General features: G+C 41.3%; 2 protein-coding genes across 2 annotated transcripts; one reads left to right on the top strand and one right to left on the bottom strand.

Moving 5' to 3' along the window:
- Nucleotides 1–2,581: 2,581 nt before the first annotated feature.
- Nucleotides 2,582–14,430, bottom strand: LOC134215173 (phenoloxidase 8-like). Its single transcript, XM_062694414.1, has 6 exons — nucleotides 13,872–14,430; nucleotides 13,352–13,807; nucleotides 3,710–4,003; nucleotides 3,314–3,647; nucleotides 2,996–3,257; nucleotides 2,582–2,931 (listed from the first exon to the last, which is right to left on the bottom strand). Exons 1-6 carry the CDS (start codon nucleotides 14,394–14,396, stop codon nucleotides 2,730–2,732), a joined length of 2,073 nt encoding a protein of 690 aa, XP_062550398.1. The 5' UTR covers nucleotides 14,397–14,430; the 3' UTR covers nucleotides 2,582–2,729.
- Nucleotides 14,431–43,864: 29,434 nt separating this feature from the next.
- LOC134210898 (solute carrier organic anion transporter family member 74D-like) lies at nucleotides 43,865–70,789 on the top strand. The gene is made up of 7 exons (XM_062687325.1): nucleotides 43,865–44,444; nucleotides 68,178–68,743; nucleotides 68,805–69,477; nucleotides 69,535–69,676; nucleotides 69,811–69,933; nucleotides 69,993–70,312; nucleotides 70,372–70,789. The coding sequence occupies exons 1-7, from the start codon at nucleotides 44,167–44,169 to the stop codon at nucleotides 70,538–70,540; spliced, it is 2,271 nt and encodes a 756-aa protein (XP_062543309.1). The 5' UTR covers nucleotides 43,865–44,166; the 3' UTR covers nucleotides 70,541–70,789.
- The last annotated feature ends 1,300 nt before the right edge of the window (nucleotides 70,790–72,089 follow it).

Raw genomic sequence — 72,089 nt, 5'->3', positions numbered from 1 at the left:
TTAATTCATGGATTCGTAAAAAAATAGTCACGATTTCTGGAACATTCCAGAAAACGCGGCTGTTGCTCCCAAAACCGTCACTAAAAATACATCGTGAACTTGTTAGTTCACGAATTCACGAACGTTTCTATGCGTGCACCTAGCATTAGACAACGGACAGGACATTCACATCACACTCAGTGGACCAGTGAAGATTTTTTGTTTTACAAAAAAAAATACTGCCTACTAGGGCGGGAATCAAAGCCACAATCTGCAGTATGCAAATGCGCTTAGACGACTGACGCTGCTAATCACACGAATACAATTTCACACAGGAAATCTGTCAAGCGTATCCTATATGCGAGGATCTTTGGTGACACACCCAAAAGTTGCACGGATTTGAAAGCTGAGTGAAAGATTCGTTTGTTCATGATTTGCCTCAAGCTGGGTATATGACAGTGGAGAATTTTACTCCGCAACACACCATGTGAAGGTGTCACTATGATACTCAAGTCGAATAAAACCAATATTAACCGAGAAAAAGTTGAAGTCATATTATCATATATTGCAACTTGATACACACATCTTTTCGTCATACCGCGAAACTCAAATTCCACTAGCGTGGTGTTAGTTTAGAATCATGGATCAAAGAAATGAAAGACCGTCAGTTTTAAACAAGCAAATTGTATAAAAAAATCCTTCAAAAGTAGCGTTAGTGCGTATGAGCCCCCGTTAGATATCAACCCCTGTCCATACATATAATGAACAGAGAACGTATCGACCACAAATCATCGCAAGATTTACTGCACCTAATCATACCGCAACCAAGCAACTTATTTCCTGCCATCAACGTCTTAAGAAAACTGAATGGCCCTTGCTTTATGTTCACATTGAACCGCACACGCTCTCGATACCAGTCTAATCCCTGGCTCTTAAGGAGAAATTACCACCCCTTGGCTTTCCCCGGCAACGGTACCAAATTATCATCGTTTAATTATAAATTAATCCTTTTTTATTTATCTTCGCCCAGTGAAATTCATACAGCAATTGAGCCCATATTTCTCCAGTTACAAGAAGCTGTGAACGCGGTACCACCACTCTGGCGTTCTGTGTCGAATAAATTCGGTAGTTGTTGGTACGAGTGAAGCAACTCGGTGAATCGTAATTGAGCGAAAAAGGATACTTCCTGCCAGTCAAGCAAAAACGGTGAAAAGCCTCGTCGTCCTGCGTTGGGCATGATCCAACCGTAAGTCACTAATACGTACGCTACGCCTGGATGGGCGCGTCCTGAAAACTGTTGGTTTTGATACCCCGGATGTTGTTAGTTGATGAGATTCATGCGAGCAGCACGAGTGACGTACGTTGAAATATCCTTATTAGCCTCAGCAAGTCCGGAGAAATTTTAACAGACGATGTAAGGCCAATCTCTATTCTATCGAGTACCGAAAAAAAAATAAAACATTGTAATTGAATCGGAAGTCATCCGAAAAGTTTTTCCCACATATTTGTCTTTACATCACGGATACCAGGTTACTAAAAAATGTATAAGATTGAATTGAAACGAAACATGTTGAATATTAAAAACCAAAATACAAAATAATTTAATGAGACAACTATCAGCAATGCGACGCTAATAAAGGAAAATCATTTCTCACAACAATGGCTCACTCAACATCCCATCATCCGAATGGTATTAGTTGGGTCTATAAAATAATCGCAGAATGGAATTCAATTATGCCATGAAAAGAGTTTTTCCACTTGGAATCATCCCCGCGTACGCAACCCCTTCGCAAGCCAATCATTATTCCACCACCATCCACAGTGTAGGATCATCATTCCAAGAAATAAAGTGCTCGCCATTCACCCTAATCCCGTTGCTCAAGGCATCGCTGTATTTAAGTGAGCTGGCTGGTGGCTAGTGGAAGGCGAGTTTCCCAGGGATTCGTTTTTTTACGTTCCATTTAGGACGCGCATTTTTCGCTGATTGTAAGTCGCGACCCGGCCTAAGCATCGGCTACATGAAGGGGCGTTTCGGGAGCATAATTGAGTTTCAAAGTCCAATTTACGGGCTGCATCACGCGGGCCGCTTGTGGTTGTTGCTTGGAGTTTGGAAGAAATAAAATCCTAATAAAATAATAACACTTTCCGGTAAATCCTTTCTCTTGAGGGACCAGCAGCTTTTAGCTGTTGAAGTGTGGAAGTGAATTTATATTTGGTTGGATGAGTAGCAATAACAAACTAACGGAAAAGGATAATGAGACGAAGGCTGCAAGTTTTAGAGATGTTATTCAGCATGATGGTGTTCCTTTCTTGTTCATTATAAAATATATTGAAAAAATCGCACCACCAAGGCCAAAATAGCACTTTAGGGTGATAGTTTATGAAGATCATTTAGATTCCATTCACTAAAGGTGACACATAAAAGTGAATTGAGCTACCTTCCTTTAATCAACGAAGACAATGTGCATTACCTTGTCTTCCTGGTGGTTCCATCTCTACTAACAAGGTTCTGCAAACGATGCACCCAAGGGAATCAGTTTCCATCCTATTAACCAGTCTTGAACGTAATGCGAAAGAAATAGCAGATAATGAAGAAAATGCATTCTCTTTGATGACGCTCTAATGCCAAAGGGAGCAAATATAAGATTTTATTCAAAGCATCAGAAATAAGTGCAGTTTCTTTCTCTCCGAGTAGCTAATTAATGAACATGACAGAAAAAGCTTAATTACTGCATCAAAGCTCGCTTGGTTCACGTTCTCGCAATGACCGTATTGGTAAATTTGATTGTGATGTCAGTAGTCCGCATGTTCGGGTACGGGGCAACGTAGTCCTGAACCGTTTGAACCGTGCTGGGCGATTTTCGATCGAACGGGAATCCCATGGATCGGCCATCCGGGTATTTCTGATCACGCAAGCCGCAGAAAGAGTGCGAATCGTCACAAAGTGCTGGACTGAAAGTGGATGGTTGACAATTAAAATATGTAAAAAATCATAAAAAGTTCGACAGTGTCTTACTCTGCCGCATCAATATTCTGCCCAATATCCTCATCGGCATAGTTGGAAATCATGACGAACAAATCGAAACGCATACCGTCCGGTGTCCCTTTGGGAAGTAACATGTGGTCGGGCCAGCCACAGCCGCAGAAACGGAATCTCTCCAGATCGGCCTTATTCGGAAGATCTTTGTCTGATTTGATTTGACGGAAGGTGCGATCGAAGGCGACAGTCACGCTCGATTGATCCGACCTACGAGTGATTCGATTGGATCCTGGATTTACTAAAAGAATTAACTGGTGAGGTGCTCGGAAATGAACTTCGAAATAAATCACTAACAAGTTAGAACGAATTTATCCAATTCCAGAACGTAACCCCTCCACTCGCTATACTTCAGAGGCGTATTACGATCGTCCGTTTTGGGGGCAATGAAGATGCGAGCGTTTCCACGAACTGGGGAGCTGTTCGCGTTCTGTACTTCAAAGTTGTACACGAAGGGAGCGTGCTGTAGATGAGTGAAGGAAGCGAACACGTTTCCGTCAGGTCCGAAGTCCAACCCGGATGCCAAATCAACTTGTGCTCGTTGCCAATAGGTCAGAAGTATGTTTTGTGGTGCTTTCGGTCGATTCAGTGTTACACTTAGACTGGAAATGGTAACTCCTGGAAAGGAAAGCTGAAATGGTACTGCAAAAAGTTATTCTGCTTTTGGGTTTGACTTATTTTGAAACGACTTACATCCTTGGAAGTGTATGGGTCAAAGGTGTCCTTGTGGCGGACAAGGACATCGTCAATGAAGGAGTGCCACTTGTAGAAGGTTGGATCTCGTTGAGCCGTGGCCACATCTCCCATGATGCCGTAGTCTTCAAGGTAGCGATTTTCGGGATCGTGGCAGTAGGCAAGAGCGATGTGACCCGAGATGTGTAAATTACCATAAAGTTTCGGATTGAGCGATAGGTCCGATGCTTCAATGATGTTGGAAAGTATGTCGATTCCTGTTTTCGCATCCAGTGGGATTCTTTTGCCACTTGCCTGTAATTATAATGAAATACATAAAAATGATAGTATAAAACAATAAAGGTATGACATACATTCAGCATAATTCTGTCACATCGATTTTTTAAATGTACTTGATAAATTATTTCCATTCTACCTACTTAAATTGCAATGTATTACAAAATTCGAACATCTAACGGTCGGCAATGTTTTCAAATATATCTCGGTAAATATTTCGACGAGATTTTGGAAGATTCTACCAAACCTTCGGCAACAATTGAAGAAATCGATATAAATTAGATGAGAAAAATGTACAATCGACATCAGCAATAAATCAAACGGGGTAAACAATTCAATTTTGGGAGAGTCGCAAGTTCATGCATTCTTTCGTAAATTTGAATTAAATTAAACATTAGTGCATGTTGTAGAAAGAAAAGTGAGGAAGGAAGAAAAAAACAAAAAATGAGAAAAAAACAGAAAGAAGGAAAAAACGACAAGAAAGAAAAAAGAGAAAAGAAGAAAGAAGAAAAATGAATAAAAGGAAAAAAAATGGGAAAAATGAAGAGGAACGAAAAGGAAGTGTTTTGGGCTTAAAATGATATTTCGGCCAAAGCTTCTGATCCCATAGTCCAATCTGGCCAACTTTCAATAGCAAACAATAGGATTCCGTCGAATGGAACCTGTTGCAAGTAAATCGGATAATGCTAAGTTCCAAAAAGTGTGTCTACAAAATTTGTACACGCACATACAGACATCACCTCAGTTCGTCCAGCTGTTTCGATTGATATATAACACTCTGGTCTTCGTTTTTGGAGTGATCATATAGCCTTTCGGTACAACTTTGTTGTACGAGAAAGGCAAAAAGGAGAAAAAAAAGAATTGAGAAAAAAGAGAGAAAGAAAAAGTTAGGATGAGTATAAAAAAAGAAAAAAATTAATAAAAAAAAAAGTAGACAGAAAAAATAGAAGGAAGAAGAAGAAAAGAAGATAAAAAAAGGTTGGAAAGGAGAAGCTCGAAAGAAGATGGAAACATAAAAGAAAATAATTAGGAGGAAAGAGAAGCAAGAAAAACAGGAAAACAAAAAAAATAAATGAGTTGGAAGAAATGTTAAATTGGGAGGAAAAAGGTGGAATCAAAAAGAAGAAAGAAATAAGGAGAGAAAATCGTGAAAAATAACAAAATAAAAGAAAGAATAAATGGACAGAGTAGAGAAAAGTATAAAAGTAGTAAAATAAAAGTTTCCCTTCTTGAGGAAAAGAAGTAAAAAATGTGGAGAAATAGAAGAACATACACTAAAACAATGGAGAAAATCAAAAAAGAAATAAGCAAAAACGAAAAAGTATTAATAGAAGAAACAATAAAGAAACAAGAAAACCAAAAAATCAGAAATCAGAAATCAGAAATCAGAAATCAGAAATCAGAAATCGAAATCAGAAATCAGAAATCAGAAATCAGAAATCAGAAATCGAAATCAGAAATCAGAAATCAGAAATCAGAAATCAGAAATCAGAAATCAGAAATCAGAAATCAGAAATCAGAAATCAGAAATCAGAAATCAGAAATCAGAAATCAGAAATCAGAAATCAGAAATCAGAAATCAGAAATCAGAAATCAGAAATCAGAAATCAGAAATCAGAAATCAGAAATCAGAAATCAGAAATCAGAAATCAGAAATCAGAAATCAAATCAGAAATCAGAAATCAGAAATCAGAAATCAGAAATCAGAAATCAGAAATCAGAAATCAGAAATCAGAAATCAGAAATCAGAAATCAGAAATCAGAAATCAGAAATCAGAAATCAGAAATCAGAAATCAGAAATCAGAAATCAGAAATCAGAAATCATCAGAAATCAGAAATCAGAAATCAGAAATCAGAAATCAGAAATCAGAAATCAGAAATCAGAAATCAGAAATCAGAAATCAGATATCAGAAATCAGAAATCAGAAATCAGAAATCAGAAATCAGAAATCAGAAATCAGAAATCAGAAATCAGAAATCAGAAATCAGAAATCAGAAATCAGAAATCAGAAATCAGAAATCAGAAATCAGAAATCAGAAATCAGAAATCAGAAATCAGAAATCAGAAATCAGAAATCAGAAATCAGAAATCAGAAATCAGAAATCAGAAATCAGAAATCAGAAATCAGAAATCAGAAATCAGACTTCAGAAATCAGAAATCAGAAATCAGAAATCAGAAATCAGAAATCAGAAATCAGAAATCAGAAATCAGAAATCAGAAATCAGAAATCAGAAATCAGAAATCAGAAATCAGAAATCAGAAATCAGAAATCAGAAATCAGAAATCAGAAATCAGAAATCAGAAATCAGAAATCAGAAATCAGAAATCAGAAATCAGAAATCAGAAATCAGAAATCAGAAATCAGAAATCAGAAATCAGAAATCAGAAATCAGAAATCAGAAATCAGAAATCAGAAATCAGAAATCAGAAATCAGAAATCAGAAATCAGAAATCAGAAATCAGAAATCAGAAATCAGAAATCAGAAATCAGAAATCAGAAATCAGAAATCAGAAATCAGAAATCAGAAATCAGAAATCAGAAATCAGAAATCAGAAATCAGAAATCAGAAATCAGAAATCAGAAATCAGAAATCAGAAATCAGAAATCAGAAATCAGAAATCAGAAATCAGAAATCAGAAATCAGAAATCAGAAATCAGAAATCAGAAATCAGAAATCAGAAATCAGAAATCAAATCAGAAATCAGAAATCAGAAATCAGAAATCAGAAATCAGAAATCAGAAATCAGAAATCAGAAATCAGAAATCAGAAATCAGAAATCAGAAATCAGAAATCAGAAATCAGAAAAATCAGAAATCAGAAATCAGAAATCAGAAATCAGAAATCAGAAATCAGAAATCAGAAATCAGAAATCAGAAATCAGAAATCAGAAATCAGAAATCAGAAATCAAGAAAAAAATCAGGAATCATAAATCAAAAGTCAGAAGTCGAAAGTCAGAAATCAGAAATTATAAATCAGAAAAAGGAATCAAAAGTCAGAAATTAGAAATCAAAAGTCAGAAAACAGAAATCAGAAATCAGAAATCAGAAATCAGAAATCAGAAATCAGAAATCAGAAATCAGAAATCAGAAATCAGAAATCAGAAATCAGAAATCGAAATCGAAATCAGAAATCAGAAATCAGAAATCGGAAATCAGAAATCAGAAATCAGAAATCAGAAATCAGAAATCAGAAATCAGAAATCAGAAATCAGAAATCAGAAATCAGAAATCAGAAATCAGAAATCAGAAATCAGAAATCAGAAATCAGAAATCAGAAATCAGAAATCAGAAATCAGAAAATCAGAAAATCAGAAAGTCAGAAAGTCAGAAAGTCAGAAAGTCAGAAAGTCAGAAAGTCAGAAAGTCAGAAAGTCAGAAAGTCAGAAAGTCAGAAAGTCAGAAAGTCAGAAAGTCAGAAAGTCAGAAAGTCAGAAAGTCAGAAAGTCAGAAAGTCAGAAAGTCAGAAAGTCAGAAAGTCAGAAAGTCAGAAAGTCAGAAAGTCAGAAAGTCAGAAAGTCAGAAAGTCAGAAAGTCAGAAAGTCAGAAAGTCAGAAATCAGAAATCAGAAATCAGAAATTCAGAAAATCAGAAAATTCAGAAAATCAATATAAAATTAATATTTAAATAAAAAAAATCTAAATACTCCTCAGATTTGTTAAAGAATGTTCTGAATGTTGCTCCCCCTCTGAATATTATGTTTTGGCAAAAAAAACTGAGGGGAGGGGCAGACAAAATAGTTTTTAAATATTTGTATCAGCCTTAGTATATATACATAAAAATGTATTTCTGTCTGTCTGACCCTTATAGACTCGATAGACTAAGCCAGCGGTTCTCAACCTGGGGTACATGTACCCCTGGGGGTACCTTCGACGGCCCTAGGGGGTACCTCGAACAAAAATTCGTAATGGCGGATGAATTACGATTCCAATCAAAATTTATTGATAAAGTTTTGAAAATTGTGTATTTTTTATTTCAATACTTTGTTTTGTAGGGGAAAAGACGGCTTTGGCAGGTTTTGTTCTATTATTGTCAGGGGGGTTTTTGTCAACAAAATTTTATGAAATTAACCCACAATATTCTTTAATATGCAAAGAATGTATAGACCAAATTTGAGCATCATCAGTCATAAAAAAACCCCTGACAATAATGTAACAAAACCTGTCAAAGCCGTAATTCCCCCTACATAATAGGCATGGCGATTAGTAAATCCAATAGAATGCTGCCCTCCACAACCAGCATAGATTTCTTCCAAGCAGCTCGAAGACCTCCTTACAAGAGGCTCGAAGGACTCCATTCAGGTTGTTCAGAAGCCTTTTTTCAAAAGAATCGGAAGCTTGGAAGCCTCCTTTCAAGAGGCCTGGGAGCCTGCTTTCAAGAAGTCTGGAAGCCTCCTTTCAAGAGGCCTGGAAGCCTCCTTTCAAGATGCCTGGAAGCCTGTTTTCAAGAGGCCTGGAAGCCTCCTTTCAAGAGGCCTGGAAGCCTCCTTTCAAGAGGCCTGGAAGCCTCCTTTCAAGAGGCCTGGAAGCCTCCTTTCAAGAGGCCAGGAAGCCTCCTTTCAAGAGGCCTGGAAGCCTCCTTTCAAGAGGCCTGGAAGCCTCCTTTCAAGAGGCCTGGAAGCCTCCTTTCAAGAGGCCTGGAAGCCTCCTTTCAAGAGGCCTGGAAGCCTCCTTTCAAGAGGCCTGGAAGCCTCCTTTCAAGAGGCCTGGAAGCCTCCTTTCAAGAGGCCTGGAAGCCTCCTTTCAAGAGGCCTGGAAGCCTCCTTTCAAGAGGCCTGGAAGCCTCCTTTCAAGAGGCCTGGAAGCCTCCTTTCAAGAGGCCTGGAAGCCTCCTTTCAAGAGGCCTGGAAGCCTCCTTTCAAGAGGCCTGGAAGCCTCCTTTCCAAGAGGCCTGGAAGCCTCCTTTCAAGAGGCCTGGAAGCCTCCTTTCAAGAGGCCTGGAAGCCTCCTTTCAAGAGGCCTGGAAGCCTCCTTTCAAGAGGCCTGGAAGCCTCCTTTCAAGAGGCCTGAAAGCCTCCTCTCAAGAGGCCTGGAAGCCTCCTTTTCAAGAGGCCTGGAAGCCTCCTTTCAAGAGGCCTGGAAGCCTTCTTTCAACAGGCCTGGAAGCCTCCTTTCAAGAGGCCTGGAAGCCTCCTTTCAAGAGGCCTGGAAGCCTCCTTTCAAGAGGCCTGGAAGCCTCCTTTCAAGAGGCCTGGAAGCCTCCTTTCAAGAGGCCTGGAAGCCTCCTTTCAAGAGGCCTGGAAGCCTCCTTTCAAGAGGCCTGGAAGCCTCCTTTCAAGAGGCCTGGAAGCCTCCTTTCAAGAGGGCCTGGAAGCCTCCTTTCAAGAGGCCTGGAAGCCTCCTTTCAAGAGGCCTGGAAGCCTCCTTTCCAAGAGGCCTGGAAGCCTCCTTTCAAGAGGCCTGGAAGCCTCCTTTCAAGAGGCCTGGAAGCCTCCTTTCAAGAGGCCTGGAAGCCTCCTTTCAAGAGGCCTGGAAGCCCGCTTTCACGAGGCCTGGAAGCCTCCTCTCAAGAGGTCTGGAAGCCTCCTTTCAAGAGGCTGGGAAGCCTCCTTTCAAGAGGCCCTGGAAGCCTCCTTTCAAGAGGCCTGGAAGCCTCCTTTTAAGAGGCCTGGAAGCCTCCTTTCAAGAGGCCTGGAAGCCTCCTTTCAAGAGGCCTGGAGGCCTCCTTTCAAGAGGCCTGGAAGCCTCCTTTCAAGAGGCCTGGAAGCCTCCTTTCAAGAGGCCTGGAAGCCTCCTTTCAAGAGGCCTGAAGGCCTCCTTTCAAGAGGCCTGGAAGCCTCCTTTCAAGAGGCCTGAAAGCCTCCTTTCAAGAGGCCTGGAAGCCTCCTTTCAAGAGGCCTGGAAGCCTCCTTTCCACGTGCCTGGACGCCTCCTTTCAAGAGGCCTGGAAGCCTCCTTACAAGAGGTCTGAAGCCTCCTTTCAAGAGGCCTGGAAGCCTCCTTTCAAGAGGCCTGGAAGCCTCCTTTCAAGAGGCCTGGAAGCCTCCTTTCAAGAGGCCTGGAAGCCTCCTTTCAAGAGGCCTGGAAGCCTCCTTTCAAGAGGCCTGGAAGCCTCCTTTCAAGAGGCCTGGAAGCCTCCTTTCAAGAGGCCTGGAAGCCTCCTTTCAAGAGGCCTGGAAGCCTCCTTTCAAGAGGCCTGGAAGCCTCCTTTCAAGAGGCCTGGAAGCCTCCTTTCAAGAGGCCTGGAAGCCTCCTTTCAAGAGGCCTGGAAGCCTCCTTTCAAGAGGCCTGGAAGCCTCCTTTCAAGAGGCCTGGAAGCCTCCTTTCAAGAGGCCTGGAAGCCTCCTTTCAAGAGGCCTGGAAGCCTCCTTTCAAGAGGCCTGGAAGCCTCCTTTCAAGAGGCCTGGAAGCCTCCTTTCAAGAGGCCTGGAAGCCTCCTTTCAAGAGACTGGAAGCCTCCTTTCAAGAGGCCTGGAAGCCTCCTTTCAAGAGGCCTGGAAGCCTCCTTTCAAGAGGCCTGGAAGCCTCCTTTCAAGAGGCCTGGAAGCCTCCTTTCAAGAGGCCTGGAAGCCTCCTTTCAAGAGGCCTGGAAGCCTCCTTTCAAGAGGCCTGGAAGCCTCCTTTCAAGAGGCCTGGAAGCATCCTTTCAAGAGGCCTGGAAGCCTCCTTTCAAGAGGCCTGGAAGCCTCCTTTCAAGAGGCCTGGAAGCCTCCTTTCAAGAGGCCTGGAAGCCTCCTTTCAAGGGCCTGGAAGCCTCCTTTCAAGAGGCCTGGAAGCCTCCTTTCAAGAGGCCTGGAAGCCTCCTTTCAAGAGGCCTGGAAGCCTCCTTTCAAGAGGCCTGGAAGCATCCTTTCAAGAGGCCTGGAAGCCTCCTTTCAAGAGGCCTGGAAGCCTCCTTTCAAGAGGCCTGGAAGCCTCCTTTCAAGAGGCCTGGAAGCCTCCTTTCAAGAGGCCTGGAAGCCTCCTTTCAAGAGGCCTGGAAGCCTCCTTTCAAGAGGCCTGGAAGCCTCCTTTCAAGAGGCCTGGAAGCCTCCTTTCAAGAGGCCTGGAAGCCTCCTTTCAAGAGGCCTGGAAGCCTGTTTTCAAGAGGCCTGGAAGCCTCCTTTCAAGAGGCCTGGAAGCCTCCTTTCAAGAGGCCTGGAAGCCTGTTTTCAAGAGGCCTGGAAGCCTGTTTTCAAGAGGCCTGGAAGCCTGTTTTCAAGAGGCCTGGAAGCCTGTTTTCAAGAGGCCTGGAAGCCTGTTTTCAAGAGGCCTGGAAGCCTGTTTTCAAGAGGCCTGGAAGCCTGTTTTCAAGAGGCCTGGAAGCCTGTTTTCAAGAGGCCTGGAAGCCTGTTTTCAAGAGGCCTGGAAGCCTGTTTTCAAGAGGCCTGGAAGCCTGTTTTCAAGAGGCCTGGAAGCCTCCTTTCAAGAGGCCTGGAAGCCTCCTTTCAAGAGGCCTGGAAGCCTCCTTTCAAGAGGCCTGGAAGCCTCCTTTCGAGAGGCTTGGAGGCCTTCTTTAAAAAGGCTCGGAAACTCCTTTCAAGAAGCTCGGAAGCCTTCTTCCAAAAAGATCAAAAGATTCCTTTCAAAAGATTCGGAAGGTTTTTTTGAAAAAAAAAGGCTCGAAAGGTTCGTTTCAAAAGGCTCGGATAGCTCTTATCGAGAGGATCGGAACCCTCTTTTCAAGAAGCTTGGAATTCTACCTTCAAAAGGCTCGGAAGCGTAGGCTTTGAAGCGTTATTTCAATATGTAAAGCCTCTCAACAAGAGGCGCGGAAGCCTACTTTCGAGAGATTCAGAAGGTCCGTACAATAGGCTCGAAAGTCTTCTTTAAAAGTGCCAAAAGGCTTGGAAGTCTACTTTCAAGAAGGGGTACCTCAATTAATGCAAAAGTTCGAAGGGGTACCTCTCAAGAAAAAGGTTGAGAACCGCTGCTATAGGCAAAAAAGGTGGAAATTGAATAGAAATTCCGTTAGAATTAAATAGTGAGAAAAAAAGAAAATAGGAGATAAAAGAAACAATAAAAACCCTGAAGACCACCTAGCGGTGATGGTGCCTTTCTCGTGCATTATAAAAATAGTATTTTGGTCATTACTTTTGAGCCCATAGTCAGATCTGGCCGAATTTCAATAGGAAACAATGGGAGAGTATTCTGCGTTGACTACAACTTGTTGCGAGTAAATCGGTTAAGGATAAGTGCCTGAAAAATGAGTGACACTTTTTTTTTTGGGTGGGTGCGCACTGACATTCACACACACATACACACAAACATCACCTCAATTCGTCGAGCTGAGTCGATCGGTCTATGGGTCTCCGGGCCTTCTATAAAAAGTTTGTTTTTGGAGCGATCATATAGCCTTTACGTATACTTAGTATACGAGAAAGGCAAAAAAGATTGTGGTATGTGAGGGATGTGAATTGTTGAAATAGAAAAGAAGAAAAATAAAGCTGCGAAGAATGATCGCGTAATGTTCTTTTTAAAAATAATAATGCTAACGACATTGGACCGAACAATATTCGCTCAAATAGCCCCACAGTATTGCATATGTAAAGAGAGGCATGACCCAGACAGAAATTCGGTAATTGAAATCAGAAATCAGAAATGCAGAAAGAATAAAAATTGGCAAATTCGTATCCGGGGAATACTACAATAGATTTAATAACTGGTCGCAGTGTCACACCCGGTCTAGAATAAAAAAAAAGTTCAGATTCAACGGTGCCTATCAAATCAACTTATATTCCTGTTGTAAACATGGTCTTCAGACAGTAAAAGTCACTTACGAATAGTCCATCAACCTTGCTAACTGACTGTAAGGAAGTGACCGCACCATTAGGGAAGATACATTAATTACGTGACGCTAAAATTGGCCATTTTCAACCCCCTCCCCCGTATGTTACACTTTTGGTATGAATCATCTAAAACATTTGCATGGATTGTCATACTTCAGGCAACCCCCCTCATCCGTTACGTAATTCACGGATGCTCTCTTACTGACTATTTGAACGTTTGAGTCACTGAAACTTGCACGCACACTAAGAATGTAAGGATTTTTTTTGTCTTTACTTGAGAGACTTTCAGCCCTAAGCGTTGAGAGGATAATAATCCATTACACCCGATTCTGTTTTTACACGGATTTTTTACACGGCCATGCAAAAAAAAAATCTCATCCAAAATTTTTGCAAAGTTGCTCCATTTTGCATGATTCGATGAGAAATCATTAAACTTTTTTTACACGGATTTTCAAATTCTGAACTGGAAACTTTTTTTACATGGAACGCATCCCCCGTGTAAAAAAAGAATCCACAACAAGGAATCGTACGAATGTGATGGAACGAATATGCAAAAATAATGTTGGATAGTGAAAAAAAAGTCCTTGATAGTGATCCGATGGCACGAGAAAGCGAGACCGGCTAGGCTATCCGAAGACACAATTTCATTATACTCACATCAACGATGAATCCGGCATCGATCGCGCCGTATATCCGATCCCTCCACTGCTCCATTTCGGTGATTGTGAACTTCAACCCCTCGACGTCACGATCAATGTCTTTGATGGTGAAATTTTTTGGTCGTGATGCATACGGGCGGTTGTTGGAGCTTCTTACCATTTTCGGGAAGTAAGCCTCCGGAATGGGCTCTCGGAAATTGTGCATGCTCTTCACTTTACCCAAACGATTGCAAAACCTTTCCACGTTGTAACGATGGATAATCTGCTGGTGCATGTAGAAAAACAGTTCGCCTCGGCGATCTTTGTCAATGACTTCGCGTGGACCAGACGTTGGGTATACCAAATGCCAATGCCAGTGATGCATGTTGACGCCGATATCCTCTCGGAAGTATGCCAATCGCTGCTCATCCTCTCGATCAGACGCTGTGAAATTTTGCGGCAGCTCAATAACCATCTGCAAAGCCACATTTCTTATCATAAAAGTACACTTGTCACTAAATCCGTTTAAGCTCACTCACTCTATTCGCTTGACTGACAACCTTCCCTTCCTCTCGCAGTTTAGGAAACACTGCGGGATCGACAAACTGATCCGGAAACAACTCCAAAATTGACGGCAGGTTCACACTGTTGGTATCCGGTCTGTGCTGCACTGCCACAGCCAAGGCATATTGGAACAGAAACACATTCAACCGATCGCGGCAATACGACGCGACGCCAATTAGCGAAGAAACATCCGGCTGCTGAATGAACAGCTCGATCAACTTTGCTGCTATCTGACGATGCTTTTCAATAAACAACGAAAACGATGCTCTACGATCGATCACTTGCGCAAACGCTATGTCCGGTGTGCCAACGTTGCGGACCGGAATCCTAATGTCCACATTATCGGTAAATCTTTTCTGAAGCTCATCGCCAATTGGACGGTACCGATCGGTTAGATACTCGTCTGGAATTTCCAGCACTACTTTGCCATCGTCCTTCGGGTAGAAAGTTGGCTCCAATGGACGCTGCAGAAGGGCCAGTACGTCCGAACTGCTGGACATTGTTCGATGTTTGAAATGAACTGTTGATGTGATAAGTGGCAACTAAACACTATATTTTGATAAATGTTTTTGAATGCTTTTATAGCGTGTACGAGAACGATGTTTGATTTGGTGGTTTTGCGGTTGCTGGTTTTGAAAGGTACCTACTCGTATCGTTACAATGTTTTGTCTGCATACAACGTATTTGAGCATTCAATATTGAAGAAAGAAATATGTGATTGTTGTTTTGTTGACCACAACAGTTGACCAAAAATGAATTTAGAACGCAATCGCCGTTTAAAACTCAAGGTCAAAATCATTTGAGCCCATTTGAAAAAAAATATTCCATGTTCTGAAATTTCTCGCAAGATTCTGACTTTGGTGTTGTTGCTGTTAGTAGTTGACTACGCGCATTATTAAAAGTGATCCAGCAGCTTACCATCTGCGTCAGTATACAAATGCGTGTCTAGGATACATGCTTCTACGCTTTTTAATTTTGTTTTAGATTTTTACATTTGCAACCAGAATAGGTGGGGATTAGATTAGTTATGCTAATTTACTCTCATTATTGGATCGCAAATGTACAGAAACATTAATATACCAAAAGGGACCGATATCTAGTCTAGTCCAGCCACTTCGTGAAGGAATCCTGGAAAGTGATATATACGACAATATCTATCTTCCTTCGGTGTTTTCGAGTGAAAAGTGCTGCATACAATACTCGGCAGAAAACTAAAAAAATGTTTGCGGAGCAGCATGTGTGCGGAACTATGTCAAGTGTACGAAGAAGAAAACATTGTAAATCTTAAAAAAACGGCATTTTTCAGTGGACTGATCACTTAGCGTGAATGTCAAAAGAAAGAATAGCGCAAATGGAATTCAACAAAAACACGCTGGCTGCACGCGGTGGAATCGGATCTAACAACTTTAAACGTTCGGGGTAACCAGATATCCAGGTAGGTAGTGTCGGAGAAAAGAGAAAAGTTTTTGGAAGTAATGTCATGATTTTACCTCTGCCCAACATAAGTGATTGCCTTTATTTATCTTATTCAAAATCTATTTCAAAGAAAAGGTACTTAATAAAGTTGGGATCAACAAGTTTGCATAATTATCAAGAGTTAAAAGATTTCACAGTAAATAAACAAATGCTCTAGCGATAACCTTCCCGCTGAGATCCACTTATACAAATTAATTCGTTTAACTACCTTTCACCATAAAAAGGGATAGCCTACGGTCATACGTCGGTCGACGACCGAACCAAGTGCCAATTTGCTAGGAATCCCATAATCAAATGAACCCACACCTCATCAAGTGCCGCTGCTCGGTTAGTTACAGCTGGAAGTGGGCATCATCAAAAAACGATGGGCACGCGAGATGGCATTGCTACCAGTAGATGTTGATATGTACGAGGAAGGACACGTCTACCCCCCGAGAAAAACAAATAACAGTCAGACGACGGTGGTGATGTGGTTAGGATTCGGCTACCCTTGCGTTTTCGTTATTTGTATCGCACAATTGGCGGTGTACCCACTTTCCTTGAACGTCGAGCGGCAGTCTACGGAATTGCCCCCTCTAGACATGTGTTGAAGATGCGTAGCTGCTCTACATCGCATCGACATCGTGGTTAGAGAAACATTTAGAAAGTCATTTTTTTCCTAAACTGCTGTTCCGACGAGGGTGAATTCTCTGCGAGTTCGAGGGGCTGGTATATTGTTAACGATGATGGTGTTCTGCTTCTACAGGGGTAAAAACCACAATTTGAGGAGGTGGGTGGTTCGAGATTTTTTATGGGATGCAATAAAAAGCATGTGAATGTTTATACCCGAGGAAGAATAAATCAAAGTGAAAATCAGTGGGGGAGAGAGGCGAAGATGTTTGGATAGAGGGAACCGATGTTTTCCATTGATCTCAATTAGGGAGTGTGGAAGCTAATGATAATCGAGTTCGTAAGTGATCCCTCGGTGACAATAAACTTCATTTCTTGGATTTGGGGTTGATTGATTATGGATTGATTTTCAATTGATTTTGCGGGTTGTTGGATTTAGAGATTATCGTTAGCGGTGATTTAATGGTTATTTAAATCGTTGTTTAGATGTATTGCGTTTATATGGAAAAATGCACGGATAAAAAAAAATGACGGAGCTTTTTGAGAAAGAACTAAAACAGGTTTTACATTCTGTATTCACCTATTCGGACAGTATTCTCATCAAGGTAGAAGTGAGCGGTAAGACGCGCGGCTACAAAGCAAGACCATGCTGAGGGTGGCTGGGTTCGATTCCCGGTGCCGGTCTAGGCCATTTTCGGATTTGAAATTGCCTCCCCTGGGCATAAAAGTATCATCGTGCTAGCCTCATGATATACGAATGCAAAATGGTAACATGGCTTATCGGAGCTGCTTCTAACGGCGTTGCAGTCTTGGATAATCAAAACGAATGTTTTAGATTTTTCCCGACGTTTTGACTCTATTTCGAGTCTTCTTCAAGGGGAGAATTCTACGAAATCGTTTGTCGTTTAAAGGTACATATTCTGTTGGTGTCAATTTTTAAATTGTACATCGGATATTAAACTAAGTGAAACGAAGCGATTTTTGTAACAGTTAATTTCACTTAGTTGCTCACTTGATTTTCACTAAACTTTAGAAGTCATAAAGAAAATGGTGTACTGAACCAAAAAGATTGGTGTCTTGGCTAAATGCGAGAAAGGCAGTATCAATACTAGGTGAATTAGATTGTTTTTTCTGGAGTAAAATGTGCTTTCTTGCCTTGTGTGCAAAGGCGTAGGATTGCCAATCGGGAGATAGCGAGTTCCGGTCCAGGACGTTTTCGGGTGGGAAACATTCTTGACTCCCTGGGCATAGTGTATCCATCGTACTTGCCACACAAGACACATACTCATGCAATTGCGTGCATAGAAAGCTTTCAATTAATAATTGTGGGAATACTAATAGAACACTAAGTTGAAAAGCAGGCCAACTTCCAGTTGGAATGAAGAGCCATAGAAGAAGAAGAAGCATTAGTTTTGGACGATGCATTCACTCACAATGAAATTTTTAGAAATTTTGTTATGATTTAAAATTGTTTATTCAAGTAAATTTACTTCGTTGCGTGATTTTTTAAAAACATTGAAAGGTATTCTGTATGTAAAAGATAGTATACTAACATCCTAATTCAATAAAAATCAATAATTCATTTAGTAATTTAGAGCAGACATCATTCATGCATCTCATCTGCCAGTTCGAGACAGCGTACGGACGTGTTTTTTGCTCGCGCATTTTTTCCAAGTGTTTTTTTTTTCGTTCGTTCGCTGTTTACGTTTTCGCTTGTCGCGTTGGCGTTGTTTTCTCCCAGACCCGTCATGGGAGACTCGGTGGCCGATTCGGTCGCTGGAAAAGTGCCTAAGCGCACTGCTCTTGGAGGTGCGGGTAACCCCTCTAAGCAGCTTTTGCAGAGCAACGTGTTCTCTCCGTTGCCACTTGATGACGCCGGCAATCCGCCGAAAAAGAGGAAGAAGCAGCAATCGCAGCTGCCGCAGGTGGAACCGGAGCGGAAGGAGAAGTGCCCGCCCGTGTTTGTCAAGGGCGATCCACCGGATTTGCGCCCAAAAATTCGCCAGCTGATCGCTAAAGGGCTGAAATGTACTTTTCGGCTCTGCAGCGAGGGCGTGAAAGTAATGCCGGCAAACAAGGGACATCATCAATCCGTCGTGGAGTTCCTCGAAGTCCACAAGTATGAGTACTACACTCATGACCACCCCGGCACGAAGACGCTAAAGGCTTTGCTGCGAGGACTCCACGACATGAAGGAAGAGGAGATAAAAGCTGAGCTCGAAAGCTGCGGATTGAAACCGGTGGCCGTGCACAAGATCGCTCGTCACGACAAGATGAGGAGATATCGCGACCAGCTTTACCTGGTCCACCTGGAGCACGGCTCCACCACGTGGAAGGACCTGAAGCTGGTCGGCGTTGTAAATTACACCGTCGTTGACTAGGAGCGATATCGGCCAGTGCACCGCGACGTCACGCAGTGCACCAACTGCTTCAATTTCGGGAACGGCACCAGGAACTGCCGCATGAAGCCGCGCTGCAACAAGTGTGGCGAACCCCATCTGACTGATGAGTGCGACAAAATGGAGGTGGCCGATCCCAAGTGCTCCAACTGTGGCGACAAACATCGGGCCACCCCAAAGGGCTGCCCAAAGCGAGCCGAGTTCCTGGAAATCCGGAATAAGGCTTCCACCAGGACCATTCCGAAGAAGAACCGTGTTCCTGTAATCAACGAGGTGAACTTTCCAGCTATCCCGGCTCCCCGTCGTGTGATTCCAATACTCCCACCGCTACAGCCGCACAAGCGATTGGCAGCGGCAGCTGCATCGGTCCAAACTCTAACATCGTCGGCATTGTCCACCAGCGAATGGCCCCCGCTCCCTCCTACTGGGTTCCATCGGCAGTCGGAGAACGAAGCCGTCACATCGGAAGAATCTGCTCTCCGGAGCAACTGATGTCGATCTTCGCGCAGCTCGCCACTCGGCTGCGCGGCTGCAAAACCCGCTTCGACCAGGTCTTCACTCTTGGCATGTTCATCATTGAAAATGGCTGCTAGGGTTGTTACGATTAACTATTCTATTGCAATGAAATTTTAAAGAAATGATAAAACTAAGAAAACTTCAAATACTAATTCAATTGGGAAAAATTCACTAAAATAAAACTATATTAATACAAGAAAATTTGCTAAACTATTTACACTTCAGCCCTCTCAGGGTCTGTCCGGGATAATCGTTGGGGCGGACTCACTTCCCAAGCTTGCAATGCGAATTCAATTTCAATAAAACGAATGATGGAGAAAAGGGATTTGCGCGTGAAATAAGTATGCTAAACACTAGATATCAATTCAAAGTTCACTGGTTGGGTTTATTTAGTATTTACAGGAGTTCACTGGGTTTATGGGAATGTACAATATTTTCACCTGACTTCAAAGGTTGCGGCGATTTCCAGTCGGTCGGTGGATGTTCGGACTATTGGCTTCGACCGGTCCACTTCCTCACCGATGGCTACGTCGACGATTGGGTCGGGTCCAGGAATGCAACGTCCGAGGTTGAAGGGGGGGCGTCGCACAGTTCTCTTCCTCTTGTACCGGATGGGTGATTTCACTATCACTTACGGTCCACCTATCACAGGCCGTTAGATCACCCTCGGCAATTCCGATGATGGGTGGTGACATCAATTTTCTTCCGAGACACTATCTCTGCCAATTAGCAGTTCACTCGCGAAACAGCTAGGAATTTTGTTCCAAAAAGAGCCCTTGGCCTCATCCTGCTTAGGCTTATAAGGCCTTCGATGACACAGCAAAATCCAAGTATAGGAGAACATTTCCCGGGATGGTTTTGTCTGTGCACAGTTGGTACCGCGCGCCATGATGGTTATGTACATATAGGATGGGATACACTTTTGACAGATCGATACCAAGGGGATAAATGTGGTGAAATGGGATTTTTGAATTCAATTTTCTTTTCTTTTTTTTCAATCTTTTATTTTTCTAATTATTTACATTAAATTTTAGGGTAAATGGTATCTTAGGATAGGGAATATAAGGATTTATTTACATATTTACAGTTTTATTTATTTATTCTAGAATTAAAGCATACTTATTTACAAAAAAGGAAAACGGAAACTAAACGATAATAAAAGTAGCAAATTTAGGGATTGTGACCTATTGGAAAGGTAACAGGGTGGCCTGGTCAACTGGAACGCTTGCTCGCTCAAGAGCAAAATAATTATGCTGAAGGATTTCCTTGAGGAGGAGAAGGAAATAGACGTGGCGTTCATCACCGAAACGCACCTAAAACCGGAGGTGAACGTCAACATCCCGGACTTCCGCATCGTGCGATACGACCGGCCGACCAGGGGAGGCGCTGTGGCCATCGCTCTTCGCTACAACATCAACTGTCGTCTGCTTCCAAGCTTCCAGCTCAGTGTCATCGAGGCCATCGGTGTCGAAATCACCACTTCGGTCGGCACAATCGCGCTCATCGCGGCGTACTGTCCAACGCAAGCCAAAGCCGGCGATGGATCATCGGCTGCCCTTCGGAGGGACATCGTCAAGCTGACGCGGAGGCAAGGCCAAACATCAAGCCTGGGGCAACAGTCGCGGCAATCGAAACGGCACCATCTGGAGCAACGATATGGAGGAAGGTCACTACACGATCTCGAGCCCGGATTCCCCCACTCGGCTGAGTCGGTCTGGTACCCACGCAACCCTCGACCTATACATCTCGAACATGAATGGTCATGTCTCGCAGCCGATTGTCCACCAGAAGCTCAGTTCGGATCACTATACGGTGGTGGTGGAAGTGGGCTCCTCGGTCAATCTGCACCAGCAGTTACGGCGAAACTACCATCGAGTGCACTGGCAGCGGTTCCAGCAGTGCGTCGACAACTCCGTCGATTACGAGGTGCGTCCGGAGACGCCGGAAAGTATCGACCGCCAGCTGTGCGCCATCGAAGAGGCAATCTCGGTGGCCAGAGAGCAGCATGTCCCGACGGCTCGGCAGGTAAGCAACTCCTTAAACATCGATACACTCACCAAAGATTTGATTCGATTGCGGAATGTCACTCGCAGGCAGATTCAGCGTACTGGACTGCCTGAGCTTAAGGCACGCTGCAATCGAATCACAAAAATGATCAAGGCCAGAATGGTGGACCTCAAAAAATAGCGACTTCTCGAATAAAATTCGCACTCTTCCAGATTATGCTAAGCCGTTCTGGAAAATGACCAAAATACTAAAATCCAAGCCTCGGCCCATTCCACCTTTGATCCCACTAGACAATAATGGCTCTAAGGATCGCTTGATAACTCCTGCAGAGAAGGTCGCTGAAATAGGTCGTCACTTCGTCAGCTCACACAATCTTGGGCAGAACATCGTCAGTCCACACGAAGCAGCCGTCAACGAGCATGTTAACAACATCCATTTGATTCCCAACGACTTCTCGGAGGAGTTGGAGATCTCAGCTGACGAATTGACAGCCTATATCAAATCGTCGAAGAACATGAAGGCCCCAGGCTTCGACAGCATCATGAATCTCGAGCTCAAACACATGAGTGCTCCGTTCTTTGAGCACCTCTCGCTGATCTTTAATCAGTGTCTCCGGCTCAGCTACTTCCCATCGTCCTGGAAGTCAGCGAAAGTCATCCCCATCCGGAAGCCTGGGAAGGATCCTTCCTTCCCCAAAAGTTATCGACCTATCAGCCTTCTCTCAGGGTTATCCAAGCTATTCGAAAAAGCTATTCATCATCGGTTACTTGAGTCTGCCGAAAATCTCAACATCTTGCTCGAGGAACAGTTTGGTTTCCGACGCGGTCGATCAACTGTACACCAACTGACTCGAGTTACCAACGTCCTCAGACGGAACAAGTTTGTCTCGAAAACATTCGCCATGGCCTTACTCGATGTCGAGAAGGCATTTGACAATGTATGGCATGGAGGCCTGGTGTACAAACTACAACGCTACAATCTTCCCAGCTACCTGGTGAAAATCATCAACAATTACCTGACGGTAAGGACATTCCGGGTCTCAATCAGCGGAGCGAGTTCCTATGCGCACAGTATCTGGGCAGTATCCTCGGGCCCCTGCTTTTCAATCTGTTCACCTCCGACATGCCAGAACCTCCAGAAGGCGGCATTCTGTCTCTGTTCGCAGATGACACCTCCATCGTCTACAACGGTAGGGGGATCTGTATCAACGCGGCGAAGACCGAAGGTCATCATTTTCCCCCACTCTAAATCCCCTAAACTCGTTCCGCCTGGGGGCTGTAAAATCATCCTCAATGGCACTACTGTGGAATGGGCCAATGAGGCCGACTACCTTGGCTTGACCTTCGACAGCAAGCTTATTTTCAGGCAACAAGTTGACAAAACGGTGACAAAGTGTAACGTTTTGTTGAAACTACTATACCTTTTGATCAACCGCCGTCATTGTCCCTGAAGAATAAGCTTGCTGTCTACAAGCAAATCATCCTCCCTGTGATCGAATACGGCATGCCGGTCTGGGAGAGCTGCGCTAAAACCCACCACCTCAAACTCCAACGTGTCCAAAACAAATTCCTGAGGATGATCCTCAACACCCCTCCCAGGACAAGAACATCCGAGGTCCACCGTCTGGCCGGGATAAAGACCTTACATGAACGCTTTGGTGAGTGTAAAGAAAAGTTTAGGGTCCGTTGCTTGCACTCGGACCAAGAAGCGCTTAGGGCGCTAGTTCCAATCTAGGTTGTCAAATTTTTATTTTACAATGTTATGAAAACTCATATGTGAATATGTACGTTATGTGGAAGATATTGATTTGAAAAATGTATTGGAGGTAACCACTTTCCCTTCGATGGGACTCGAACCCATGACCCTACAGTACGCTAGACTGGTGCTTTAACCAACTAAGCTACGAAGGACCTCCGTCGGCCTTCGCAACCCAGCGGCTACTGAACGAGCTCGAGATTCCCAAATTGGACGCATAGTCAAATCACTCGCAATCCATTTATCAAGCCAATACTTCCACATGTGTATTGTACACGTCCACATTAGAGGAGCGTGAGTATTTAGAATGTCTGGCGGCTATACACATTCTTCATCAGCAACGGTACTGATCAAGTGAGGTTGTGTAAGCTATTTGCCAGTCGGTCGTCAAGCTCAGACCCGACCGCATTGCGTAGGCAAGAGCACGCAACTCAAGTTCAGTTCAATCAAAGGTAATTGCCTATTTCCGGGGATTAAACCACCCGACTTGGACGTTAATTTACAATGTTATGAAAACTCATATGTGAATATGTACGTTATGTGGAAGATATTGATTTGAAAAATGTATTGGAAGTATTGGCTTGATAAATGGATTGCGAGTGATTTGACTATGCGTCCAATTTGGGAATCTCGAGCTCGTTCAGTAGCCGCTGGGTTGCGAAGGCCGACGGAGGTCCTTCGTAGCTTAGTTGGTTAAAGCACCAGTCTAGCGTACTGTAGGGTCATGGGTTCGAGTCCCATCGAAGGGAAAGTGGTTACCTCCAATACATTTTTCAAATCAATATCTTCCACATAACGTACATATTCACATATGAGTTTTCATAACATTGTAAATTAACGTCCAAGTCGGGTGGTTTAATCCCCGGAAATAGGCAATTACCTTTGATTGAACCAAATTTTTATTGTAAATCAAGACAAAATTTTCAAAACGACTTATCTGCTTTTGTAAACAAAGATTTAAACGACGATTTGACGAATCTGAAAGCTCTCCCACGCAAACCAACTCCACCAATAGGTAGGTGAAGGTTTCCGCTACCTGTTGATGGTGTTGGTTTGCGTGGGAGTGCTTTCAGATTCGTCAAATCGTCGTTTGAATCTTTGTTTACAAAAGCAGATAAGTCGTTTTGAAAATTTTGTCTTGAAATATTAGTGTGGCTCAAAAAACACTTTTTTAAATTTGTTGGTGGGCCGTCCTCTTATTCGGTTCTATTTGATGCCCTGATGCTCTGGACAAAATTTCAGCCAAATCGGTCAACGTTTGGACGGTGCTAAACTCGTTGGACGTTTATATAGAAAAATGTAGGCAGAAACAACCAAAAGCAGTGATTTGCAGTTTGACGGCACAATTTACGATCAAGAACAATGATACTCATTCAGATCTTGAAGTATTTAATTCAGAATGTTATGCTGAAAACCGCGAGAAGATTAGAGTTTATTAGGCAAAGATATTAGCATTTTACTGGAGTGTTGTAGGGGTGAATTTGTTTCTTTTCAAAGGTAAAAGAAACGAAATTGCTCAAACCCCACTTCAGAGAAATACTAATAACTTAGCCGGTCAAACTCTAATCTTATCGCGGTTTTCTGCATAACATTCTGTATTAAATACTTCAAGATCTGAATAAGTATCATAGTTCTTCATCGTAAGTTGTGCCGTCCAACTGCAATTCACTGTTTTTGGATGTTTCTGCATACATTTTTGCATATAAACTTCCAACGAGTTTAGCATCGCCCAAACGTTGACCGATTTGGCTGAAATTTTGTCCAGATCACCAGGGCATCAAATAGAACCGAATAAGAGGGCGGCCCATCAGAAAAATTGGAAAAAGTTTTTCCCATACTAATTTGAGTCACCCTAGTGTACATAATAGTTAGGTTATCAAATTTAAAAAAACACAGCAGCGCCTCCTAAAGGCCGTCCTGACATATTATATTTTAAAACTCAGATAACAATATAAAAAAAAATCTAATCGAAGTTGAAGGGCCAAACCAGCCGATCACTGTATAGGGTAAAGTGACCAATAGTGGTCCCCCAACCAATAGTGGACCCTCCAGCCATTTTTGCATTATTACTGCACAATGTCAACATTTCGCTATGAAATTCTATCGGGAGAACCTACCTTACAGTCCTATGATTTGATTACATGCGTTGGAAATGCTATGGAAAATCAAATTAAATGATTTTTTACTTTTCTATAAAAAATAAACACGAGAGTGTCCACTATAGGAATATTTTGGGGGGTCCATAATAGGGAAGAAGAACGTCCCGAAACGGGACATGAAAATCAAATGAAGTGTCGACTATAGGGTAGCAATTTCCTATTATGGACCCCCAGGGGTCTACTATAGGGCGAATTCAGTTAGACTTTAAAATGTTAATTTCAACGAATAACGTCGTGTATTTGGGTGTTTTATGTATGTATCGTTAAGAGGGGATGCAGAGCTTGTTGTTAGATATCAAGCAAAGTTAATATTTTCAAAATTTCTATGCCGTATGACAGGAAGAGCAAAATTCCGCTACTAGGAGGTCCACTATTGGGCATTTTACCCTATGTATAAACAAAATAATTGTAGAACCTAAAAATCAATGAGCTAGACTTTACTAAGGTGGCGCAGATCAGCGCAACGTGCCACTAGTTGTCTCTTTCTCTCTCCCGTTGTTCTTATGCAACGCAAATAGTGACGTCACTATTTGCGTTGCATAAGATCAGCGGGAGAGTAAGAGAGCGAACTAGTGGCACGAAGCGCTGATTTGCGCCACCTTAGTAAAGTCTAGCCCCTTGCCTAAAAATGACTGAATAAAGAAGAATTTTACTACTACATCATTCATGCAGGCAATAAACACTTATTCGCCCGCTGGTTATGCATCCAGCTAGACACCGATTTGATTACGCATCTCAACCTCACAAACAAAAATCAACCAACACTACCACCCCAGCATCGCAGTCAATACACAGCATAGCAATGCATCAACAAGCCGGTAGACATGGAGACGCCTTATCTTTCGAAATGTCTTTCACTATTTCCCCTCGGGTTTCCGCTTCTCCTTCCACCCGAATAAACGGATTTCATTGAATCGGAGATCCCCACGTTGTTGGTTCTGGCGTTGGGTGGCGACCAGTCAGCCAGCCAGCAGTGGAATGCGACAGACCAATTTCCCCACCATCATTCAAGACGTTTCCGCTAACGAGAGCAGGCACGCTTTCAAACGTTTGTGTAGGTAAACATTAGCAAGAAACGTTGACAGGCAACTGAACGGGAAAAAAATCGTCCACTTCCCAATCGAAGAAGATTAAAAATGTCTTTGCTTTCAGTTTATTTTTTACTTGATTTCTTTTCTTTTTCCCATCGTAAGACGGGCAAATATTGAATTAAACAAAACTGATCGAGCATGAACAAACATAATTCCCTCTTTGATTCCTTGGTTAAACAGCAACAACCGCGGATCGACCGGAATCATTAGGTGCGTTGGTATTCATCGTCATTTGAATATCGCCATCGCTTCACTTGTTCGTCTTTTGTTGATTTGAAGTATTCATACGGTGAGATAATTGGGTATTTTTTGAAGGACCGACCGCAGATACAGATAAGAACGATAGATTTTTTTTTCTAAGGGGGGTGTAAATGTGAATGAATGTTTGCTTTTTTTATTTAGGTTGTAAAAAAGTACGATGTGCTTTATCTAATCGTACGGTGGAAAACATTCCTGGAACAATTCATTATCATCATAGTAAATCAAAATGTGAAATGTAAAGTTCAAGATGATTTTGTTTTGAATTATGTCTGAAGTTATTAGTTGAAAAAAACTTTCGATGGCAACTAAGTGCATGAATGTGTAATTGTATGATTGTATTTGTAAATTACTGAAAGTTTCAACCAGTATAACTTCATAGGTAGTCTGACGAAAATTACCTAAAATACTATGATGATAGATTTTTCTGCTCGTAGGCATTAGGAATTTGAATTGTGCACTGCAGATGACATTTAATTGAAAACTGCACTGCAAAATAACTCAAAAATTTACAAAATCCCTTATAACGAGAAATTTGAATCAAAAACATGGTTAAACCGGCATAGACGAAATCAGGTCAACGCTCGTTTTGTTTTTTCTTCCTCAAAAAATAATTTTCAGTATTTACTATGTTATTTCCTATAATGCACCAGAAAATGTTGATCATTCCAAATAATTTTTGTTAGCAGCCACTAAGAATTTTCCCATGGAATGTGATTTTTGCCACTATTAATTTAATTCACGCTAATTATATCTGAAATAGCTTAAAAACACACACACAGAAACATTTGTGAGATCAATCCAATGGCTCATTGGGCCTTTCAGCAGAATTTAATTACTTAAGTGATCATACAGCCCTTCCGTGCATCAGAGCTAATAATAGTTTGGCGCCGTTCAGTGAAAGATTGGCAAAATTATCTCATCGCAGAGAACATCTTTTACCGGTAGCTCAGATGACAAGGCTGTTTCCCGAAAGTGCCTTCACATCTGAACCAGCTACGTTACTTTCCCTGCCTAAGTCGCTTCACCGTACCATCTCAATTGATCTTGATTGAATTAGAAGGTGATGCTTATGCTACTCCGTTGTATTACTATCCGAGGATCCGAATGAAAGCCGTTTTATCATCTCGGTTGGATTATCGTGCCATTTTTACTCGCGCTCGCGTCCGGTCCATACGCGTTTCGTTACTTTTTCGCAGTCGATCTGACGAGGTACCTAATTGATCGCAATATCGGTGACGTGCGGTGAAGTGAAGTGAAGTTACGATGTTGACTAACTTGCAGCTTCTTGCAAATAAAGTCACACCACATTGGTCTAAAAACCGCATATGAGTGCACAGTGGCTTTTCTGAATCTTCGCGGCATAATTTACGATCTCGTCTTTATCTTTGTGTCAACAGCAAATAAGTAAGAGGACATCTACATCCATCCGCCACCGCGTCATAGGAGAGAATATATATTTTTCTTCGTCTGGATGAGAGCTTCTGACTGTCGTCTTTGTGATTTATGCAAATTTCTACAGCCAACTCTTATCACAAGTACAAATAGGGGAAAACACAAGTGGACAATCTTATTGCATGAACCTTCCAGAACGGTATGTAACAGAAGCGTTCCGAGATTCGATGAACCGACTGGAGAATCTTTTGTGACCCACAAAAACTTACTTGGATAAATTTGAATTATTGTTCGGAGGTTTTTGACCCTATACTATATTATTTATGCCCCGTCAGTTATTGCAGTATGGGGTTGTGGGAATGTACGCCAAAGTGGAGCACAATGAGCAATGATATGGGCGATCTTATAACCGATTAACTTTCCAACTAATGAGCTGGAAGCTATCAACATGCACACTCGCTTATCATGGCTATGTATTTACTTACAAGTAAAAAATATGAGTGATAAAAATGAGTCTTAACATCTGAAAACCATGGAAGAAAAGACAAGACTACCGTCGGGAAGAATTTTTTTTGACTTCGGTAGCAAATTTGAATTTTTGATTTTCTAAAAAAAATAAGCTAATAATCGGTGGACAAGGAACATGTACAGGGTGTTTGCTAATTATTCGTACAGATTTTGACAGTTTATTTCTACAGAGCAAACACAAACAATAATAGGCTATATCTGGGTAGTGCTGGCTCGTCTCGAAGCCAATAATTGAAGATGCTGTGTGTGTATGTCATCCTCTATCCCTCACCCAACCGGGGGCGCTGAACAAGTAACACTACGAATAATTTGATCAGATCTCATGCTCCGTAAGGGTGCCCTTTTTGTTATGAATACTAGTACTATCAAAAAGGATTCAGGGGTATGGGAATGTACTAGCTATCCACAACAGGTGCAGCAAAACTTCACAAGGACGCCCTTATTCGTATTGACTACTCAGGGAATAGAAGGTCGAGAAGAGCCACCGTTGTCAACTAAAGCTTGAACCGGATACCTGGGACTCCCACAATATCCGCGGCAATAGCAGCAAACGATGCCCTGTACGTATTTAGTTTCCAATAATGTGATTCAATATGTACGAAATTGAGTGCTGGAATGCTGCTCACCGATTTCATTTGTGATTTCGATGTCACAATCCATTCAGATCCGCATCAGATAACTGGTCATTTAAATCGTCTTGTAGTCGTCTCCGAGTGAAGGATGTTGACCTTGCTTGTTCCGCTTGTTGGTATCAGTTCACCGCATGTGACGACGTTCCTGCCTATCCGGCTTTAGGTAGCAGCTAACTACGAGCTCTACGTTCCTTCTGGGTTTGATGTCATCGCTGGAGTCTCGCAATGTAAAATCTGCTACACTTTTTGTTACCGAAACTATGACACTATTCAAACTGAGAATTGGTTCCATACTCCATGCACAGCGATAACGCGATAATGTTTATACATATTACTATCCGGCCTTCTTTTCGTATTATATTGTAGAGTGCAGAATGGTGTCCATTTTCCTTATTTTAATGGACACTGAATATTATTTAGTTTGAAAAAAAATCAACTGAAAACCAGTAAAAAAAAACAGAAGAGACGTCATTAAACACTACAGATCACTTTGGTTGCTACGACTGCTCTCCACGTAGCCAATAATTGAAGATTGTGGTTTTTTCATTTCTGATCTAATATTGAAAAGTATTATTATTATTTGAGGAATTGTATTCTTTGTAACAAATATTTTACATTATATTTCGAGTGGAAAAATAGTAGGAATGCAACTAAAAAGCAATCATTACCAAATTTCACGAGATTCAGCAGCTGATATGAGCAAGAATGTATTAAAGTTTCTGATTATAAGTTGCGCAAATAGTATCTTCTTACACTGATTCTGAATGATGGCTCTACCCGCAGCACGCAGGGCTATATCAGTAGCTCTATGGGTAAAACAACTCAGCAGGCTGTTGCAGTTGTATACTTTGGTAATACTGAAAGCAATTTTATGTATTGACCCTTGCAACAAAATGCCAAACTTCGTGATCATTTTTCAAGGCTAGATGTGTAGAATTTATCCGCAATACAAACAGCACGTGCTATCAAAGCATTCACCGCCAGAATCCACCACGTGGCGACCACATTTTTAAAAACTTAAAAGTGCCATATGGGTATAACAATTCAGCAGGCGGTAGCAGTTGTTTATTTATCATCAGACTAAGGCCGGAGTGGCCTGTGCTGCACATAAAAGACTTCTCCATTCAGCTCGGTTCATGGCTGCACTTCGCCAACCACGCAGTCTGCGGAGGGTCCGCAAGTCGTCCTCCACCTGATCGATCCACCTTGCCCGCTGTGCACCTCGCCTTCTTGTTCCCGTCGGATCGTTGTCGAGAACCATTTTCACCGGATTACTGTCCGACATTCTGGCTACGTGCCCGGCCCACCGCAGTCTTCCGATTTTCGCGGTGTGAACGATGGATGGTTCTCCCAACAGCTGATGCAACTCGTGGTTCATTCGCCTTCTCCACGTACCGTCCGCCATCTGCAACCCACCATAGATGGTACGCAACACTTTCCTTTCGAAAACTCCCAGTGCGCGTTGGTCCTCCACGAGCATCGTCCAGGTCTCGTGTCCGTAGAGAACTACCGGTCTTATAAGCGTTTTGTAGATAGTCAGTTTGGTCTCTGCTGGTATCATTTTCGGCAGTCACCAGTGAGCCCAAGTACACCACCGATGTAAACTCGCGGTGGGTGGCTCACATTGTCTTCTCTTGAACCTCTTCCTATCATGTACTTTGTCTTCGACGTGTTAATGACTAGTCCGATCGGCTTGGCTTCCCTCTTCAGTCTGATGTAGGCTTCCTCCATCTTCTCAAAGTTACGTGCCATAATATCTATGTCGTCGGCGAAGCCAAATAGCTGGACGGACTTATTGAAAAATGTACCACTCGTGTTAATCCCTGCTCTTCGTATTACCCCTTCCAAAGCGATGTTGAATAGCAGACACGAAAGACCATCACCTTGCCGTAACCCTCTGCGCGTTTCGAAGGGACTCGAGAATGCCCCTGAAACTCGAACTACGCACATCACCCGATCCATCGTCACTTTGATCAACCGTGTCAGTTTATCCGGAAATCCGTGTTCGTGCATTAGCTGCCATAGCCGGTCTCGATCGATTTTATCATATGCGGCTTTGAAGTCGATGAATAGATTATGTGTGGGCACGTTGTATTCACGACACTTCTGCAGTACTTGGCGAATGGCGAACACCTGGTCTGTGGTGGAGCGTTCGCCCATAAAACCCGCCTGATAGTGCCACATGAACTCCCTTGCAATTGGTGCTAGTCGACGGCATAAAATTTGGGAGAGTTCCTTGTAGGCGGCATTCAGCAATATGATTGCGGGGTAGTTGCTACAATCCAGCTTATCGCCCTTTTTGTAGATGGGACACACGACACCTTCCATCCACTCCTGCGGCAAAACTTCCTCCTCCCAAATCTTGGTAATGACCCAGTGCAGCGCTCTAGCCAGTGCCTCACCACCGTGTTTAAATAGCTCTCCTGGTAGTTGGTCAACCCCAGGGGCTTGTTGTTTTCCAGCCGGCCAATCTCCTCCTGGATTTCCTGGAGATCCGGAGCCGGTAGAATTATGTACTGCGCGCGTTCTCCCAGGTCCATCACCATACCGCCATCTTCGTCTGCCATATCGCCATTCAGGTGTTCTTCGTAGTGCTGCCGCAACCTTTGGATCACCTCACGCTCGTTCGTAAGAAGGTTCCCGTTTATGTCCTTACACATATCAGGCTGTGGCACGTGGCCCATACGTGAACGGTTCAACTTCTCATAGAACTTTCGTTTGTTATTAGCGCGGAACAGTTGCTCCGTCTCTTCACGGTCTCAATCTTCCTGCTGGCGATTTTTCCTCCGGAAAATCGAGTTTTGTTCCTTGTTCCTCGCCCGTTTATATCGTGCCTCGTTCGCCTTCGTGCGGTGTTGCAGCAGCATCTCGCCCATGCTGCATTCTTCTCTTCTACTAACTGCTCACATTCGCCGTCATACCAGTCGTTTCTCTGATCCTGAGGCACCATGCCAAGTGCAGCAGTTGCGGTGCTACCCATGGCGGATCGAATATGTCTCCAGCCATCTTCAAGAGACGCTGCGCCTTATTGCTCTTCCGTTGGGAGTGCCACTTCCAGCTGCTACGCGTATTATTGGGCTAGTCTATCGTATTTTAGCCGCCCAATGTTAAGCCGCGGCGTCCGACTTCGACGCGTGTTGTACACCGCATGCATACTGCAACGAGGTAGTGGTCGGGTTCAATATTTGCATTGCGGTAAGTGCGGACGTTCATGATGTCGGAGAAGAATTTACCGTCGATTAGAACGTGGTCGATTCGGTTTTCCGTTTCTTGGTTAGGTAATCCCCATGTGACCTAGGTCTTTGCCGATTATATCGAGTCGCATTATCTCTTATATTGTTCGTAATGATTGGTTTTCCAGGCGGCTTATTGGGCCTGCGCAAACCTCCTGTCTCGTCGAAGGGCCGTCGTGTCAGTGCTGTTTAGCGTCCCACCTAACACCAGGACCGTCGGCCATCGTGGTAGAAGGCTTATAACCTGAACAAATTCAGCTTGCTCCATGTAATGCTGTTATAATAACATGCAATGCATACTGGTTTTTTATTTTGTTCCAAAAATAATTATACACCTGTCTTGTTGTACGGATAATTTGTGCCCACCCTGTATTCAAGATCCTGACCCACCAGAACTTCTCTAATGAGGGAACTCGCCAACTCGAATGCTTGTTGGCAGCAACCTCTCAGATTTCAATGAAACTTTCCGGACTAGTAGACTTTGTCACAAAAAGCTATTTTACATACTAAGATTTCCCTAAATCAATTTGAACTAGCTTTCGAAAAGGGCTTAACTTTTTCAATGATTTTTTTTCTTTCAAATGAATGTAGCTGAAAAATGACAAGTCCTGCAAAAAAAAGTGTTGTATGGGTGACTACAGCAAGATCAGTCAAATTGTCGAATAAAAGTATTTGGAAACCTCTTTTGTTTTGGGCGAAATTTTGTCTCGATATATAGGTAATTATGTTCCCTATGAACAGGACCGGACTTTGTCGGAAGGGGGCTCCAAAGCCGACAGTGTTCGGAAAAGTGTACAAAAATGGCCTGCTTTCAGTTACAAAGTTTTGCCATGGTTTCATCAAATTTGGGCGTGCATGGAAAATGTGTTAAGAAATTAGTTTATTGTTAGGGGTTTACTACATCCCTCTTTACTTTATTTGCTTAAATTTTAATTCAAGGATCGTTCAATTAACCAGTTTTTGCCACGAAATAATCTTTTAAATAACTTGGTCTTGAACTTTTGATTAGTCCAACACGCAGAAAAATGTATGATAGTATTAATCATATTCTTTTTCAAATCAACAATATTTTTGCATTGATTTTTCTAATACATTTTTTTTAATAAGATTTATTGGTCTAGTGTGGATAAAAGCTATTTACATAATTGTTTTAATTTTCACAATTTAAATGAAATTCTAGTGCTGCAATTTCAATTACATGATTACAGGTATTAATATAGGAGATGTAAAGAGTAAACAATTTTAGCAATTTTATTCTGTTATGAGAACTGATGTTTTGAAGAACCGGTCTCAGCCGCTCCGCAATGGTTGCAATTTTCTGTATCCACTCGCCCGATGTGATATTTTTATTTGATGTGTATGTGTTGTGTATTTGAAAATTTGGTATTGTATTGTTGTTTTTACTTTCGCAAACGACTGTGAAACTTCTTTATCGGCAATGCGATGACAGCGACAAAAGACGAAGAGGCGATATATACAGAATCGAACTATGTGCATGGGGATTGAGAGTCCTTAACCTTAACTCTACTCTAGAGGCCTTGATAAGAGAAACGCGGATAGATATGTGCCGCCAATCGAACCGTCAAAAAGCAGCAGCCAATCGAGCACGAGACCTGTCAAGCAGCCAAAACTTTGACTCAAATTCTGAAAACGGCTAAATTCGATTTAATACGAATTTTGAAAGCATTTCACATTTGTTTTCAATAATATATGCAAATCAGTGATAGATTGTGAAATGCTATTGCTTTGTTAATTGGAGTCTATTGTCATGTGATGTAAACATATTAAATAGTGGTATGTGAAATTTTACCTGGATAAACCATTTCTTCCTTTTTATGTGTTGTTCTTTAATGAAGAGGATTGACTGCAGTGTTGGCAAAGGTACATTTTCTATCCGCGTTTCTCTTATCAAGGCCTCTACTTTACTCCATACATCTTGCATGTAAATAGAATGATTTATGGTGATCAGTTTATACCGTTTCTCCATATTATGCACGGTGTGTCTATGGGGAAATATTATTTTTCAAAAATCAGTATCTCTGAAACACCCACCACGCAAAAATATATGCTCTCCTCTTTCATATAGTGGGTAAACTAAAATGTTCTATCGGGGGATCTAGAACAATTTTTATTTTTTTCACTGTTTTTGGTGCAAAATCCATAGAAATCTCAAATGATAGCCGATTTAACCCCCCCCCCCCCAAAATGTATGGAAAAATTACCCCCAAAATAACATTTCAAAAATGCACCACCTAGTATAGGGAAAACCTATACTTTCGTGTAGTGAGTGTTTTAGAGATACTAATTTTTTGATAATAAGCCTCTTCGGACAAACACACCGTGTTATGAACTGTTTGTCAAAGAAACGATTTCATTATTGTTTCAAGTATGTAATGCAGGATTGAAACATCAACGTTGAAACAACAGTATTGGAGCTTAAAATAACTATGTTCACGTTGTTTGATGAAACCATGGAAATAGTTGTTTAAATCGCATCAGATTCTAGACGACTGAACGACAAATCAGAAAAAAAAAGTTTGTATTCGCAATGCTCATGTGTCGCATTTGTAGTTCTCGCCCTCTAAAATAGACTGGATACCGGTGTTTGTTGTTTGATTGGGAAAAAATCGGTATTATTTGGTCACAAAGTAGGAAAGGGATCATCGGCGTTAAAGTCACTTGCATGTTTGCATAATTGCATGTTTAGATAAGACCTGTGCGCTGATTGAAATTTCATCGGAGGCGCCGTCAAAGAAAGGATTTCATTATTGTCTCAAGTATGTAATGCAGGATTGAAACATCAACGTTGAAACAACAGTATTGGAGCTTAAAATAACTATGTTCAGGTTGTTTGATGGAACCATGGAAATAGTTGTTTAAATCGCATCAGATTCTAGACGACTGAACGACAAATCAGAAAAAAGTTTATATTCGTAGTTTTCGCCCTCTGAAATAGACTGGATACCGGTGTTTGTTGTTTGATTGGGAAAAAATCGGTATTATTTGGTCACAAAGTAGGAAAGGGATCATCGGCGTTAAAGTCACTTGCATGTTTGCATAATTGCATGTTTAGATAAGACCTGTGCGCTGATTGAAATTTCATCGGAGGCGGCGTGATAGATAGATTTTTAGCTAGCGGCGGCGGCGTGGCAGCGTCACGCCGTTGGTGATCGGTGGCGGTTACTCGAGAAATTCCTCCGAACGTTCTTCCCGGAGTTTTTCCGGACGTTCCTCCCGGAGTTTTTCCGAAAGTTCCTCCAGGAATTTTTCCGGATGTTTATCTTGAAATTCCTGCAAAAGTTCCTCCGAAAGATACTCCAGAAATTCCTCAAGAAGTTTGTCCAGGAATTCCTCCACAAGTTCATACGGTAATTCTTTCGGAAGTTCCTCCGTAAGTTTCACCAGGAATTCCTCCAGACGTTCCTACGGTAATTCCTTCGGAAGTTCATACAGTAATTCCTCCGGAAATTCCTCCGAAAGTTCCTCCTTAAGGAATTTCTCCTGAAGTTCCTCCAGGAATTCTTCGGCAAATTCCTCCAGGAATTCCACCGGGAGTTCCTCTAGGAATTTCTCCGGGAGTTTCTCCAGTAATTTTCCCTGGACTTCCTTCAGAAATTCCTCCGGAAGTTCCTCTGGAAATTCCTCCAGGAATTCCTCCGAAAGTCCTTCCAAAGTTCCTCACCCAAGAATTTCTCCTGAAGTTCCTAAAGAGATTTCTCCGGAAATTCCCCCAGGAATTCCTTTGTTAGTTACTCCAGGAATTCCTCCGGATGTTCCTTCAGGAATTCCACCGAAAGTTCCTCCTGAAGTTTGTGTGGCTCCAAATCGCTGGAGCGAAATGTGATGACAGCAGCTCTCCGTCGGTGCGTGTGCACGCCACGGAGATCTGACGAGAAGAGGCCGAGTCATGGCTTACTGCTTACTGAGGTGGTAATATGTAATCACACGCTGATGGTAACTTACTCAAACCCCACAAAATTCATTCAGCAAATTCTTCTTAAGCTCCTCTAGAAATTTCACCGGGAGTTTCTCCAGGGATTCCTCCAATTTCCTTCAATAACTCCTTATGAAGTTCTTCCGGAAGATCCCCTAGGAATCCCTCTGGAAGTTCCTTCAGAAATTTCTCCTGAAGTTCCTCCAGGAATTTCTCCAGAAGTTCCTCCAGGAATTCTCCAGGTTCAGGTTTCCCACAATACAAATTCCATACAAATGCTTTCACACTTCTTCATTAATTTAATAAATCGGATGTGATGGAATTTGTGTAAAAAGTTTAATCACAAGATGAATCATCGCACAAATGTACCACGCGTCTCCATTTGCTTTTATGCTCGCATGCTGCTGAACAGTTTTCAAAATTCCTACATATCGTTTCCCCATGTTTGCTTGAAAAGCGCTCATGGGGAAATTCAGATAACGTAATAACTTTGATTATAGTAATAACTTAGTGGGGGTCCCGTAGCGTAGTTGGCTACACGTTCGCCTTACAAGCGGATGGTCATGGGTTCGATTCCCAGCCCTTCCACCTAACCCTTGACAGTCACCATATTCGCAGCCAATATGATGGCGTTCTGGGGCAGTACTGGAATTTCTCATTTTCAATGAGAGATGTCACGCGATGTTTACATATCTGCCCCTTTCAATATCTATAGAATCGCGAAGGATGAATGGCAAGCTACAAAAATCTCAAAAAATATTTGTCCCGTGACAGGGCATGAAAGTGTGCAATATCTGCTTTGTTTTTGTGTTTATTACCACTTTCAACCCGGTGAATTAAAGGAATATGATTGATTTATCGACTAGTCACTATTCTTTGCATATATGTATACATATAATTTAGAAATTTTAATTTTAAAATAAAGCACAACATCCTTTCATTACTGCCTTTCATGCGAAATTGATCAAAGAACCCACGATTATTTCATTTGGTCGCCTGAAATAGAAAAAGGCGCTTTGCTCTCTGTATTATGACGATCACGACTTATTCCAGTACTGTTCTGGGGTACGCGCCTTACCGTCACGGCTGCCTGATGACGACTGGCAGCTTGTTCTTCTCGGAGGCATTCCTCCAACGTTACCTGGATAAATGGCAATCGAATAATGCAACGATCATTGGATGCACGACATGGACAAACGGACACAATGGACTAACGATGAGATGGACTGGCAACGACAACAATAATGGTAATGGAAAACTAAAAATAGATTCTGTGTGGATTCTGTACAGCTGAATACCACAGTAGATCTCGGCACAGTAGCGCTTAAGAAACACAGAGTACCTACCAAATTAAGAAAGGAACAAAAAAAATAACCGCCTGCAATTTAGATAAACAATTCTAGAATTTCAACAAATGTTTCAGATAATTCACTAATTCACGAAAATAATTGGACCTATTACCATTTGAGTTGGTCATCAAATTTACAGAAGCGCAGCCAGAAATCGTAAACAGAAAATTTATTATTAGGGCCTTACTACAACTGTCTAGATTTAAATCGCTCATACCGTAGAGAAGTGCGAGGAGTAGAATGACCGTCCTAAGCATCCGTTTGCTAATCGATACCGATTATTCATTATTTGACCGTCCCCTGGAAGTACATTACATCAAATATGTGTAACTCGGGTTTAAATAGCTGTACCTAAGCACCCCACATATTCGCGTGATTGAGACGGTCGAAAGCTTTTTCGTAGTCAATACCTAGCCTTTGGTATTCGTTGACCTTGGCTGATATGCGATCGAACCCTTTGGCTTTGTTTGGTTTCATGCTTTGGATGGCTGTTTTAATCTCTAGCAGGGATGGAGCTTTAGTATTGACGCATGTTAAGACCATGCCGAGAAGGTAGTGGCCTGGTTGGCACTTGAAAAAGTTGTTCGAAGTGCTCGAACCAGCGTTTCACCTGGTATGTCGGTCGGTCCATAGCTGACCATTCGCAGCTTTCACAGGCATCGTTGCATTCATATTTGCCCCGCTTAAGCGTCGTGAGAAATCTGAGAGGGGGCGAACGTCCCCGGTTACTGCGGATCTTTTTTTCTTTCGTCGGCCATTGAGTCGCTTGTCCCGTCGACTTGAGCGTTTCGCTTCCTTCTCCAGAGCCGAGTATCGTTGACGGGTTAAGACTTTGGCTCCTCTTGCTTTAGTTTGCTCTATCGCGGAATTGCCGTTTCTTCACTCTTCTATCGTCCTTCCATGATCTATTGTTTTCTCAGAGTACGCAGTTCGCCCAGATTATTCTCACTGGTAAGGGTATGCGATAACATATTTTTTCCTGACGAAACGAAACGAAACGAAATTAGAAATTTAATTGTTAGTTCGAAACAAAACGAAACGAAATTCAGATTTACTTCCGAGACTTCGAAACGAAACGAAATCGAGGTCCATTTGATTCGAAATTTTTCGAAACGAAACGAAATTTAATTTTTTTTCCGCGGAAATTTTGTTGAATAGTTTTTTTTCTGCAACCTTAGAAAACCAATTTTATTATTAATTTATCTATGGGGAGAATGTAGCTTAATTTTACAAAAGGACATTAGTAACAGATCAGCTTGGAACCTGTTAAACATTTTCAAAAGTATGCCCCTTACCATAAACAACGTAAAAATATTCATCGCTTAATATTTCCAACAGACCTCAGTAAAAATTAAAAAAAATAAAATGATTTTTTAACAGCAATCAACAGATTCAATGTGCCACCCCTCCATTTCTATTACCATCTTGAATGAAGTCTCCAGACAAATTGTCAACAAAATTCATGAACATGGTCTTTCCAACAGATCTTAGCAGAATGAAAGCTGTTGATTGCAGTTAAAAAATCGAAATTTTTTATTTTTACTGAGGTCTGCTGCAAATATAAAGCGAGCATTTTTTTGGTTAGGGTAAGGAGCATAATAATAGCCATGGGATGCGCTTACTTTAGCAACACCATCACGCTATCAGGCATTAGGTTACATTTGCCAAACGTCCCGGATTATGCGGGACAGTCCCGCCTGGCGCCCCGGAAACCGTTCCGCATTTCATGATCAATCTGTAAGGCCTGCGGATTGAATCCATTCCATCGGAAATGCAATATATAAAGAAATCTGTAACAGTTGAGGAGTTTGAGAAGTTGAGGATCTTGAAGGTCTACTGAAGTTATAAGATAAAGACAGCTCAGCAAAAAAAAAACATATCTCCGTAAAAAAAAATCTATTGTTATTTATTTGCTGATTCCCAGTAAATATTTGTCGTTTGACCGAAAGGGTCGATTGGCCGAAAGGGTTATTTGGCCGGAAGGGTCATTTGGCCGAAAGAGTCATTAGGCCGAAAGGGTCGATTGGCCGAAAAGGTCATTTGGCCGAAGGAGTCATTACGCCGAAAGGGTCATTTGGCCGAAGGAGTCATTAGGCCGAAAGGGTCATTTGCAAATGAGAAGTTAGGAGTAGTTCTTATTCTTCATTTCTAACTTCTCACTGTAAAAATTGAGGAACGCGAAATGTGTAGTAAGATGTCTCACTACTCACTTTTTACAGCAAGAAGAGTAAAATGAGGAGTGAGAAGTGAGACCTCTCACTTCTCACTCCTTATTTCTCACTTCTTACTGTGAAAAGTGAGTAGTGCGAAGTGGGTAGTGAGACGTCTCACTCCTCATTTCGCGATTTTCACTTTTTACAGTTAGAAGAGAAAAATTAGGATTGAGAAGTAAGACGTCTCATTCCTAATTTCTCACTTTTCAAATGACCCTTTCGGCCAAACGACTTTTTCAGCTAAACGACTCTTTCGGCTAAACGACTCTTTCGGCCAAATGAGCCTTTCGGCCAAATGACTTTCGGTCATATGGGTTTCGGCCGAATAGTTTTCGGCCAAACGACCCTTTCCCAAAGCTAGGACATGATGCTGTTTTGTTACTATTCAGTCGGTAGCTCTGGCGAGGTGGTCGTCAGTGTATCCAAATTAATTTCGTTTAGAATCTTCCATACAATATGTTTCAAAAACCAATGTTTATCTTCCTTCTATCCATTATTTATGTAAGAGAAGCGAAAGATTCAAACACAAAAGATTTCACTTGAAAAAATATGACTGATATATGATATGATAAAAAATGACAAAAAATAAATATAATGCTTAATATCAACACTTATAAATCTTTGCAGACCTTGAGAATAATGCAAATGCAGACATTTATGTTTATTGCTAAATAATAACTTTTAAAACCAGCAGCACGTTCAAACTAACAACAAACTGCCCTACGGAAGACGCACCGCACCGACACGATTGTGACAGAAAATCGGTACAATTTTGAAGCATCTGGATCTGCAGGATCTAGAAGATGTGAGAAAGTTTTAGATATAAATGATATACGGAATCAAAATTATCTGAAGATAAAAGTTTAGGTCATGACAATGATCTGCATCGGAAGGATCTGAATAAGTTCCAAAATCTGAAATAGATGAGATACCAGATGAGAATGTTCCAAATCTGGAGCCTTCTTAAATCTGCAAACATCTAAAAATCTGCTAAATCAGGGAAACTTCTGTAACATCACCATCTCCATTTCACTATTCTCAAACAATGGTTGCTGTAGCTGATTACTATCACGGAAAGCAGACAACACACAGTAGACCAGTGAGCAATATTTTGCTCATCGAAGAGTTTCCACAACTAGAGCATAGATCGAACAATCGCCTCATAGTACATTACATTTTACATTCACAACTCAGTTAACTTTAATAAAAATAGAGCATACCAAAACGATACAAATTATTTCTTCGTCACTGAACAATATTATATAAATCAACAGATAGGTATGCATAACATTTTATACTTGAACACTTTCAACAAATTATTGAACAGAAAAATTGTTTTAAGCTCTTTTAGTGGAATGTATTCAATCGTCTAAGACGAGTTTAGTACTTTCCATTTAATCCACTACGTTTTGTTATATTTTAAAACATTAAAGAAATTTTCAAGTGGAAATCTAAATGCATTTCTGTTGAAGATACAGGATTGTATTACACTAACGCCACAATCATGGGTCACACACTAATATGGTTTGATCAACGTGCAAAATGGAGTGACTAATAATTGTTACAAAGTGACCCACATAGTGTCCGTAATGAGATTTAGTAAAGGAATTTTTATATATAAATTTTTGAATAGAGTTTGAAAGCTGTATTCAGCGGCGCAGCCGAATTTTTTTATGATATGAAAATTAGAATTATTAAAAATTCATTTCGAAATTCCGCGAAATTCCGTTTAATTTCGTTAAAAGTATAATTTTTCAGCCGAAATTTTTGAAATTTAACGATACGAAACGAAATCAAAATATCAGATTTCGCCATATTCAAGTTCCGCGGAATTCCGCGGAATTTCGTTTCGAATGCCCTAAAACGAAATTTTTCGAAATACCGCATATGCTTACTCACTGGTAGCGAAGAAAGCATTCTTGATGGCGGTTCATTGGTCTTCCACGCTACCACCTTCCGGAATATCTGCAGCACGAGTCTCCAGTTTGCACATTTCACTCAGTATCAGCAAATCAATGCCAATTGATTCTCAATAAAATATTCACCGTTTCCATTCGCATTGTAAACTAGTTTGTTTTCAGGCACTCTTACTTCCAAAATTGACGCTGGCTGAATATTGCAATCTATCTCAAACATGCTCCGTTCTTCATCCTCGTCGCTAATTGTAGGAAGGAGGTTAAGTTGAACACTTTGGTCCACGTTGAGCTACTGATTTCATGTGAGGTCCTTTATGAAGAGGGATTCGATAATTAGATGAACCACATGAGGGAGAAGCCAGAGTAATCGCGACGCGACAGTGCAATTTGACAGTTCATTGATAACAATTGTTATTCTTTCACATGAATCGAGTCGCATCACACGTCGCATTAAAGTGCCCACCAGAGTAAACACGATGTGCGATGCGACGCGACGCGATTCACGCAAAAGAATAACAATTATTATCAATGAACTGTAAATTTGCACTGTCGCATCGCATCGCATCGCGCGGTCGCGTCAACTCTGGCTTGCCCCTAAAAGGGGTTGTCCATATACTACGTGGACAGTTTAGCGGGGGAGGGGTATGGCGAAAGTCCCCACAGTTCATACAAATTTTCCACGCTAGGGGATGGGAGTATTTTAAACTGATCAAAACGCAGACTGAACTGCACTAGTAATGTTCCAAGCTCTTTGGTGACCTTATCTTCCAGATCACGTAGGAACACCTCCACTCTCCAGTGGCTTGTCACTAGAAATAAAACTCATGTTCACCTTCCTGAACAATCTCCAGAAATCTTTAATAGTGGGATTTTCAAAGGAATTTCCCAAACAAAATCGGAGAAACTTCCTGATGAAAGTTTGAGGATTACCCCGAGATGGTTCCACAAACAAAAATTCCAAATATAAATCAATTGGCATATTGTTAGAACTATTTCCATCCCTTATCAGTCGGTGCAGCTTGAGGGCAAATAACTGGATCACTACCAAAAGATTGACTCTAGCCTCTATACTTCGCTCCAGACAAGATCTATTCCCCTTATCATATATCAGGAGAACTATTTACTTTCTCGGTGCATACTTGCCGCTTACTTCGCATCTCTTTGCCTCCAGATGCAGTGACATCAACTGGCGTGCGGAAGACAAGCGCCACTCATCACCGTACATGCACGGTCATTGTGTTATCAGGAGTAGTCCAGCACCACTGGTGTAGGAAGACAATACAAGTGCAGAGCGCTATCTCACCACAGATTTCCTAAAGCCGTGTGCTACTATACTCTGCTACATCATCTTCACGCTCATCCCCCACCGCAATGTCGCACATTGGGCGGATTGGGCTAACATAAGGGCTAGAATTCAAAACATTCAGCCATTAAAAGATCAATAGATGTTTACTTGGTTTGTAAAAAAGAATTTCAACTGCTATTAAGTTGACTATACATTTTCGCCATTAAATTAGCTCAAAGTCTTGTCGGTCATTTTCTGATTCCAGTACAAACGACCTTTCCCGTCAAAAATTGTTTCTCGTTTTATTGTCTCAGTCGATTCTTTGGCTTATTCAAGTTCAACTTTCCCACCCATATTTTTATAAGCCTATTACTATATTAAAAATCGAAAACAAAAACCAAAAACGTGTTACATGTGTAAACCGAAACATTCACAGCACTTCCTCAATTTTTTTTTTTTAAATTTTAAAAATACTTAGAGGCGTCAAAAAAATGGCTCCATTGGAAACGTTAACCATACTAATCGATTGAGCGAATAAAAATTTTTAACGGGAAGGGTCAATTGTCATTCTTTTTCCTTCTTCCTATACTCCATTGCACAGTGACGTCACGCACGACTTTTGACAGGTACTGGTCCTGTTGTTTACAGACGACTTTATTTTAATTTTGAGATACTTCTATCATTCTTTGGATTTTCTGATCGATAGTTACCTAAACTTATCGATAATTACCAATATTTGAATGCGGAATGTACAGAATGTCTTCAACATCGTGAAATATGCAGATTTAATTTGGAGAAAAAAAATTCTAAGTCCGAAACGTAAACAACAGGACCAGTACCTGTCAAAATAGTGAGGTTAGGTTTGCCGCGCGCAATGACCTATAAGTATTCTTCATATGAGAAACTTGTTAGACATATTTTCATACAAAACTGTCAAAACTGTATTTATTTATTTTTATGGTTGAGGATTTCGGCATTATTTTGAACACGTCAACTAATATGAACACGTGGCTAATATTCATATATTGAATCATAATGAAGAGAGAAAATTCGAGCATCTAAAAAAAAAAGTTGAAAATTTATGTGGGGTAGCAATCTTTTTTTTTTACCGATTTTGTCCACTTCCTCCAATGTGCACCGCCGCCAGCATCTTCAAACCATGTCGAGCAAATCCCTCCGGAGAGGCAGTAATTAAGTTATAAAAGAGACCAAAAGTGTGAAAATCACTAGCACATATGGTGTAAATCGCGCCAAGTGAAGTGGTTCCCACTCGCGGAAAGTTGTTGTTTCTGGTAGTGTAGTCGAGGTGGGATAAATGTGAAGGATTATTACCCCGGAGCAAAGTCGAGTCCTACGCGAAGTGTCGTTGTGATTATTTCGGCGCCAGCGAATGATATGTCAAGTGTGATATGTGAACGCAGTTGATGAAACGGTTGACTTGGTGAATGCTAATAGGATTGCTGACTGCTTGTTCGGAAGGGAGTATCGCAAAGGAACGCAGGAGTGGAAGGGAAAATGGGGTTGGAAAGCAAGTACGAAATGGAAGAAAACGGAAAGAGTACCAATTGTGTTGACGGTGATGTGAAACAGTTGAACTTTTCCAATAACGACGATGATGTGGGGGAGAATGAACGAACTGAGCTGTACGAGAATGTCACAAATAGTGAAAAAACGAAAAATGGCCCAGAGTTCGAGAAGATGCTGCCCGACTTTGAGGATATGTTCAAGGATATGCCGCTGACGCAGGATACAACTTGTGGGATCTGGATATTCAAGGGATCATTTCTACAGAAGTAAGTTGAAGGGAGAATGTTGATTTTTTCATAAACCGGCTCTGGTAGAAGTAATGGCATTTTAAATCAATCTAATTTTTGTCGTGAAGTGTGGTTTCAAATGCTTGCATTTAGGCCTAACATAAAGCTAATAAAACAACAACAGTTCACCACGGAATGATTTTTTTTGACAAATATGACATCTTTTGAGGAAGTTTGTGTTTGCATTTTGTAAAATTTATAAATCGATTCAAATCCCAATTTAGACAATCGAATTCAATTCATTGTAATCAATTACACATGTTAGTGGATGTCACTATAAAACTAAAAACTTAATGATGTCATATTTTATCATAATTTTCTTCTCTGTTGGTGTTGGCGTCCCCTCGGATATAGCAACCTCGCAACTTAGTGTTACCATATATAGACTAAACTGAAGGAAGTTTATCAATTGCAAGATTTCTAATCCAAGTTCGTATGTATAGAACAGTCGAGCAAAGTATTTCCCAGAGAATTTCCTAGATCAAATCCAGCCATCTTCAGTCTTCAGACCATATCTACTTTTTTTTTGTCTTTATTTGAGAGGTTTTCAGCCCTTGGCTGGCTCACCTCTAAGTCTATCTACTTTGTATCCGAGCATCCTAGCGCTAAACTTAAGGAGACTTTATCTGGTCTGGCGAATACTCGACTTGGAAGTTTTCTCGACTTCAGTGGCCATTAAAATATCATCGCCTCACCCTTACGATTTAAAAATGTAAAATTGGTAAATTGTCTAAAGAAACAATTAATCTATGAGGGGACAATGTTCCAGAGGGGAATGTAATGCATGCAACAAAAGTAGAAGAATTTCATCATCATACAAGCGATATCAATTGGAAAGTCACTGCTGAATTTATTTACTATTACCGCATTCTTATGCGAGATAGAGTAATCATCCAAAATTTATGAGTGATAAGACATAACGCATAGTAGAATATGTGTAATGTGTAGTTTATAATAGTTCTGAGTGAATGCAACAGTGCGCAACGCATGTTTGAAAGTCAATATTTAATCAATGACTTGACCAGCTTCCGTCCAATCAGCAGTGTTTTTTACTTAAAATAGTGAGATTAGAAGTGGCGCAATCAGTGTAATACTGAATCAACCCTCCAGTACGCGGTTTTGGGTCATTCAAGAAGGCTCGTCCACTATGTGTATTGATAGCAATGTTTTTTATACTGGGTACAACACAAATGCAAAAGGGCGTGTGCTTGAGTGTTAAGGTTGTCATGGTTCGTATCTCTTTTTTATCACTAGTTCCCATCAGATTGAAGAAATGCTAAAAAATGAATGCATAAATAGAAACGAAACAAAATAGATATTGTTATAAAGATAGATGCGGTAAATGATGGTCTGGATAGGTTTTTCCTGTTTCAATGTACCAATGGATGTTAGTCAAAGCAAGGTATGAAGATTGTAAATACTTTCCTTCGTCTTCTTCTTCATTGGCATTACATCCCCCACTGGGATATTGGCGTCTCGCAGCTTAGTGTTCACTAAGCACTTCCACAGTTATTAACTGCAAGGTTTCTATGTCAAGTTACCATTTCTGCATTCGTATATCATGAGGCTAACAAGATGATACATATATACCCAGGAAAGTCGAGACAATTTCCAATCCGAAAATTGTCTAGACCGGCACCGGGATTCAAACCCAGCCACCCTCAGCATGGTCTTGTTTTGTAGCCGCGCATCTTACCTCACGGCTAAGGAGCGCCCCAAATACTTTCACTAACAGAAAAAAAATAGGGTTACAATGAAAATAGGGTCATTTTCGTTGTAAATTTTCAATAAATCATTATACGATCATTGCACGCCAACAAATAATAATTTGTTAGGCGGTTAGTATTGTAATAAACCATATAACCCCTGAAATATTTTGAATTTGTTGGTATTTTACCAGAGTTCATAACAGTCAGTGTAGGGTAGGGTATCAATGACAGAATTAGGTATTATTGAATAATTTTCTTCTGCTCGGGTCGTAATCGTATCCAAGGATGGTTCCATCAAGTAACAGGAAAATTGAATTTAAAACTTTTAAGAAACGTTACCAGACGTTCCCAATTTTGGGGGAAGTAGCAATTTGCAATTTTATTTTTTAAATTAATCACAATCTATACAGCTCAGCTCTCCCGTCCTACTTAGCCACACTTGGTCGACAACTAAGAAGCTTTACACAAATCCAAAAATTTATATTTGTCTGTTTGGGCTATATGTGTGGATGTGAGCGTGTATGTGTGTACAAAAGATAGTGTGCCGTACGGCCGAACACCTTTACAGTCTCTTAAAATGCTCCTGCATAGGAACGGAATTGCACTGCTTCCGCCTACATAGGTCTCAATTGTGAACTGTTGGTTACTATCAACTCCCCAAAGCCAAAATTTTGCGTTCACGCAGGTGTAGATTTGCTATACCAGCACCCATATTGGTCCCAGTTCCGTATTGGAAGTATCTTACTGTTCCCCTGAAATCCCATTTTCTCATCGCATGAAAAAAGAGTTTATTTTGGGATACTTGGGTCATTACAGCTATACTCTGTCCCACAATAATAATATACACCTCATATTTTTAGGATAACTTTTTGCCTTTCTCGTATACAAAGTATACGTAAAGGCTATATGTTCGCTCCAAAAACGAACTTTTTATAGGAGTCCCGGAGACCCATAGTGTTATATACCGATCGACTCAGCTCGACGAATTGAAGTGATGTCTGTGTGTATGTGTGTGTATGTGTGTGCGTATGTGTGTGTGTATGTGTGTGTGTATGTGTGTGTGTGTGTGTGTATGTGTGTGTGTGTGTGTGCAAAATAATCTCACTCATTTTTCAGGCACTTATCATTTACTGATTTACTCGCAACAAGTTGGATTCGACGCGGAATCTTGTCCCATTGTTTCGTATTGAAAATTGGCCGAATCGGACTATGGGCTTCGGAGTTATGGCCAAAATATATTTTTTACAACAAAAATTCTCACTCACTTTTTAGACACTTACTCTTAGCTGATTTACTCGCAACAAGTTTCATTCAACGCAGAATCATGTCCCATTGTTTCGTATTGAAAATTGGACAGATCGGACTATGGGTTTCGAAGTTATGGCCAAAATGCACTTTTTCACATGAGAAACACGTACAAAATTCTCACTCATTTTTCAGGCACTTATCCTTAACCGATTTGCTCGCAACAAGTTGCATTCGACGAGAAATCTTGTCCCATTGTTTCGTATTGAAAATTGGCCGAATCGGACTATGGGCTTCGGAGTTATGGCCAAAATATATTTTTTCACAACAAAAATTCTCACTCACTTTTTAGACACTTACTCTTAGCTGATTTACCCGCAACAAGTTTCATTCAACGCAGAATCATGTCCCATTGTTTCGTATTGAAAATTGGACAGATCGGATGGGTTTCGAAGTTATGGCCAAAATCCACTTTTTCACATGAGAAACACGTACAAAATTCTCACTCATTTTTCAGGCACTTATCCTTAACCGATTTGCTCGCAACAAGTTTCGTTCGACGTGAAATCCTGTCCCATTGTTTCGTATTGAAAATTGGTCGAATCGAACTATGGGATTCGAAGTAATGGCCAAAATACATTTGTTGACAAGAAAAATTCTCACTCATTTTTTAGGCACTTACTTTTAGCCGATTTGCCTGCAACAAGTTGCATTCGACGCAGAATCTTGTTCCATTGTTTCGTATTGAAAATTAAACAGATATGGCCAAAGTTTATTTTTTTGCCTTTTTGCCTTTCTCGTATACTAAGTATACGGTAAAGGCTATATGATCGCTCCAAAAACAAACTTTTTATAGAAGGCCCGGAGACCCATAGTGTTATATACCAATCGACTCAGTTCGACGAATTGAGGTGATGTTTTTTTTTTTTTTTTTTTTTTTTTTTTTTTTGTAGAGGGATGAAGGCAAATCTGCTTACAGACACCTGAAATTATCACTCAGGGAGTGGGGTTGGCGCGGAAAGCAGAAGGCCAGCCCGCCGAACCCACTAAACCCACCCAAGCAACAGAAGGTTACTTGAGTTACCCTCTCTTCTAATGCCCTGGTCCCCTGGGACTTACTGGATGTCAATACTTCGGAGAGGGCTGTGCTCATGCACTTCACTTGTCCAGCCTCTAGCAAGCATTGCTAGTTCGCTGCATTCTCCTCATCATTACTGATGCAAGTATGACTGCGTATCTCCACTACGATACGTTTTGCATTTGGCGCTCGTACAATTGCTCTCACTTCTTAATTACGACACGATTACATCGATCATTGGGCGTACCGATTGAGTGCCGAGGTCGGTCCAGTGATTCCGGTTGAAGGATGGCTTCCGGTTCACTAGCGCCCCGACGACTCCGAACCGGTCGTTTTCCCACGATCGGCTACTATTCATCTCCTTCGCTCACTATCCAGTGCTCTCTGGTCTTCACGCCATTTTCGCTGCAACGACAGCATGATCTGCGTTACTGCTCTGTTCACCATGTTCCACGTATTTTCATTTTCGCACATTTCCTGAACGATGTTGTCGGGATTTATGCTTCGAGTGCTGACCGTTGAGATCCAACTCCGTTCTGCCCTGAATCGTGGACAGTCGAATATCACGTGCTCCGGTGTTTCTTCACAGTTCGGACAGGCCGGACAAAGTGGAGACTCTGCGTGTCCGAATCTATGCAAATACTTCCTGAAGCATTCATGGCCTGACAGGAACTGCGTCAGAAAGAAGTTGACTTCTCCGTGTTTTCTGTGCTCCCACGACTGCAGGTTCGGAATGAGCCGATAGGTCCACCTTCCTTTCGAACTACTGTCCCAATCCTGCTGCCACTTTCGCATCGAATCGACTCTCGCAATCTTGCGTGCTCCCATCGTTCCACGTAGTCCATAGCAGACACAATCTTCCTCCAATAAGATTTTGATGGGAGTCATGCCTACTATGACGCAGACCGCATCCATCGAAATGGTCCGGTACGCACTTGCCACCCGCATAGCCATTAACCTGTATGTGCTGTTGAGCCGTGTCAGGTTCCTTTTCGTGATTCCTCCTGCCGCCCAGACGGGAGCACCGTATCTGAGTACAGAAGTAGAAACGCTGGCTAGGAGTCTCCTCTTTCTGCTACTAATCGCAGAGCTATTCGCCATTACTCTGGTTAATGCTGTGGCGGCTTTTGCTGCCTTATCGCAAGCGTAATCGACGTGGCTGTTGTAGTTGAGCTGGTCATCGATCATCACCCCCAGATGCTTCACTTCTCGCTTCGACTCGATGGTGACCTCCTGACCGTGATTGTAGTCTGCTGAACTGCTTTTCGATTGCTGATTATCATCACTTCGGTTTTATGGTGGGCTAATGCCAGCTTTTTTCCGCACATCCAGTTCTCCACTATTCCTATGGCCTCCATAGCACGTACTTCCACCTCATCTACCGTTTCTCCGATTACCAGGAGTACCACGTCGTCCGCAAACCCAACTATCTTCACGCCTCTTGGTAGTCTAAGCTGCAATAACCCGTCGTACATAGCATTCCACAACGTCGGTCCCAGAATAGAACCTTGTGGAACACCAGCAGTTATTCGTACTCTCTTTAGTCCCTCATGTGTTTCGTAAACTAGTGTCCGATTCTCGAAATAGCTCTTTAGAATTCTGCAAAGGTATCCCGGAACTCTCATCCTGTGTAGAGAGTTAGCTATTGCTTCCCAACTCGCACTGTTGAACGCATTTTTCACGTCTAAGGTAACCACCGCGCAGTTGCGGTTACCTCTTCTCTTTTGCTTCTTGGCTGCTTCAGCTGCTTCTACGACTTCCCGGATAGCGTCAACTGTGCATCTGCTCTTTCGGAACCCAAACTGCTTGCACGATAATCCGTTGTCGCCTTCTGTGTAGATAGTTAATCTGTTGAGGAATACCTTCTCCAGGAGTTTTCCGACCGTGTCTAGCAGACAAATAGGTCTGTAGGACGATGGGTCTCCGGGTGGTTTACCCGGCTTCGGCAGCAATACTAGTTTTTGCCGCTTCCAGCAATCGGGAAAGTTTCCTTCATCGATGCACTTCTGCAACGTGCTACGGAACATATCCGGGTTCGCCTGGATCGCTGCTTTCAAGACCAGGTTGGGGATACCATCTAGTCCAGGAGCTTTGTTTGCTTTTAGGCTTTTCGCAGCAGTGATGAGTTCCTGATTCGTAAGCAGGGCTTCATTCGTACTGGTGTTATTTTCGCCATACGGTGTGGGTGGCCAGACCGTTGGCTCGTGGTGTGGAAACAGACCTTCGATAATTGTCCTAAGCTTTTCTGGGCACCTCTCTGGCGATGATGTGTGTGTGTGTGTGTGTGTGTGTGTGTGTGTGTGTGTGTGTGTGTGTGTGTGTGTGTGTGTGTGTGTGTGTGTGTGTGTGTGTGTGTGTGTGTGTGTGTGTGTGTGTGTGTGTGTGTGTGTGTGTGTGTGTGTGTGTGTGTGTGTGTGTGTGTGTGTGTGTGTGTGTGTGTGTGTGTGTGTGTGTGTGTGTGGGTGTGTGTGTGTGTGTGTGCACAAAACGACGCAAAAAATGTCACTCATTTTTCGGGCACTTATCCTCAACCGATTTGCTAGCAACAAATTGCATTCGACGCAGAATCATTTTCCATTGTTTCCTTTTGAAAATTGGTCAGGTCGGACTATGGGATAGGAAGTTATGGCAAAAATACAAATTTATACGTAAAAATCGCGTAAAAAATGTCACTCATTTTTGGGCACTTATCCTCAACCAATTTGCTCGCAACAAGTTTTGTTCGACGTTAAATCCTGTCCTATTGTTTCGTATTGAAAATTGGTCGAATCGAACTATGGGATTCGAAGTAATGGCCAAAATACATTTGTTGACAAGAAAAATTCTCACTCATTTTTTAGGCACTTACTTTTAGCCGATTTGCCTGCAACAAATTGCATTCGACGCAGAATCCTTTTCCATCGTTTCCTATTGAAAATTGGCCAGGTCGGACTATGGGATCGGAAGTTATGTGTGTGTGTGTGTCATCCTCTATCCCTCACCCAGCTGGGAGTGTTTATCAAGTAGTACTACGAATAATTTGATCATATCTCATGATCCGTAATGGTGCCCTTATTGTTATGAAGACTAGTACTACAAAAAGGATTGACTTCTGAAGAAAGAATATTTCTTCAGAATGTGTAGGGAATGGGATGTACTAGTTGTTCATAACAGGTACAGCAAAACTTCACAAGGACGCCCTTATTCGTACTAGCTACTCAGGGAATAGAAGGTCGAGAAGAGCCACCGCTGCTAACTAAAGCGTGAACCGGATACCTGGGACTCCCACAATATCCGCGGCAATAGCAGCAAACGATGCCCTGTACGTATTTAGTGTTTAATTTCAAATTTTTAAATTTATATAGCAACAAAAGAAAGAAAGGAAAAAATTGAAGATTGTTCACTAGTTTTAGTTTTGGACACGAATCAAGTACGTATAGCTGTTAATAGAATTAATTATAATAATGAAAAAACTATAATAAAATTAGCTATTTCAAAAAACAATTAAAAATTTCAAAAACAGATTTGGACTAAAACGTTAGGACGTTATTTAGCATAAAGGCATGACGTCTTGAATAACTTGAAAAGTAAATAATGACAAATATAACTAGGAAAAATTACTGAATTATTACGAACATGTACTCTTATCACCGAGATCTCATTAGCCATTGCGCAAACGCTTGTCGGTTTGAGTATGAGGTACCGACCCATCCATTAAAAGATTTTTGAGGGAAAAGGATCAATTGAGAGTCAAAGATAAGACCAAGGATACGACAGTTAAATGCAATAAAAAGATAACAATAGGGAATTTAAAACAATATTGGATTGATCTCACCAACTGCAATTCGAGTTCCGATGATTTTATACATCCTGCGAGAAAAATGGCTCCAATCCATAGTACCAGCAACCCTGCTGGAAACCGGGGTAATATTGCTGAAGAAGATGCGCCATCGTTTGCCATCGACCATCGCCATCGATTCATTCTTGCGCACATTCACAGCTTGATCATCAGTCAGCAGCGATTCATCAGATCCGTGCTGAATTGGGATGGCAGCAGCTTTCTCAATGTCCGGTTCCGATAGTAGAGATCCGACAGTAGGCAGACGGCAAACAAATTCGTACACGCTGGCGCTGGCCTTTTGGATACGGTGAGCTTGAGGACGTTATGACGTTATATGCAGCAGTTTCATTTTATAATTTCACATTTCTCAAACACGAAAAACATTTAAATTTAAATGTAGGTAAAAATCCCGAAAATTCATAAAAAATGACAGATATATTTTTTGCATCCTTTCCGCTCTACACCTACTTAGATTCTCGACTATGGGCTCGTAAGTTATGGCCAAAATACAAATTTATACGTAAAAATCGCGTAAAAAATGTCACTCATTTTTCGGGCACTTATCCTCAACCGATTTGCTCGCAACAAATTGCATTCGACGCAGAATCCTTTCCCATTGTTTCCTATTGAAAATTGGCCATGACTATGGGATCGGGAGTTATGGCCAAAATACAAATTTATACGTAAAAATCGCGTAAAAAATGTCACTCATTTTTCGGGCACTTATCCTCAACTGATTTGCTCGCAACAAACTGCATTCGATGCAGAATCCTTTCCCATTGTTTCCTATTGAAAATTTGCCAGGTCGGACTATGGGATAGGAAGTTATGGCCAAAATACAAATTTATACGTAAAAATCGCGTAAAAAATGTCACTTATTTTTCAGGCACTTATCCTCAACCGATTTGCTCGCAACAAATTTCATTCGACGCAGAATCCTTTCCCATTGTTTCCTATTGAAAATTGGACAGGTCGGACTATGGGATCGGAAGTTATGACCAAAATAACTTTTTTTTTTATAAAAATCACAAAAAATGTCACCTATTTTTCGGACACCTTACCTTAATCGATTCACACGCAACAGTTTGCAGTCGACGCAGAATCTTGTCCCATTATTTCCTATTGAAAATTGGCTATATCGGACTATGGGATCGGAAGTTATGGCCGAAACACCATTTTTGCCTTTTTATACGAAAAGGCTGTATGTTCAATCCAAAACCAAACTTTTACAGAAGGCCTGGAGACCCATAGTGTTATATACCAATCGACTCAGCTCGACAAACTGAGATGATGTCTCTATGTGTGTGTGCGCGCACGAAAAGTGCGAAAAGTTTAGCTCACTTTTTTGGAACTTATCCTCAACCGATTTAATTCCAACAAGTTTCATTCGACGCGGAATCCTGTCGTATAGGGCACTGCACGGACTGCTTTGTCTCTTTTTCGCTGCAAAGAAATTAGAAAACAACAAGGCCAGTAAACGTCAACATTTATGAGGAACGAAAGAGAAAGAGATGTTTCCGTGCAGTGCCCTATTGTTTTCTATTGAAAATTTGGAAGATCGGACCATGGGCACAGAAATTATGGCCAAAATATACTATGTGTTATAAAAAAGCGAGTAAAAAAGTCTAGCTGTCTTTTAATGGACTTACCTTCAACCGATTTACTCACAACAAATTGCATTAGACGCGGAATCCTGTTCTATTATTTTCTATTGAAAGTTGGCCAGATTGGACTATTACCTTAGAAATTATGGCCAAAATACTTTTTGCCTTTCTTGTGCAACAAAGTTGTACCGAAAGGCTATAATTTCTTTCCGAAAACGAACTATCGGATGCTTCCACACTGATACACTTCCCTCCCTCTTCATACGGGAGTTTGGCAGAAAGACGGTCATGAGATTTATATCTTAACAAATGTTGCCCCCCGCTCGCTTGATGGGAATGACATTTTCGTTTTCTTTTTGTGTAGTCGGAACTTCAGTTCAACTAACATCCAAAAGTGATATCCTTAAAATATATGACTGTGTAAAATAAAACAGGGGTATGTACGTCAAAAAGATTGGAAAAGAAAACAAAAATGTCGAAATTCTTATTAGCATATTGTAGATCAAGCTGAAAACCGAACCGAGGTCTCGCGACAATCGCATTTTCTCGCATTTCCGGATGTTGCAACTGCATCGCGAGTAGTGCGCAACTGTGCCATAGTCGGGCACCACTCGCGATGAAGTTGCGGCATCCGAGAATGGAACAAAATATGATTTGCGGTTTTCAACTGGATCTACAATATCTTTGCCATAAATAATCTGATTTTCATAGAAAGGACAAAGAAATTTGTCTTTTTTACTCCTAGCTACTAGCTCATCTATTTTCAAGCACACACAATTTACGAAGGTCGAGAAAGGCACCATCACCGCTAGGTGGATTAATCTGGTTTTTTCTGTTGCACCGATCCCACCCAATTTTTTTGTGTATATTTAGGAGTTGAATTAACAAAATTTTGCCAGCTTACTCCATTTGTTTATTTATTTAAAAATAAATATGTGAAAAAGGGGTGTCCCATAGGTACACTTGAGCAAAAGTTTGTTTTTGTCGTAAAACTTTGATTTATTGGAGTTCTTCAAGATGATTTCGGCACAAAATACAAAACAAGCATTACTCAGTTCGGTTTTGTACACCATTTTCAACTGTTCAGTCATCGAATTTTGCGATGTTTGACACTTCAAACACTGCTGTCGCTTCATGCTGTTTTGATCACTTTTTTGAACTCCACGACAGTTGCTTACGTCTTGGCAAAGTCATATGTATCGCAAATTATCATGCCAAAAACATTTTAAAGAGAATTTAGGTTTGGACAAAGAGCAGGTTCTTCTAGTACACGAATGTTTGCTATCGCTAATCACATTTTTGTGAATTGTAAGGCTTGAGATGTTGTTTAGTACAACGTAGAATCTACTCTGTTCATTTAATGATGATTAAGGACAATTAAAGGTTAGTGCAGTTTATAAGATGGCCGCTAATACTGATCAGTCTCTAAAACTGCATGGCGAATTTATTCTCTAAAAGCAATTTTAATCATCGAAGCTTTATTTTAAAGCCAAATTATGCTATCACGAAAGATTTGATATTCCATCGAAAAGAGTTAAATGGGGAAGCATGAGGTTAAATGTGGAAGCCCTGATAAAAAGCGATATTCAATGTTATTGTGTAATAAAAATTATTTCCTTGACATTCTGTTAGGGTAGCATACATTTTCAAGACAGATTATTGGTCGGGGTTCTGCCAAAACACTAAGCGCCAACAAAAAATCACATATTTTTCTGCGTGGCCTTTCGTTTAGTGGATTTATTCGATCGCAAATCGTATAGAATATCCCAACTCCATAACTGAAGATATCACACAGAAAATATACATATAAATTGATATGCCATGATTCCTGTTTTCCTTGTGCGAACAAAATATTACAAGTCAGTCTAAAAGCCGCTTGGTGCGGTTTGGCTGAACCCCGACCAAATGAAAAATGACAAAAATTTCCCAATATCTGCTTTGAATCAAGTCACGAATAATATTCGAACTTCAAATGAATTTCCTTTTACATGCTCTAGTTCTAACATTTTTTCATGTCTTCAATAAGGAGACCAAAAAGGATAAACTATTTCAAATACCTATTTATAAACTGAATGATGGAATTCGAGTCGAAATTGATGTTTTAAAACAAGTGCTCGTAAAATAAATCAAAAGGTGCCAAAATACTTCTTAGCATACAAGTAAATTACATTTAAACATTTTATGCATTTAGAAAGAAGATGATTATTAGTTTTTTATTGGTTTAGTTTCTTTATCTCACGTGAAAAATGTTGAACAGAACATAAACGTATTTTCGTTACGAGTACCTATTAATGTGCGTACACAAATTTTTCACTTTTCAATTCAAATCCAATTCCAATCCAATCCAAATCCAATTCAAATCCAATCCAAATCCAATCCAAATCCAATCCAAATCCAATCCAAATCCAATCCAAACCAACTAAACCAATCCCAAATCCAATCCAAACCAACCCAAACCAATCCAAACCAATCCCAAACCAAATCCCAAATCCAAACCAAACCAATCCAAACCAAACCAAACCAATCCAAACCAATCCAAACCAATCCAAACTAACCCAAACCAATCCAAACCAATCCAAACCAACCAATCCAAACCAATCCAAACCAATCCAAACCAATCCAAACCAATCTAAACCAACCAAACCAATCCCAAACCAATCCAAACCAATCCAAACCAATCCAAACCAATCCAACCAACCAACCAAATCCAATCCAAACCAATCCAAACCAATCCAAACCAATCCAAACCAACCAAACCAATCTAAACCAATCCAAACCAATCCAAACCAACCAAATCCAACCAAACCAACCCAAACCAAACCAATCCAAAACCCAAACCAATCCAAATCCAATCCAACCAACCAAATCCAATCCCAAACCAACTCAAATCCAATCCAAACCAAATCCAAATCCAAATCCAATCCAAACCAAACCAAATCCAAACCAACCCAAACCAACCAAACCAATCCCAAACCAATCCAAACCAAACCCCAAACCAGTCCAAACCAATCCCAAATCCAATCCAAACCCAATCCAAACCAACTAAACCAATCCCAAACCAATCCAACCAACCAAACCAATCCCAAACCAAATCCAAACCAATCCAAACCAATCCAACCAAACCAAACCAATCCAAACCAAACCAAACCCAATCCAAACCAATCCAAACCAATCCAAACCAATCCAAATCTAATCCAAACCAATCCAATCCAAACCCAAACCAATCCAAACCAATCCAAACCAACCAAACCAATCCCAAACCAATCCAAACCAATTCGAACCCAATCCCAAACCAACCAAACCAGTCCAAATCCAATCCAAACCAACCCCAAATCCAATCCAAATCCAACCCAAACCAAATCCAAAACCAATCCAAACCAATCCAAATCCAATCCCAAATCCAAACCCAAATCCCAATCCAAACCAATCCAAACCAATCCAAACCAAACCCCAAATCCAACCAAATCCAACCAAACCAATCCAAATCCAATCCCAAACCCATCCCAATCCCATCCAAAACCAAACCAAATTCAATCAAAAGCCCAACCCAAACCCAAACCAATCCAAACCAAAACCAAACCAACCAAACCAATCCAAACCAATCCCAAACCAATCCAAACCAACCAAACCAATCCAAACCAATCCAAACCAATCCCAAACCAATCCAAACCAACCAAACCAAATCCAAACCAATCAAACCCAATCCAAACCAATCCAAACCAATCCAAACCAACCAAAACCAACCAAAATCCAATCCAAACCAACCAAACCAATCCAAACCAATCCAAATCCAATCCAAATCCAACCAAACCAACCAAACCAACCCAAACCGAAATCCCAATCCAAACCAATCCCCAAACCAGTCCAAACCAATCCCAAATCCAAATCCAAACCAATCCAAACCAAACCAATCCAATCCAAACCCAAACCAATCCAAACCAACCCAAAACCAATCCAAACCAATCCAAACCAATCCAACCAATCCAACCAAATCCAAACCAAACCAAATCCCAAACCAACCAAACCAATCCCAAACCAATCCAAACCAACCAAACCAATCCAAACCAATCCAACCAACCCAAACCAATCCAAACCAATCCAAACCAATCCAACCAACCAAACCAATCCAAACCAACCAAACCAATCCAAACCACAATCCAAACCAATCCAACCAATCCAAACCAATCCAAATCCAAATCCAAACCAATCCAAATCCAATCACAAACCAATCCAAATCCAACCAAATCCAATCCAAACCGAATCCAAATCCAATTCAAATCCAACCCCAATCCCAACCACAACCAAACCAAATCCAATCCAAATCCAAATCCAAACCAATCCAACCAATCCAAACTTAATCCAAACCAATCCCAAACCCATCCAAAACCAAATCCAAATCCAATCCAAATCCAATCCCAAACCAACCAAACCAATCCAAATCCAACCAAACCAATCCAAACCAATCCAAACCAATCCCAAACCAATCCAAACCAATCCCAAACCAATCCAAACCAACCAAACCAAATCCAACCAATCCAAATCAAACCAAACCAATCCAAACCAATCCAAACCAATCCAAACCAACCCCAAACCAATCCAAACCAATCCAAACCAATCCAAACCAACCAAACCAATCCAAACCAATCCAAACCAATCCAAACCCAATCCAAACCAATCCAAACCAATCCAAATCCAATCCAAACCAATCCAAATCCAACCAAACCAATCCAAACCGTTAACCAAACCAATCCAAACCAATCCAAATCCAATCCAAACCAACCAAAATCAACCAACCAACCAAATCCAATCCAACCAATCCAAACCAACCCAAACCAATCCAAATTCCCAAACCAAACCAATCCCAAACCAATCCAAATCCAAATCCCAAACCAATCCAAACCAACCAATCCCAAACCAATCCAAACCAATCCAAACCAATCCAAAATCCAATCCAAACCAATCCAAACCAATCCAAACCAATCCAAACCAAACCCAAACCCAAATCCCCAAACCAATCCAAACCAATCCAAACCCAAATCCCAAACCAAACCAATCCAAACCAATCCCCAAACCAAATCCCAAATCCAAATCCCAAACCAATCCCAAATCCAATCCAAATCCAATCCAAATCCGAACCCAAACCCAATCCAAACCAACCAAACCAATCCAAACCCAATCCAAACCAACCCAAACCAACCAAACCAATCCAAACCAATCCACAACCAACCAAACCAATCCCAAACCAATCCAAACCAATCCAAACCAATCCAAATCCAATCCAAACCTAACCAAACCAACCAAATCCAACCCAAACCAATCCAACCAACCAAACCACAATCCAATCCAACCAAACCAATCCAAACCAATCCCAAATCCAAATCCAAACCAATCCAAACCAATCCAAACCAATCCAAACCAAATCCCAAATCCAATCCAAACCCAATCCAAACCAATCCAAAATCCCAATCCCAAATCAAACCAAACCAATCCAACCAATCCAAACCACCAAACCAATCCAAACCCATCCCAAACCAATCCCAATCCCATCCCAAACCAATCCCAATCCAATCCAAATCCAATCCAAATCCAATCCAAATCCAATCCAAATCCAATCCAAATCCAATCCCAAATCCCAAACCAAACCAATCCAAACCCAAATCCAATCCAAACCAATCCAAACCGAATCCCAAACCCGAATCCAACCAATCCAAACCAACCCAAACCAATCCCAAAACCAATCCAAACCAATCCAAATCCAAACCAAATCCAATCCAAACCAATCCAAACCAATCCAAACCAACCCAAACCAATCCAAACCAATCCAAACCAACCAACCAATCCAAATCCAACCCAAACCAATCCAAACCAACCACAACCAATCCAAACCAATCCAAACCAACTCAAACCAATCCAAATCCAATCCAAATCCCAAACCAAACCAAACCAAAATCCAATCCAAATCCAATCCAAACCCAAACCCAACCCCAATCCAAACCAATCCAATTCCAACCCAATTCCAAACCAACTCCAAGCCAATCCAATCCAAATCCAAACCAAATCCAAACCAATCCAAACCAATCCCAAACCAATCCCAAACCAACCAAACCAATCCAAATCCAATCCAAACCAATCCCAAACCAATCCAAACCAACCAAAACCAAACCAAACCAAATCCAAACCAATCCAAACCAAACCAAACCAATCCAAACCAACCAAACCAACCCAAACCAATCCCCAAATCCAATCCGAAATCCAATCCAAACCAATCCAAACCAATCCAAACCAATCCAAACCAACCAAACCAACCAAACCAATCCCAAATCCAATCCAAACCGTCCAATCCAATCCAACCAAATCCAAATCCAATCCCAAACCAATCCAAACCAACCAAACCAACAATCCAAACCAATCCAACCAATCCAAACCAATCCAAATCCAACCAAACCAATCCAAACCAATCCAAACCAGTCCCAAACCAATCCAAATCCAATCCAACCCAAATGCAAACCAAAACAAATCCAAATCCAAAACAATCCAACCAATCCCAAACCAACCCAAACCCAATCCAAACCAACCAAACCAATCCAAACCAATCCAAACCAATCCAAACCAATCCAAATCAAATCCCAAACCAATCCAAACCAATCCAAACCAATCCAACCAATCCAAACCAACCAGCAATCCAATCCAAACCAATCCAAACCAATCCCAAACCAATCCAAACCAATCCAAACCAATCTAAACCAATCCAAACCAATCCAAACCAATCCAAACCAATCCAAACCAATCCAAACCAATCCAAACCAACCAAACCAACCAAATCCAATCCAAACCAATCCAGTCCAATCCAAACTAATCCAAATCCATCCAAACCAATCCCAAATCCAATCCAAACCAATCCAAACCAATCCAAACCAATCCAAATCCAATCCCAAACCAATCCAAACCAATCCCAAACCAATCCAAACCAACCAAACCAATCCAAACCAATCCAAACCAAATCCCAGTCCAATCCAAACCAATCCCAAACCAATCCAAACCAATCCAAACCAATCCAAACCAATCCAAATCCAAAACCCAAATCCAATCCAAACCAAATCCAAACCAACCAAACCAACCAAACCAATCCAAACCAAACCAAACCAATCCAAACCAACCCAAACCAACCAAACCAACCAAACCAACCCAACCAATCCAAACCAAATCCAAACCAATCCAAACCAATCCAAACCAATCCAACCAATCCAAACCAATCCAAACCAATCCAAACCAATCCAAACCAACCAAACCAATCCAAACCAATCCAAACCAATCCAAACCAATCCAAACCAACCAACCAATCCAAACCAATCCAACCAATCCAAACCAATCCCAAACCAATCCAAATCCAATCCAAATCCAATCCAAATCCAATCCAAACCAATCCAAACCAATCCACAAACCAATCCAAATCCAATCCAAACCAATCCAAACCAACCAAACCAATCCAAACCAACCAAACTAACCAAACCAATCCAAACCAATCCAAACCAATCCAAACCAATCCAAACCCAAACCAACCAAACCAATCCAAACCAACCAAACCAATCCAAACCAATCCAAACCAATCCAAACCAATCCAAACCAATCCAACCAACCAAACCAATCCAAACCAACCAAACCAATCCCAAACCAACCAAACCAACCAAACCAACCCAAACCAACCAAACCAATCCAAACCAAACCAAACCAACCAAACCAACCAAACCAATCCAAACCAATCCAAACCAATCCAAACCAATCCAAACCAATCCAAATCCAATCCAAATCCAATCCAAATCCAATCCAAATCCAATCCAAATCCAATCCAAATCCAATCCAAATCCAATCCAAATCCAATCCAAATCCAATCCAAATCCAATCCAATCCAAATCCAAAGCCAGTAAGTAATTGAGGCAAATAATTTTCGGCTGCTGCAGCCAGAGCCCAGCTCCTGAGAAAATGGCTCGATTATCCGGAGTAATATTTTTACCCATCTTACAAAAATATAAATATGTTTTATCAATGTGTGTGTATCCATAACGTATCCAATATTTGCAAGACACCTAGTAATGATAGTGCCTTTCTCGCATTTCTAAGGGTCTCTTCACAAATTACGTAACGCTGTAGGAAGTGGAAGGAAGTCAGACCAAGCGTTACGGTCCGCACAAAAAAAATTAAACCTTCCATAAAAAAAGGGTTGAGCGGGGTATCAAAATTGTCAAATACAGCGTTACGAATTTTGTGATAGAACCCTAAGGGAACGGAAATCAAGAACATTCATAAAAAGGGACAATTTATGAAATTCAATTCAAAGCACCGTTATTTTTTAAGCATTCGTAGGTACACTCTGAGTACAGTATTGACATTGTGACTCATGCTACCAAATGGTCCTCCGGAATATCCGGAATGGGTTCGTTCACAAATTACGTAACGCTTAATTTGACGATTTTGAACCTCCATCCGCCGCCTCGTAACGCTTTTTGTATGGAAGGTTTAATTGGTTTGTATGAATCGTAACGCACGGGCTGACCGGCTGTCTCTCCTTCCAGCGTTTCGTAATTTGTGAACAGCCTCAATATTTATATGAAAAAATGGTTATTTCGCTAACGGTGGTTCAAACACTGGAACTAGTGTACGCATAGTAACAACAAAAAATCCTTGTGTTTAGGGAACATCCATTAATTACGTAACGCTTAGAGGGGTAGGGGGGGTTCCTTGAAGTGCGATAATCCATACATTTTTTTAGATGCCTCATACAAAACAAAAAGTGTGACATAGGGGGAGAGGGATTGAAAATGGCAATTTTTTGCGTTACGTAATTAATGGATCTTCCCTTAATTATGAAATTTTATTATACATTTTCTAAAGAATCACTCGGTGGCCAAGGTGATCCATACACAATGTCATGCTAAGAATGTCGGAAAATAACCCGGTGAAAATGGTTCCTGATAGGGATCCGCTGGGGACAAGAAGGCGAGGTGCGCAGAGAGTAGTAAGGTGGTTCGATTTGAGGTCCCTCCGTGGACTACAAAGTTGGCGACGTGCAAATATTGACCGAGCTGAATGTAGACGAATTTTATGTACTGCAGAGGCCTTGATTGAATAAATGAAAGGAAATTAACTCCGTTGTTAGAGTGTCAAACGGTGCTATGCAATGAAATTAATTATTTTTTGTTTTATTTCACGGATGTTCCGGAATTTTCCGAATGCCACAGCATGTATACGCCACAACATTGAGTGCATACTGATAATACAAAAACAAATGCATCAGAAAAATCTTGGTGCCCAACGATAAAATTTAGAAGTTTTCATTTTTTGGGATCCTCCAGATTTCCCGGAGGACTCCAGGGTGATTAGAGGTGGGCACCATCACCGCCGACAGTTTATGGCTATCCCTTTGAAACTCCAGAGGATTATTCGTGGAAAGGCTATTTTTCTTGAAAATTCCTTACATTTTAACGTTCAAAAATCGAAAAATCTTTTCGTGAAAACTTAAAACTTTTAATGAAAATTCTGAAGAATATCCTTCGAAATCTCGAAAACACTACCGTTAAAATTCTGAGTAAATTTCCTTAAGAATAAGGAAGATCTTTTTGTAGAATTTAAAAGAAAGAAAGGCGAGATAACCATCTTTGACCAGAGCTCGCACAGACTGAATACTTAACACTTAGCATTAGACAACGGACAGGACATTCACACAGCACCTCCTTACTAGGGCGGGAATCAAACTCAAACTCCATGACTTGCAAATACGCTTAGACGACTGACGCCACTAACAATGCAAATTCAAGAAACTTCCCGGGTAAACTATAAAGAATTACATTTGGGAATCTCGAAGAATTACCTGCGTAAATTTCCAAGGATTTCCTGTTTCCTCCACAGAACGTTGAAATCAAATTTTTTGACGGAGAAGGGCCGTTTGTTGTTTGGCCGAATATGTCATTAATCCGAAACTCGATTGGCATAAAATCATTTGGCTGAAATAGACACATGGCCAATAATGTCGTTCGGCCGAACAGGTCATTTGACTGAAAAGTCGTCTAATCGAATAAGTCATTTAGCCAAAAAGGCTTAGATGGTCGTTTGGTAGAAAAGGGCCATTTTGCCGAAATGAACGTATGGTGTTGTTTGCCCGAGCTGCCGAAAAAAAAATTCGTTTGACCGAAACTGCTGCTTGGCTGGACGAGGTGATATAAGGTCGAAAACGGTTTGCGACGTACGGGTGAAGATCATAGGGCCGAACTGATAGTTTGGCCGAAAAAGACGAAAAAGTCAGCTCATTTGTTCGAAAATGGTGTTTGGCTGTATAATCCGATCAGCCGAATAACATTTTCGGCCAAATTGCCCTTTCTGCTAAACTACCGTTTCGGTCAAATGGAGTTTTCGATGACAAGGCCTATTCGACCAAACGACCTGTTAGAGCATACGGTTTTTTCGGCCAAATTACTAGTTTGGTCGTACCGCCAAATCATTTCGCGCATAATAACCGTATCGGACAAATGGAATTCGGCTACATAGCTTTCGGCTTAACCTATTATTCGGCCATATGGTATTCGGTCAAATGACCTTCAATCAAACGACCCTTCGTCTTTGAAAATTTTCTTGTATAATTACTAATTAGAATTACTAATAGACAACATAAGGAGTTTCACGTAGAAATCCTAAGAAATTCCGTAAAAAATCCAGTTGAAATTCCGTTGGAAACAGTTTTGGGGTCGTACACTTATTATGTAAGCAATTTCTCTAGGTTTTCCGACCATCCTCCCCCCTGTAAGATTTTTTTCATACACATGAATTTTTATTTATATGGAGCGTAAGACATTGACCGAACCCCCCTCCCCCCTTAAGTGCTTACGTAATATGTGTACAGCCCCTTTTGTGAAACTTTAAAAAAATCACAAGGAAATTCTGTTAAATTCTAAGCATGCATGCCCGGTGGCATATGCAAACTCCTAAAATTTCAAAGAAATTCCCGTGAATACTTTGGAGCAATTCCTGTTGAAAATTCGAAAAACTTGAAAGAATCTCCTGGGACAGCCCATAAGATTTTTTCGGGGAAATTAAAAGGATTCTCCCGTTAATGTCTTAAAATATCCTGAATAAAAAACTTTACGTTACGAACGTAATACAAAAAATCGCCAAGCCATCGCCGATCAAAATTATGACAAGCGTTGCCGCCGACGATTTTCGGATCGGCGCTGACCTCTAATGGTAGTCAGAATTTATGAACGGACCAACGAGATATTTTATTTGATGTTATATAACCAAAATAAAGATTATTTGAGCAAAAGTCAAATTTTCATCAACAACAAAAAAATGGCTCGATTATCCGGAGGGTTCGATTATCCGGAGTGAAATTTTTTTCAACACTCCGGATAATCGAGTCCGGCCTGTAGTTCGTCAGGAAAACCTTGAACTAGCCTCAGGAATCTTGAAACAAAACCAACAGAACTGGAAAAAGGGTAGTTGGATATTTGGCTGTATTTTATTCGCCCGTTGATGGTTTAAAAATTGAATAAGGGACGAGAATTCATTCGAACCATGTGTCGCCTACTGTCCAATCACTATAGGGTAACGATGGTATTTTAAACATTTGAATATATTTTGGACTTTTGGCTATATTTTCTTCAATATGTTTTTTTGAAACGTGAATATTAAAGAGAATAAATAGGCACATGATACCCATTTATTCAAAGAAAGCTAAGTAGAAAAACACGCAAAATATAGCCAAATGTCTAAAATATATGTCCAAAATATGTAGATCATTTACCCTACACTCTAAATGCACATCTTTTCAGAGTGAGGCTCTCGGAAGACAATCTGTTTGCAGCGAGGAATATCAGGATATTGTTTATGTCGTGTGGGCGTGCAAGGAACATCGTGGCCCCAGATCTGCACTAAAGGAATATCTCCGAAGAAAACAACCAAAGCCTCCTAACAAATATTGAAAGCGGGTGAAGCGCATATTCAGCTGAAAATAGTCTTGGGAAAATTAGCTTAAATTGTTTGTTGGGATTAGCGAAGTGTTGGCGGGTCTTGATCTCTATTACATGTCCCTTGATAACCAATTTTTGAGAGTTTCTGATGTGAGAATGTAATCATAGTCCGCCCATTCTCTAGTCTGCCATACCCCATCACAAATATCTTTCTCTTGTTCTCCAGTTTAATATCTGTCGTTTCCCTTCCATATGTCTTCCTCTCGGTATTGTCTCCCAAGAAAATGTTTGTTCGTTCCATTACAGAAGAACATCGTCAAGAATGGCAACTATGTGAACATCAGCATCGAACAAAAATTATACGCGGTTTTTTACAGTCTGCTCTGTGTTTCGTCTTTGGCGTATTGAAGTCCTCACCTGGGGCTTCTTAGCTTAGCTTAGACTGACTGTACATATCAATGGTTGCTACTCCGTGATTGATCAGAACTGGTGCAAATTGCGTCCTCATCTGGGGCTTCTTCCCCAGAAACTTGTTCCATTCTTCTTCTCAATTGTATTTCCTGTTCAATTCAAGTGGTATCCAAGCGCATAAAAAAAACTGGCGCCTTTGGCGGGGGCCAACCACACGCTACGGCGCTGGCTGCAGCCATCCTTTCTTTATCGGTCCACCCATGCCCGCCTGTTCTATACATGATAAATACACCGCTAGGCTCCAATCTGCCAAATTCATTGCCGCTTTCGATAAAAGCATTCTTCGTCGCCCACGTCTCTTCTATGCTGCCAGCTTCCGGAACATCCACTCCCGACTTCGAAGTTCTTCGACGAACGATCTGTTCACAGCTGGATCTTCTAGTCGATCTTTGTTGATTCGTCGCCCGACCCACTCTTCCCACCGCTAAATTCGAGCGATGCGTTGGTAAATCTCACCAATTAGAAGTCAAACGCGATGTCAGCGCTGGGTTTATTATGACTCGAGACGGCACCGTCTCCATTTTCAGCTGATCCTTTTCCAGAGGAGTCAAATACTACATATACTGCCAGCTAAAAGCGGCTCTAGAGAAGTAAGTCCAACGCTGCTGGCTGCAGACGGGAGAAGCGCGCGCGGGTGCAGAATGCCTTTATGGGTGGGGGGGTTGTGAGTCTGATTAGACTTGCCAATGTCCCCAAGTCAGCCATCTTGGATTTTTGTATGGAATTTATGCACGTTTGTTTACGTTTTGCACTGAAAATGAACTCAGCCGCCCCCCTCGTGCTGGTTATTCCCATCTACTGACGAAGTCGTTTAACCTATTCAATGTATAGTATACATACGAAAGAGCCGTGCGCGGGTAAACGGTCTCGGCCGACGATGGGAGAAAAACCGTAACAACCAGTGATATTCGCATTGTCTACGATATTTCACTACGCCTGATTGGAGCAAGGGCAAATCTGTGGATGCCAGAGAAAAACGCGACATGATAGTCACTCACCGATCGAACTGATCAGCTGAAACGTTGGCTCGACCACTTAGATCAACTTCAGGATTCCGCCCCGAACGATCATGTGAGAACCATACTGTCACGCTTTGCCTCATCCTGGAGCAGGTCAACGAATTTCGAAAGTCCCTTCATTTGCTACTGATTGACAACAGAAAAACCTTTGATCGTTTGAATCACGAAAAACTGTGGGACGTCCCTAGAGGGGCGTCCCAAAGGAGGTCTAGACAAAATCCAGAGTCCTACACAATGCAATCGCCAGAGTGAGACAAGAATAAATTTATTATATCTCTGTTGCCCATCGTATTCGAAGAAATCAAGGGCCTAATCTATGCTGCTAACAAGTAGCATGGCATTCCAATAATTTTAGGAGCTAAATAACTGGTTGCAGTGAAAAATGTACCTAACAAGGAAAAAAATGCTGATACGTCACGTGCTGCACCGATTTTGCTTCAGACAGCCCCTATGTATTCCCTATAGTCTGGGAAGTCTGCAATTTCGAACCTACGCAAGAACTTCATAAAACAGCCATGTTCAGACAACACATCTGTGATTTAAAATGTACATCTGAGCATTGCTCTTATTGATTCAACCAGTTTGAATTTCATGCTTGAAAGCTTATAATTCTAGCAGTACCAACGAATGTAAAACTTAATGATCTTTGATTACGCATGTAGATCTTGAGACCTTGATTCTTGAATGACTAAGTTAATGATTAAACTGCCTTATTTTTTTCACACTTTGTCAATTTATAGATTTTAGGACGTGGGAGCGTAATTCAACCTTAATCAGTGTTGCTATAAAAATTTGTCTTCTCCTTCCAGGTTTGCCAACAAAAAGGCTTACGTTTTCCTGTACGGCGTCGTTGGATGCATATTCTCCGCTACTTATGCGTACTTTAATGGCACAATCACAACGCTAGAAAAGCGATATAAAATTCCGAGCAAAAACACCGGCATTATCTCGGTCGGAAATGACATTAGCTCATTGTTCCTGTCCGCCATACTCAGCTACTATGCAGGCAAGGGTCACCGTCCCCGGTGGATAGCGTTCGGTTTGTTCACCATAGTGCTGTTCTGTTGGTTGACTGCCGTTCCCCATCTGTTGTATGGGCCCGGTGAAGCCGCACTGGCATTAACCACCGAATATGGAGCAACGTACGACGAAGATCAAACCAAAGAGGTGTTCGAAGCACAAAAAGCGAAGACACTGTGCCGGGGCAATGGAACCCGAGGAGCTGAGTGCGAAATAGAGGAAGGTAATCTGGCCCCGCAAGCAGTGCTGTTCGTAGCGCAGTTCATCTCGGGTATCGGAAGTTCTTTGTATTACACGTTGGGCGTTTCATATATGGATGACAACATCAAAAAGTCGAAAACTCCGGCTCTGGTTAGTGAGTATCCGCTGCAATATGAAGCTGTTCACTATAGCTGTCATTGATTTTATTTTTCAAGGTGTCTCGTATTTCTTGAGAATGCTTGGGCCAGCCATTGGCTACACGTTGGCTTCCTATTGCCTGAAGTTGTATATTTCGCCGCGTATGACGCCAACCATCACGAACAACGACCCGCGATGGTTGGGAGCTTGGTGGCTCGGTTGGTTGGTGCTTGGGTTAGTTCTGGCTTTCTTCGCTTTGTTCATTGCGATGTTCCCGAAACAGCTTCCAAGAGCAGCTATAAGGAAACGAATATCAGCTGAGAAACAGAAACTTGGAATGAAGCTAAGCGAGGTAAAGAAAGAGAATGAGCTGCCGGCATCATTTAAAGACATGATGATCACATTCAAACGATTGGTGAAAAACAAAATTCTGATGTTGAACAACATCGCTTCAGTATTCTACTTCTTCGGGTTCATGCCGTATTGGATCTTTACACCCAAATACATCGAGACGCAGTACAAACAATCGGCTTCTACATCCAGTTTGGTTACTGGCACGGTGGCACTGGGTTTCTCCGCTATCGGTGTGCTTCTTTCCGGTATTGTAATATCGAAGTACAAACCAAGAGCACGGTACATGGCTGCGTGGAACGTTTTAGTGGGACTACTTTCCGTAATGGGTATGATAACTTATGCCTTCCTGGGGTGTACCGCAGGAGAAAATTCCGTCATCGTCAATCATGCCTCTAGGTAAGATTGTATTCTAGAAAATGTTGCTTTACAATCGTTGATTATTTGTATTTACAGTACCGACTTAATTCCAACTTGCAATTCCAACTGTCAGTGCGACTATGTGAAGTATTCACCGATTTGCGGGGAAGATGGAAATACCTACATTTCTGCATGTCATGCCGGTTGCAAACAACAGTATCAAAGCGGAGATCTCAAGGTGAACGAACAGTATAATGTATCTTGATTAAAATATACTTTGACCTGGTGGTGTTATCTTCCATCGTAAATATTCGCAGGCGCAGCTTTATAAAACCGTAATTTATATTTTAATCCAAATTGTTTATTTTGTAGATTTATGATGATTGCTCCTGTATTTCTGGAAGAAACTATTCAAGCCCGAATCCGGTACTTGAAAGGTTACTGTCTACAAACAACATTTCGGAAAGTTCATACTCTCTCACATACAGTAAGCTGGTAAGAATTCATTTGATGCTCAATGGATGCAGATCATTATGTGACAATTCGAATTACAGGAATCTCACGGGGGAAAAGCACTGGCTGGGCCATGCCCTCTGGATTGCCAGAAGGAATTTATCACTTTTTTGGTAGTGATGTGTTTCCTGAAGTTTTCCGGTGCCACTGGCAGGGCCAGTAACTTTTTGGTATCGGTCCGATGTGTCGACGAGAAAGACAAAACCGTATCGATGGGATTTGGAATGATGCTGCTCAGTTTGCTCTCCTTCATACCGAGTCCAATATTTTTCGGGCTGGTCCTGGATAAAACGTGTCTAGTGTGGGGGAAGACATGCTCCGGTAAAGGAAACTGCTGGTTGTACGATGGAGAATCGTTAAGGTATATATTTAGGTTAGGGAAAATGCTTTTGAAGTTAAAACAAATTTCATTTCTTACAGGTACCTTATGAACTTCATTGCAGCAGCGTTTGTTCTCGCAGGAACCCTGGTCGATTGTGGAGTTTGGTACTACGTCAAGGATTTGAAGATTTTCGACGATGATGTTAAAGAAAAGGAAATAGCTTTGGCGGAAAAAGAGGAAGAAATCACAACTGATCGGCCGTCATAGCAAGGTTAGCTGATATTGGTGCTTATTTTAGTTTATTATAGTGTGTAAGTTTGAGAACATTCCAAAGACTCATTTGTACATTAAATTCAAAGGAAATAAAATCTGTTTATAAAACGTCGATGATTAGGTTTTAAATCCATAAAGTTGTCATATTGATAAACAATAATGCTATAAAAATTACTGCGAAGGTCGCAAGATATATATGAGATTTTTGATAACAAAATAAAATACAGTTCTTTCCACTACTGACTATTTTCTTCTTGTTATTGCTTTGAGTACGTGTATTGGCGATAGATTCAACCCTACATCTTCTGCAGAAATTCTTAAGGTCACTCCTGACGGAATCCAAGTTTCAAAGTGCTCGCGTTTTCGGGGGCACACCGAACTGTGCACGGGATTATTGAATATAATTAAATAGGGGAACTGTTCCGATCTTCATCTCACTGAACATATATTCATCTCATCGGGAAACAAAGAAATGCAGCACCAATTTCGTCGCCTCTTTTTGTCAACATGCGTGCTCACTGCTGAGAAAAATCACAAAAATAATAAACAATCCAAATTCCTTTCCATTGCTTTGTTTTTGATGGGATGAATATCGGAGCCATGAGATGAATTCCACGAGCAGTTTCCCTGTTTATATCCACCCAAAAGCAAATTCCACTGTCCGCAAAAATCAGTTCACGCACTTAAACATATTTATTTATAATGATCTGATTAGTCAACGCCAACGCACTGCCAGTTGCACTGGATGTCCTGATGGATCATATGTTTCGAATCCAAACAAACACGATGCTACGCACACCAACATAACCAATGACAGATGGAACTGAAAATATTTTTTTATTCAGGGTTCGGGTTGGCACTGACCCAGGTTTAAAAACGAATTCGACAGATCTGTCGTATCGGTCGTATCCGTCAAGGGTCAAAATTTTGTTATCTTATCTAAAACCGAGGCCGGTCCACAAACATTGCCCTACTGATAAAAATTCGTTCGACAACAAATTCGTCAACGACAACCCGCATACTGGCAAAAAAGACTCATCTGAAAATGATTCTGGCCAATACTTGCTACAGAGCTTGCGGATTAATTTGTCGAGAAAATGTAGATACACCTTTCCTATGACTCCTTTCTACAAGAATTATATACGAGCGACAGTTATTGTTCCATCTGAAAATTGGATAGCTACGTTTACAAGAACTCAGCGTGTTTCATTAAAGAATGCTTGTGTACAATTTATAAAAAAATATTCAACTTGTGTGCAAATTATCTCGTTCTATGATACTTGCATAAAAAAAGTCAGTCGTTCGTCTACCGGACATCTGGTGGGTGATAGTAAAAACACAAAAGACTTTCGTTCAAGTGTTGTATAAACATTGCGTGCAATAAGCGGATGTTAAAAAGCTCCTCGATATAAGGATATCAAAAAATAAGCTTGTCATATTTTTATCTATTCCATGCAAGCTAAGCTTTCGATGCTGGAAGCAACCAAAACTCTTATCCTGTTTCATCTGTTAGTGTTACCAGACACACACTTTTAAGAAATCA

Source organism: Armigeres subalbatus, chromosome 2 (assembly GCF_024139115.2).
Source record: "Armigeres subalbatus isolate Guangzhou_Male chromosome 2, GZ_Asu_2, whole genome shotgun sequence".
Lineage (NCBI taxonomy): Eukaryota > Metazoa > Arthropoda > Insecta > Diptera > Culicidae > Armigeres > Armigeres subalbatus.
Note: the sequence above shows the minus strand (reverse complement) of the source record. Positions and strands in the feature narration are given on the sequence as shown.

Bases quoted from the DNA above. Each gene is read 5' to 3' on its own strand.
- LOC134215173 (XM_062694414.1), bottom strand. From the start codon at position 14,396: ATGTCCAGCAGTTCGGACGTACTGGCCCTTCTGCAGCGTCCATTGGAG. The intron at 4,004-13,351 runs GTGAGTATAATG...TTATAATTACAG, and splicing joins ATGCCGGATTCATCGTTGAT to GCAAGTGGCAAAAGAATCCC. The intron at 3,258-3,313 runs GTTAGTGATTTA...TAATTCTTTTAG, and splicing joins GGATAAATTCGTTCTAACTT to TAAATCCAGGATCCAATCGA.
- LOC134210898 (XM_062687325.1), top strand. From the start codon at position 44,167: ATGGGGTTGGAAAGCAAGTACGAAATGGAAGAAAACGGAAAGAGTACC. The intron at 69,934-69,992 runs GTAAGAATTCAT...TTCGAATTACAG, and splicing joins CTCTCACATACAGTAAGCTG to GAATCTCACGGGGGAAAAGC. The intron at 70,313-70,371 runs GTATATATTTAG...CATTTCTTACAG, and splicing joins TACGATGGAGAATCGTTAAG to GTACCTTATGAACTTCATTG.